This window comes from Heterocephalus glaber, unplaced genomic scaffold, assembly GCF_053883595.1.
Source record: "Heterocephalus glaber isolate CG9 unplaced genomic scaffold, H.glaber_assembly_v1.0 deba00001594, whole genome shotgun sequence".
NCBI lineage: Eukaryota > Metazoa > Chordata > Mammalia > Rodentia > Bathyergidae > Heterocephalus > Heterocephalus glaber.
Window position 1 is genome coordinate 4,338,370 of NW_028258369.1, and position 72,089 is coordinate 4,410,458.

At 34.7% G+C, this 72,089-nt stretch overlaps 2 pseudogenes; one reads left to right on the plus strand and one right to left on the minus strand.

Annotated features, from left to right (window-relative positions):
• Positions 1 to 12,417: 12,417 nt before the first annotated feature.
• On the plus strand, positions 12,418 to 21,646 carry LOC101707601 (solute carrier organic anion transporter family member 4C1 pseudogene; annotated as a pseudogene).
• A 17,706-nt stretch (positions 21,647 to 39,352) lies between these two features.
• Positions 39,353 to 39,468, minus strand: LOC147823244 (U2 spliceosomal RNA; annotated as a pseudogene).
• Between the last annotated feature and the right edge of the window lie 32,621 nt (positions 39,469 to 72,089).

Consider the following 72,089-nt stretch of genomic DNA (forward strand, 5'->3'; position numbering starts at 1 on the left):
AGACTATACATTTAAATTGTTCTATCAGAAAGCACCTACCCAACTGATATCTGACAGCCCATATAAGTGAAAAGGTCCTTTTTGACAAAAAAACCTACTCTATGAAATTGGAAGAGGTAAATGTTAGATGAAATGTGCAGATATCAGTATAGGGACACAAGAAACACAATACTGGAAATGGACAGTGGAAGACAAATGTCTCTAGAAATTAATCATAATTTGAAGGAAATCTGTGAAATACCTGAAGAAGAATTTAGAATAAATGATCCTAAAGAAATTTCGTGAGCTACAAAAGAATATATGTAAATAATACAAAGAAATTTAAAAGCTCAGGATGTGAATGAGAAATTTACCACAGAAATCATAAAAAGTCTGAAATTGTGCTGCTAAAAACTTCTAGCAATGAAATAAAAATACAACAGAGTAAAAAGCAAAAAAGGGCTATATCTTTTTAATTAATATTTTTAATTAATCCAGTCAGAGAGAGAGAAAAAAATTGGAAATTTAAAAAAATGAGGAAACTCTATGAGATCTGTGGGGCATAAAGAGTGAAAAATATATTTGAGGATTGGTGACAAGCATTGAAAACCTAATCTGCAGCTGGGAGTGATGGCACATACCTGTTATCCCAGCACTCCAGAGGCTGAGGAAGAAGGATCACCACGAATTTGAGGTCAGCCTGGGCTACATAGCGAGACTCTGTGTCAGTAATATCCAAAAACTTCCCAAATCTTCAAAGAGACACGAATAACCAGATTCAAGAAGCTCAAAGGACTCCAACTAAATCTAACTAAATTTACTAAGGCATGTTATAATCAAAAGTACAAGACAAAGAATCCTGAAAAGAACAAGAGAAAAGCATCAAGGTACATATAAGGGAATAGCCGTTAGATTTACAGCTTATTTCTCAATAGAAACTACAGGCCAGAAGAGATTAGGATGATATATTAAAAGTAATGCAAAAAAACATGACAACTAAGAATACTACACCCAAAAATATTAGCCTTCAACATGAAGAAAAAGTCATAAAAGAGAGCCCAAGGAAATTCATCACCATTAGACAAGCTGTACAAGGACTACTTAAGAGATCCTACACTAGAAACAAAAAGATGACAGCTACCATCATTAAAACACATGAATAAACACAAGTCAGTGAAAGAAGAGATACACAAATAAGAGAGCTAAAAAGGAACTAAAAATATACAAAATAAGCCAAACAAATTATCAGAATAACAGGAAGAAGTTCATATCTATCAGTAATTAACCTTTAAAGTAAAATCAGCAAGGAAAATGTATAGATTGGGTGGATAGATATAAAAACAAGGCTAAACAATATGCTGCCTGAAAGTGAGTGGTTAGAAACATATACCACATGAATTGAAATTGCAAGTGAGCAGGGTTAACTACATATGCACAGATAAAGCAGACTTTAAAACAAAAATTGTAAAAGAAAAAAAAGGGAGGACAAGAATGTTCATATCTTTTTATTAAAAGATTTATTCAGAAAGAAGATATAACAAATGCAAATATATATGCTTCCAACATGAGACCACCTAAATGAAATGAATTTGACCAACATCTAACAAGCTACCCTGTAATAAAAAAGCAAGGAAAAAATATTGTAAAATATTTATGCACCTTCTGGGCCAAACAATATGGAACCCCTTCATTATTTATTCAAAACAAGAAAGTTCAAGAAGTCATTTACAATTTAAATTAAGTCTAATAGACAAAATAATTCAAAAATATGGGATAGCAAAATGCCAACCAGGACGTCCATCACTGATGTCATCACCATTACATTCAGTGTGTAGATATTTTACTGAAATTAATCACTTCTCAGCCTTTTGACTAAGATCAAGTGTATTTTATTGAAATTATACCACACACAGAAAAAGGAAAGGTCAACAAAACAGTGTAAAATATGTTGTTCAAAGAAAGATAATATTGCAAAAAGAATTCAGAGATTAGATACTACTGTCCACATTATAAGATTGTGTTGTGTATTGAATGTTTTGAGATACACCATACACAGAAAAAGTACTGAATAAATTTAATAGAATTCTCATTTTTATGTTTCCTGTTATATGATCTTATACAAATTAATGAATAAAATACGATTTTTGGTCATCCTGTGTTTAAATAATTGAATTGGTAATAGTTAATAGTTAAAATGGACATACTGTCAAAAGGAATCCATAACTTCAATGAAATTCCCATCAAAATACCAATGAAATTATTTATAGATGTTGAAAAACAATCTTAAAATTCGTATGAAATCACAAAAGACCCAAAATAGGCAAAGCACTCCTGAGGAACAACAATAACAAAAGCTGGAGGCATTACAATACCTGACTTCAAAACATACTATAAAGTTGTTGCAACCAAAACGCCACGGCACTCATAAAAACAGAGAACCCACAAATTAATACAAGTTCACACAACCACCTTATTTTTGACAAAAGAGCCAGGACTCTACAATAGAGCAAAGACAGTCTTCTGTAAATGACACTGGCAAAATTAGACATATCTGTACAAAAGAATCAAACTAACTCACTTTCTCTCACAATACACCAAAATCAACTCAAAGTGAATCAAAGACCTAAATGTAAAGGGGGAAACTATGAAATTTCCACAAGAAGACATAGAGGAAAACCTTCAAGTTATTGATATAGACATTGATTTTTTAAGATAGGAGCACAAAAGCATAGAAGCACAAAAATAAAAATAGATGAATTATATCAAACCAAGAAGCTTTTGCACAGCAAAGAAAATAATCACCAAAATGGAGAGACAAATTCCAGAATGGGAGAAAATATTTTCAGTGTTCATATGACAAGGGGTTAATATCCAGATTATGTAAGGATCTCAAAAAGCTGAACACACACACACACACAAAATACAAATGGGATTAAAGAATTAAGTAAACACTTCTCAAACACATATAAATGGCCAACAAATACATGAAACAATGCTCAGCATTTCTAAATGCTGAGAAATGCAATTCCACAATGAGTTACATCTCACCCTGGTTATAATAGTTATTATGAAAAAGACAAATACAACAAATACTAGTGGAGATGCAGAGAAAATGGAACCCTTCCTCACTGTTGGCATGAATGTATTTTAGTACAGCCATTCTGGAAAACACTGTGTAGATTCCTCAAAAAAAATAATCAAGCTATCATATGATACAGCAATTACACCACTAGGTATATATCCAAAGGTGATGAAATCACTTGACCAAAAATAGACTTGTAGAACCATATTTGTTGCAGTACCATTTACAATAGCTAAAATAGGGAATCAATCTTAGATGTCCATCAGTGGCTGGATGAAGAAAATGTGGTATATATACATAGTGCCATACCAGTCCTCCATAAAAAAGAATGAAATCCTGTAATTTCCAGCAACATAGATGGAGATCACTGTAACATAGACAGAAATCACTGTGTTAATCAAAATAAGCGAGACACACAAAAACAAATACTGTATTTTCTCACTCATTTGTGAAAACTAATATGTCAACCTTGTAGAAGAACTGGACAGCATAATGATCACTAGAGACTGGGAAAGCCCTAGAAGAGGGGAACCAGAAAGAAGTTCAATAAGGGGCATCAACATTTAGAGAGGAGGAATTAGTTCTAGTCTTCCTGTAGCTCAATAGGATAATTATAATAATGTAGATATATGTTATATCTCCTATATATCTATATATAATATACATAGGAAAATGATCTATATTTTAAAATGAGTATAACAATACAAAATTCCCAACAAATAAAATGATTCATATTGAAGAGATAGAAATGCTTATAATCCTAATTTTATTGTTACACATTGTATACATGGATCAAATTATTATATGTAAATATAATATATAAATACATATATTATATATGTACATATATAATAGATGTAAATACATTTATGTAATTATATGTATCAAGTTATAAATATTTAAAATATGTCTCAAAATTTCAACAAAATTTTTAAAAACTAGGTACCACATTGAATTTAAGTTTATCCAAGTACATATACTAGGTTATCAAAAAATAATTATGGGAAGAAATGTATAAAAGGCCCTATTTTCAAAAGCCTAAGCTTGGACTTCTCAGTATTTTAACATCTGCAGACAAAAGAAAAGTTAAAAGAATGGTACAAGGATTACCCAGATACCAACTTACCTTGACAGACTAAATATGAAATTTCAGGTGTCATTTAGAGCAACTGAACAATGAATCTATTAGAATTCATGTACTTTCCTCCAATAAATTGTGGTTATCATGGTTTTTTTCCTCACATTCCATAAGTAACTTAGAAAATAAAAAGATCGAGGCTGGTGTGCAGAAAGACAACTACTTAGCACATTCTCTACTGAGAATTTAAAAGATTAATTGAAATTACTAAAAGTGTCTAACTAAATCTCATATCTATGAGATGATTAAGTATGTACCTGGGAAAGAATGGTTTCTGTCAGTCAGTATCTGTCCATGGAATAATTCTCCAAAAAATGCCCAAAATAAACAAAACTTATAGATCATTTTTATGTAAGAAAGAGTTTTACTTTTCCATGGAGTAAAACTAGGCTAGGCCTGCTAGCTATGGGCTTCTCACAAGACTTAAGATCTCTTCCATACTCTAATTAGAATTTTAGGGCACTATGATGAAGGGGAAGAAGTGATTTACATTTAAACTGACTCACAGTTCAGGTGCTCACTTTCCACACAAGACAAACTATCTAACAATTAATTATGCCTCATGTATATAAACCAAAGAAAAGAGATTGCGAAATTGTGGCACTACAACTGGGATGGATCCTTCAGCATGTTCCAAGAGGTTATGGGAAAATACGTGAATGATTAAATTATATAAAAACTTTGTACAGTAAAAGATACTTGGCCAAGAATGATGTGATAAGTGTGCATGAAGCAAGGAGGAGTATGTTGAAGGAGATTAATGGCAATGTGTTTTTAATGTAATAAATCTTATTTAAGAATTTGCAGTAGTTTTTGACACCTCCACCTTGTTGATCAACCCCTTATAGTAATTTATGTCAAATAAAAGTATTATGGTGTGTCTTTATTCACCTTATTCACCAGATCAGGCACTATGTACATTCTAGCTCTTCCCCAAATCCAAAATGACGATGAGAGGTATATATTTTGAATTGATTCAGGACACTAAGGCAGCTGTAACAATGTAACTAAACACACTCACAAAAGTTGACTTAAAGAATTGCTTCAGAAAGTGGCAAGAAAGATAGGATACGTATATTTGAAGTGAGTAAGAGTATGAGTACTTTGAGGGGAATTAGTGGCAATGTGTCTTACTGTAATAAATTTTTTTAATTGAAATAGTTACTATATTTTCTGATCATATATCTTATGCATTTCTTCCATGCTGTGTTTCTCCTTATGTTATGATGCTGGAATATAACAAACATGCATTTAACTTTAACTCATTCAACTATATGCACCCAGGGCAATTGAGGAGAGAAAGAGAGAGAGAGAGAGAGAGAGAGAGAGAGAGAGAGAGAGAGAGAATTAAGACAATGCTAGTGATTCTGTTTGTTACTATATTCACCCAAATATGTCACAAAATAAGTGTGCAGTCAGTATTATAAATCTTCTCTTTCTTTAATCTACCTCATATCTAGATTCTTCTATTTGTGAAAGCTTCTTGCTGTTATGAGACCAATTCCAATGTTTAAAAATACATGTTTTCATTCAGTATGACCTTTAAATATAAGCCAACTGCCTAATCTGTTGGTGAACTGAAGAGTGCTCTAAAACTAGAGAAAACGCTCTCTATGAGATAGGATTTGCAGAAAAAATACAACTCCTTCAGTACTAAGAATGACCAAAGGTGAATTTGACTGCAAATGATATCTTGTGCACTGACTTCAAAATCTCACACTCAAGTAAAATTGATCTCAGTACCCTAAGATGTGAATAAACCTCCATGCCCCAAATGAGTCTTGAAGTCTCCAATCTGTTGAGAATAAATAGTTTTCTAAGTTTTAGAATGAATTGATATTTATTAAATTCTACTTCTAATATATGAATCATAGCTTTATTGTTTACCATCTGCAACATATTTGTCAATGATTATGTGCATAATTGTCTTCTCTCCTTTAATAGATAGTAAGATTCCAGATATTTTGTTCTCTTTGTATGCCTCAGAGAATTAGTACATTTCACTCTATCAACTTGCAAATGGATAAATAAATTAATAAACTATATTAAGTATAAACAGATTCCTCAAAATTTGGCAATATGAGTATTATACATTTATGTTATTTTAAATCAAAATGGAGTAAAACAAATTATCTTATCTTGAAAACAAGAGGAAAATTAGTATAACTGCTATGACACATTATATCTAATCTGATGAAAAATAAACCTTTCTTATTTGTTTTATTGAATTTTGAGGATTGATTTGTAAAAATACAGAACAAAAAATACTACATTATTTTAAAATGCTAAAATTTATTGACTATTTAAAACAATCTGATGAGGAAGGTATTATCCTTCTCTCCATTTTATACATAAGAATAATATCACTAAGTAACTTGCCTAATGTCAGACACAGCTACTGTCAGTGCTGGAAATTGAACCCAAGCAGGTTGGCTCCAGAATATATAATTTCTCCATTACAGTTCTTAGTGCAGGTGTATGACACTAACAACCTCTATCTTCAGAAATGTTTTGCCTTTCTGCCCTGCTGGTAATGATAATTCTTATATGCATAAATTGGATTCTGAATATCAAGTGTCCTCTTTAAGAAATGTTTTCCCCAAAAATGTAATTGAATGTGAAATAATAATAGAAAAAATAAAAACCTTGCAAAGCATTTTTGAATCTTGCACTACCTAAGAAAATAGTGCAATAATCAGCAAAATAGATCCATTGGATCAATTCTAGGCTGCAGAAGGAGCTTATAAGAAAAGGAATAATTCCCTGATTCTAACAATTCATCAATGAAGGTTTTATGAGTAAAATAAAAGCACATTTTATAGTATTGTAAATGTTTTCATTGAAGTTCAAATAAAAATCTAAACATTCTAATAATTTTCTAAAATTTATCATTAATATTTCAAGTATGTAGTTGCTTCTTGAACCCAAATTCTAGCTAGAATTTATCTGGCAACATCATTATTGTGGTTGAACATCTTTCAGACTAGCAAAAACAAGCACTCCTAAGAAGAATGAACACAGGCTGTATATTGCCAATTATTTAGGACAAGCCTAATCATTGCATTTCTCAATCTCTGTAAACAGGTATTTTTCTACATTTTTCTATCTGTTTTAATAAATTCATATTATCCAGTGACCATTCTAATGTAAAAAACTGTGCTGGCTATTTTTCATTTGCTCCCTCTCTTGTGTATGCTTTACTTCCGTGCCATCACTCCTTTCCTGTGATCAAGCACTATAGCTGCTCAATAAATATTTGTGAATAATGAATAGTAGCACATAAACAAAAATCCCAAATCCCAAGTCGCTTTACATATGGATTTTCTAGTTTTCAAACATGATACATGAGTACTTTTCCAATGGGTAAATTCAGTTTGGTGAACCTTCTGGTTTTACTTGAGCCAACTATAATGTAAGCCAGAATTTTCCTTTAATGTTTTAATGCTTCTTTCAGGTTTAAAACCAACAGATTTAGCTGGAATTCCATTCAGATTAACTCAGGCCATGAAGTTCTGCTGTTAATTAATGAGGGTGTGTTTTATGGCTTGTGTTTAGAAGGCCCCTCAAAGTCTCATGCTTTTCCAGAAGTGGCTGAATCTAGAGTATGTGATTGATTCATGGTGGGGCTAGGGCCGAGGGCACTAGGATTAAGGGCATGAGTGCTCCCTGCCCTAAGTAGTCTGAAGAAAATAAAAGGGACAGAAAGACTCTGTTAAGGTCCCTTGTTGCTTTCGCTACTGTCTATCCACCATGAACTGTTGCTTTTCTGTCACCCTGAGTTGGAGCAACCAATTATGGACTGAAACCTCTACAAACTATAAGCCAAATAAACATTTTCCCCTTTAACTTTGGATGTTGGGTGTTTTGTCTCAGCAATGAGAGAAAAGTAATCAAGACAGTGTGGTGCATACCTCATAAACTTAAATTGAACAAGCATGTATTTTTATTTTAATCTTATCCCTTCTATTCAGACCTCTGGCTTTTGGTAAATCTGATTTAAATATGATTTCATCTTTATAAACTTTAAGATTATGACAATATTTTCACCTGAATTATAATATACAATTATGATTCATTAAATCTAATTTGAATATTAAGTAAAGGTACCTTTTTCACAGGTTGACTGTTACTTCTGTTGCTTTCTTCTCAAATCACCGTGCCTGGAATAAGCAATCACCTATAACAGCAAAGGCATACACTTTAAAAAGGAAAGCTCACCATTAAAATATTCAAACTTTAAAACTTCCATATGGATGGTTTCCAATTAGGAAAATGGAAAACACAATGCTTTCATAGATAGTAAGAAAAGAGCCTCACAAAGGATTTAATCCTTTGTGGGTGGAAATCTCAGTCAAGAGAAAAAGAAAACTTGTAAGAAAGATGTCAAAGAGAAAAGAACAAACTTTTAATGCTGTCAGAAAGACAAATAGAGCAACTTTCCAAATTTTGACAGATTATAGGTAAAGTTCAAGGAATGTATATATCTATAGCACAAATATAGTTATGGGTTTGATTATAGTTTTAATATTGACTTGATAGCAACAAGGCTCATAACACAGAAATAGGTTATATCTGATGTTCGTTTACAAAGCTTTATAGAATGTCAAGAAATAAGACCTGTAGATCATTAGTATCTCACTGGCAGATCCAGCATCTGTCCAAGTACAGACACTTCTTGTTTAATGACCAGCTTCTGTTCCTACGAGTAGATGGTTAACTGAATTGGTCACTAAATGAGAACTTACATATAGTATCTACATTACAATATTCAGAACAAAGAAATGTTCAAAAGAAACTCCAACTTGATGACATTTGCTTTTATGTGTATAACTCTTACATACAGTACTGTAATATATAACAGAACCTAAAACCACAGTACAGTACTATACAATATAATCAGGAAAAATTATAGTACTGTATAAATAAAGAACACTGTACAAAAAAGACATTGAGGCTCTAAAAACAAGTTGCACAGAACCGTACCAAAAAAAGGACAGGTCACTGTACTGAAAATTTGTCACTGATTCCTATGTGAAAAGTTTACAGATGAAGGATGCTCATGGATGGAATCTGAGCTGGGACTAGTATGATGCAAGCCTTACTAGTTTACATTATTGGGTAAATATAAAAGAAATTATTTGTTTATCCAAAATGTCTTTAAAAAGGACAGTAGGTAAAACTTTTCATATTTCTTGTCATTCAAATTAAATCAACTTTTAATGTATTCAGTATTATTGCAGGATGGAAAATAAACCTACAATGTCAGTTGCATTTTTATACATTAATAACAGATTATCTGAAAAGGAAATTAGGAAAGCAATCACATTTACAATAGGATCAACAAGAATAAAATACTTAGGAATAAACTCAACTAAAGAAGTGAAAAACTTATACATTAAAACTTCGGAAGAGTTATGAAATAAATTTTAAAAGACATTTGGGCTCATGGATGAGAAGAACATTGTTGGCTACTGGCCTAGGCCTCGAATTCCATCCAGGCTACAAGCCTATTGATTAGTGCCATCCATAAAGGGTGGGATTTCCATTATCTACACCCTTCCTGACTGCAGGGGGCTTTGATGGTACATCTAGATATAAGCCATAACACCAAGGTTATCCAACAGATAGAAGCAGACACAGATCATCCAGGACCCAGACAGATGAAGCTGACATTGAAGAAAACTACATATAGTGCTGTACCCCTTAAATACGTGTGGGAGGAAGGAAGAGAGAAGGCCCATACATCCTGAATACCCCCACTGCTTCCCCAGGCCCAGGCCTCACATAACCCACATGGGAGAGAAGGAGAGAAGCCAGTACTCCTAAATTCTCCACAGCACAGGGCAGCAGAATTTACAACCAAGAGATAAGACTGAGGACAAGATCAACACCCCAGAGGGGATTTTCACTGAAGGACTGAAGTGTTACCCTACCAGGGAGACCAATTGAGAGACAGCCTTGAAAGACAGGATTGGAGAGGGTAAAAATTAAACAAAAAACCACCTAGGATTCCTTGAGCACTTCAGGCCTGGGCCAGGAAGGTCATGGAACATCTTTTTTTCTAAGGTAGAAGGCCACGTTTGGTGGATGTAACCTTCAGAGGGGGTGGACCTGAATGAGATAGCATTTAGTCCAGTGCTCTGCTTGAGCTCTTGCACTGCTGCCTACAACCAGTAGAAATTAGTGCTCTGATTCACTTTAGGTCAATATCTGAATGACATAAATATATTCATTAAAATCACAGAACTCTTGGCTCTGATTAAGGATAGTGCACGAGTGGTTCTTAGAGTTTGTCAATATCCAGTTGATATTTGATGCCTTTTTGTTGCTGACTTTCCTGTTATAGGCAAGATGGCATAGACTTTCTATCAATTGGCTTGTTCTATATACCAATATCTGCATTACTTGGGAATCATAAACAACACTGTGGCTCACATCCCTCAAAACAGGCACTGGGGCAAAGAAGCCACAAACCCCAACACACACACACACACACACACACACACACACACACACACATACACACATACACAAACAACAAGAAAAGACACAGCAACAAAATGCCTCCAGAATATTTCAACTACTCCAAAAAAAAAAAATCAGGGACATTAGGGAGAAAGAAATCATAAGCCACACAACAAAAAATGTCTGAAAGGATATCAATGGAGACAAAAGAGTTCAATAAAGTTCTAGGTGAATTTAAAGAAGATATAACTAATCAGATATTGATCCTAATGAAATAAATAATCAGTGAGTGTAGAGAAAACACTAATAAAAATAGAGTAGAGGTAAAGAGAGAGATAAAAATATGAATGCCCACTGTAAAAAGAATCCAAGTCCATAAAAAAGTTTCCAAACAGAAATCCAAGAGATTAAAAAATATTACTGAAAGTATGGGCAGCAGACGAGACCAATGCCAATTTTTATTTCTAGAAGACAGGGCTATGGTCAAAGATCAATTAATGAGAGATACCTTAAAACCAAGAAGAGAATATGAAAAATGAATCCAACAGCTGCTAGATGACTCAAAGAAGACTAATATAGGAATAATTGCAATTAAAGAAAAATCAGAAAACAGCACAAAGGGGATAAAATGTCTGTTTAGAAAAGGAATAGCAGAAAACTATCCAGACTCGGAAAAGGAATTTAATATACAGGTAAGTGAGACATATAGAACTACAAATAGAAATGATCAGAAAAAAAAACACTCCATGCCACACAATAATTAAAATTCCTGAAATCCAACACAAAGACAAAATTGTAAAAGCTCCTAGAAAAAAGCAAAAAATCACCTATAGAGAAAAAAATCAGCAGAATTATGTCAGACTTCTAACAAAACCCTTAAAAGCCAGAGCAGCTTGGAATGAAGTGTTTCAAGCTCTTAAAGAAAACAACTTCCAACCCATACTGACATATCCTGCAAAATTATCTTTCAAAATTTATAGATAAATAAGATATTACCACGATAAAGACAGCTAAAGAAATTCATGATCACCAAACCATCACACAAAAACTGTCTGAAGAATATCCTAGAAAGAAACAATGAAGGGAGCAATGCAAAGTGTAAAATAAAATTAACATATCAGGTAGGATTAGCAATTATGTACATGGAAAAGAACACAAAACAAAACAGCAACAAGAAAATACTACAATGACAGGAATAAGTGAAAAATGATCAGTTATACCTATCAATATACATAGACTCATTCACCAATCAAAATATAGAGGCTAGTACAATTTATCAAGAAACAAAATATAATGGATCATTTGGGTGCTGTAAAGAATACAGCTTTAGGTATGGTATGCTGCATACAATATACACATTAAAAAAAAAAACAAATTTACATACCAAAAATCAAAGCATGGAAAACAATATTCCTTGCAATGGGAACCCCAAAACAAGTAGCTATGATATTTTCAAACAAAATGAACTTCAAGTTGAAGTTACAAAAAGAAGTAGAGGACATTACATATTGGCAAAGAGAATTGTTCAACGGCAAGACAAAACAACGTAAAACATATATCCACTGAAACAACATAACCCCACTTCATAAAACTAGACAGTGAAACAAGAGAAGGAAGGAAAGAAGGAAGGGAGGGAGGGAGGGAGAAGACAGCAGGTGGGGAGTTTGAGAAGGGAACAAGGTGAATTTATCCTCATTGCAGGGTAGAAGAAGGGAAGGAAGGAAGAGAACAGCAGCAGATGGAGGGAGAAGGGATGAAGGTGGGCTCCACCTACTACGGATTGAAATTTCCTGGCAGAAGAAGCGACAGAAGAAGGAAGACAGCAGGTGATGTGGGAGAAGGGAAGAAGTGAGATCATCATCAATTCATGGTAGAGAAAGGGAAAAAAGAAAGAGACGCTCAGGAGTAGGTAGGAGAAGGGTGGAATGTGGGGTGCTCCTCCTGATTGAAACTTCAGCATGGGAAAAGGGAAGAAAGGAACAGGAAATCAGGAAGGTTTGGGAGAAGGGAGGAAGGTGGGACTTTCCTCACAGGGAATGTAATTTCAGGCAGGAAGTTCCTGTAGATATTAATTTCTAAAAACACTATCATATTTCACAAGTGATATTAATGTTTATTCAGTCCAATGTGTTTCATCTCTTGTGACACCTTTCCCCACCATGTGGTTAATGGATTCTACAGAAGCTTCCTAAAATTTTTCCATGTTCTGTGCATTGGGGGGAGGGAAGGAGGAGGATGAGGGAACCTCTACAGAGTCCTCTATCTATCCAGGAGAGCAGGGAGGAGGAACTTTGAATAACACACACACTAGGTAATGGTGAGGGATGAAAGGAAGGGAACTTAGCAGTGACAGGGGTTAACTGGGTGCAGTGTGGAAGATTCATCCTCCCCTCATCAGGGGAATATTATATTAATAAGTGAAAAACATTTACAATGGTGTTTTAAAGACAATTTCTCCTCAGGATAAATGTGAAGAAATTGTTAATTGGTATAACAAGAGAAAGTGGGGAGATTTTTGAAGAGAAAAAATAGCAAATATGAAAACTAAGAGGTCAGCCTAAACATGCGCTCTCAAAAATAATTAGGTTTGGAGTAATAGAGGGCAGGAACATGGAAAAGTGGAAAATAGGAACTTTTAGTAAAGGTAAATAAAGAAATTGAGACCCTTACCACCCAGTATTAGGAAATTGAATTCAACTTGAGAACAAACTGAGAGCCACCATGGGAGTTTGCAAATGGCAGTGGCATAATGAAAACCATGCCCCAGAATGAAAACATCATGATAGCATAGCAAGGTGGTCAATCCCATGGATCTTTAAAAGTATCATCTCAGGGAGCTAGTTGTATTTCTTTATATCTCCCTAACATGCATTTTAAACTGCAATAAAGTAATTGTAACCCACAATAAGAAAACTGAATATGGGATCATTAAATTATGTAATATTTGATAGTTCAAGTTTTCAATGTCTGTTCAGCTACAGTAGTCTGCAATTGTTAGTTTATACTGAAAGACTTATGATAATGAAAATTTAAAGTTTCCATCATTTCATTTGCCATTTAATGTGCAAACAAGTAGCACAAAGGATCCCTGTGAGTGAACACGGTGTCATAAAACCTGAGTTGCTGCTCACATGATTATGCCTGCAGTTAGGAGATCACATAAGCCAGCATGTAGTGAGGAATTCATCATTTGAGAAGGACTAAGAAGCATGAGCTCACTGCTTTCTAATTTTATATAAGTTCTATTGTGTATCAGCACTCAAGGATCCCCATCAACACAAAGGAACATTTTGATATGACCACAGTAACATAATTCTTTGTTTAACTTCATATTCTGTAGTTGGGATAGCAGTACTCCTGAAAACAAACCACATCTGCAACCAATAAATGGGGGATGTGTTCTGCTGAACTACCCGTTATATAATTTGCTTCTTACTTATCAATGGAATCAGGTCAGAAGTGGCATGTCACTATAGGTATGGCCTGGAAAGGTCTATCTCCCTTGTCTTTCATTATTTCTTGGATGCCATGAGCAGCCTTTGTCTACCCAGGGCCTTCCACCATGCTGTTTTTCCTTGGGGCTGGATGATAATGGACTAAGACCTCTATAAACTGAGCCAAAATAAATTTCTCCTCTTTAGGTTATGAGATATTCTGTCCTAGAAAGAAGGAAAATGACGGAGACATCAACATAGGAGACAATTTGCTTCTTACTTGATGCTTCAGATTGTAAGACATAGTATGATATCATGTGGTGAGAATTCAATGTATGAACCTTAACAAGGTATATTAAAATCACATAGGCTTCTTTCTCCAAAAACGTGATTGCTTGGTCCTACAAAAGACCAGTAAATCAGTTTCTGATTGGCAAAGCCTGTGAATCTGCATTTGTCTAGGCTCCCCAAATACTAATGTTTAAAAACCACTTCTGTGGAAACTTTTGAAACTGGTGTTTCCTACATTAAGAATAGAACTTCGTTTAGGAATTACTGTCTTAAATCTTCTTTGGATCAAAATAGTAAGGAGTTCTTCATTACTAGATCCAAAATAAAACTGTCCTGATTTCTTAATTGGTAGTGATAGCAATGGGGGAGTAGGAGTTAATATGCTGCCAGCCTGATGTCAGGCTGGGTATCAGCATTTGAATATTGATTTTTAAGAGTACCAGGTATCAAATCCTCACTGAACACAAATTACTCCTGGTCCTCATTACCACTCTTTGTTCCTGCCACGTATCTGGGCTCATCCTCTCACACTGTCACCTTTTATTAGTCAATAACCCCTTTGTTTGATACTAAATCTCAGCAATTTCTATGGCCTCTGCTAGCACATTATGAACTATTAAGTCTTCCTCTAAGGCCTGGGATAAGGAAATGATAACATACTTCTAGGTATTATTGATTATGGCCTGATTAACATTAAATGAGACAGAGAAAATTAAAAACCACAATCTCAAAGAAGATATATACATGTGTGTGTATAATACCTACATATATATAGGATATATAGGTTATATATACATATATATTATATACATATATGATAGGTATATTAAGGAGGGCAGATTCAGCAGCTTAGTTAGAAAATCCAAACTTGGGTTAGGGTATGGAACCAAGATGCAAAATTTGGTAGTACTCCAAGAATGAACCCTTTATTACAGGATCCAAAGTAAAACTTCTGATTTCTTAATTGGTGGTGATAGCAACAGAGGAGACATCATTCAATATTGGGAAATTAGGTTTGACAGATTTGGGAATCATGAAATCTTAGAAGTAGATAAAAAGAGCTCCAAGTACTGATAGTTCAAGCACAAAATTTCATCTAATTGAAGTGAATTTAAGAGGAAAAAAACACTTTTATATTTTAGGGAAATTGCCAAGTCAGGAACTTACAAAGAAACTCACTTTGACATATGATGTGGGGATATACCTTAGAATTTAGTAGAAGAAAGAATGATTTAACGGGCTGGAGTTCCCAGATCCCCGTTTCTGTTTAGACTGGATCTGCAGCACATCTTTTGCAAATTGGAAGAGGACCAAAAGATGAGGGGGGTGAAAAGAATCAAGATGTGCTATGTTCATGACCAACTCTGCGTAAGGAATGTAATCATTATGTGCTACAAACATGTACTAATAAAATGATTTTTAAAACACAGAAATATCCTTAGAACCTTTTTTTTATTATGCTGTTGTCACATACACATCTGCAGCTCCAAGGACTATATAATCAGAAACTCTTGTATTTTAGCTCTTATATCTGTACATTTGAAAAATGAGAAGGTGATTTACGTGAATTATGTATACTAGGTTGAGAACTACAGTCCTAAGGAATCAGAAGCAGTGTGAACTTGAAAGGGGTGGGGCCGTGACCACTGGTGATGAAAGTGCCAAGTAGAGGTAGCTACTGGGCCAATCAAAATCTTCTCCAGAAAAGTGCCAGTAAGAAGATCAACCCTTAAGAAACATAAAAACATTTTCTCTTTTCTATTCCATCTGCCTCCTAGAATTATAAAATATGAATCAAAATAGTTCTACATTAAATTACAAAGTTATGGAAGACTGAGAACAACAGGTATCCCAGGAAGAAGTCTTTTCAGCATTTTTACCTTTTTGTTACTTCACCAACTATAGGTTACTTTGACACATAGACTATTTTATTTATAACCTATGGGCCATTAAACATTTAGGGAAGGTATTCAAAAGAATTTCTAACTAATAAAAAATCTCTGACACATATAAAGAAAGTGATTTTGGCACTTTTCTATCGTTCAAAAATTGATAACCAATTTGCTTCTCAACTCCCAGGTATATGATTTTAGATGAGAGGATTTTGGTAGCAGTGATTCTTTCATATCTCACCAGAAAACTGATTACAAACAACCACGGGAAGGCAACCATCATCTCTCTAAAAATCAGAGTAAACATGAGGTTTAATTTGTTCATGTGCAGTAAACATTTTAGTTTTGAATGAAAAGTCTAAAGTGAAGATTTTATTTCTCTCTGGTCATTTTGATCACCCTTTTGTAAGATATTACTGAGATAAGGAAACATCAAAGCCTAGTACCAAGTAATCAGAGTTGAAGGAATAGAACTTGGTTTGGGAATTATTGTCTTAAATCTTCTTTGGGTCAAGATAGTAAATCTTATCCCCCTTATAGAGATGTTACTTGAGATAAGAATGAAACCTACAGAGACTTCAGGAGCCAAACGTGAAAAGCAAAGATTCCATAATTATGTGCTTGGGATTTAGATATGGTTGTCAAATGAAGGTACAAGAGCAAAGCTGAATATATTTCTTCTAACTTTCATAAGTTAGGCCACTTTGTGTTTATGTTTGTGAGAAACCCAAGATCATTATCACCATGGAAAAAGACAACTAGCTCTAAAACAGCTTTGATCAGGAGAAGTGTGTACTATGGCTGGGACTAGAGAGAACATTATATCCTGGAGATGAGGGTAGTTTAGAATGGGAGTTCAAAACTACAGTGTGGGCCCTGTGACAGCCTGTACAAGGATTAGGAGAGCTCTAAAGTGAATTGTTTTGTTTTTTTTAAGGAGAGTAGTGATTCTGTGAGAGATTATTTCAGAACAGTTATAAATATCTACAGCTACAGTTCTTTTCTGGTGCCAAGGAATCCATATTGTTTGGTAATAAGTATAAAGTCAGTTCTTTTGTAACAGTATCTCATTCACTTATCTCTTTAAATTATTCAGACATTATTTTTCTTCACTAAGGCTTTGCCAAACTGAAAAGACAGCCTCCATAAACAGAAAATTATATTTCTCTAAAAAGCATTAACCTCAAGTTGTAGTATTCTGGCTTTGTAAACATGAAAAATACACACAAGAAATAAACAGGCTTGTTTAAACAAGAGAACCAGCAATTATTTCAAATTCAGAGTGACACCTTTTTCACATTTGCTCTTCAGACTAGATGACACTGCATGGAGATAAGCATAGATAAACAAAAAAAATTAAACTACACAAACTTTGTTTCTAGTGTACTGTGGACGGGGAAATGATCAGTATTGGGCTGGACTCTGAGTCAACTTGTGTCAATTTGGGTCAATAGTGAACTTTTCTGTAGGAATTTGGAAGCCAGGAAGAACAATGATTTAAGTTGCTAAACAAAGTCAAGAGCTATAAGTTGTTTCCAGTAAATCATTTGCATTTTTTTCATTAAGAAAACCAAGGGAAGCCTATTATGGGGGAGGGGAGAAAACCAGTAGAAAAGCATGAAGTGACAAGATTCATTGATGGAATCAAGAATCTTGATAGCCTTTGTTTGCTGTTCATTTCTGGACTGTAACATAATCTTATTTATATGTGCAAAGGATTGATTTGGGTGTCATGTTATAGATGGATTTTACTGGAAGAAAGAGTAATACAACCAGAAGACTTCCCATATTCTAGGTTAGAGATGATAGTATATTGGAGTGAAGAAAATATGGAGAAAATAAAACTAATTTTGAATTTATTTTGGAGGTAAAAATCAATAAAACTATCTAATTTGAGGTGACAAGTAACATCAGCAATTTCTATATGTTGTCAGTTGAGCAACTGGATAGATAGTGTAACTTTGGCTCACCGATAAGGAGAAGACTGTGCAGATAGTAGGTTGATCTCGGGATGTGAACCATTAACCAATAAATTGTTAAAGTTAAGAATTATTGAAAATCAAAAAGAAAATCTGATAATTAGTAAGCATCAAATAGGTAGTTTCATATATAAATGTTTTACACAGTGATAAGTCAAATTGTAGACATAAATTTAGGACAGGCAGTACCTGAAGTCTTGGGACTGAATCACAAATCTAAGAAAAGAGCATAAATAAGAAGGAAAAGGGGAGTTGAGACCAAGCCGAAGAACGATCAACTCAATACTAAAGGCTAGGCAGAAGAACCAAAGAAGTTGCCCCTCAGGAGGTAAGAAATTGTTTCTCAGAAATGGAAGCGATATAATGTTTGGGTGAAATATTGCTAAGTGAGGGCCAGCAGTGTGCAAATTGTTGTTGACCTGAGAGCAGCAGTTTCAGTGATGCAGAAGAGGCAGAAAAGACTTAACAGAATGGAGTTGGGAAAGAATGGGAGGTGAGGAGGTTGAGACAGGGACTATATAAACTGTTTTGGGAAAACTTTCGATAAAGTAAAAGATAGGCTTGCAGTTGAAGGACATGAGGCATTGGTACTGTGAGGATGTTTTCAATACAAGAGACAAAAGAGCATATTTGTGTGTCAATAAAAATTCTTTGAGTTGATGTGGGGGGTGTAACATTTTGCCAGGCAAGTACAATTTGAGGAGCAAATAAATTAGTGATGGATGGGGACTTGTTGTAATAAAGCAGTTGGAAATTAAGCTGAATAAAATGGGACATGAGGATATGAGGGGTAGAATGGTGCATACAGAAACATTAAAGCCATGTCAACAGAAGGTTTAGGTGTAATTAAGAAATGATAGAATGAGAGCAGAAAGTGGGCTGGAAGGGTTGGCTGGGGTAGTCATAGATGTATTTGTAAGAGTACCACTAGGCTGAGTGCTGAGCAGGGGAAACAGAAGGTATCCCAAAACTTAAATCCAGACAGAACTAACCAAGTTTGCAATGTCAAGCCTTCCTAGCAGAAGTGATGTTTAAACTGAGTTCTCTAAGATGTGAAAGAGATAGGTAGGTGGAAAAAAATTGGAAAGTATTATATTTAGAAAGAAGACTTTGGCCTGTTAACTGTAGGGAGCATTGAAGCAGCTAATTAATTAACCTAGCTGTTGACGTAACAAATATTGCAGTGCTTTCCCAGGAGTTATTTTAGGGTATGAAAATATAACAATGTTTAATGGAATACTTGCTTATGTGGAGTTTGGAATCTGGTGAGAAATGCTAAAAAGCCGAGAGGCAGGTGCACCCAGGAGCCCGCGGTTCGCGCTCCCCACCCGCGCACTCCCTGCCTGGGCCAGCGCCTCCTGCTGAGCCCTCTCATTCCCTGCTCTGGGATCCGCCTTCCCTCCCGCAGCCAGTGGATCAGATCCCGAGAAGACTCCAGCAGCCTTCCTTCGAGAGCATGTGCCCCGCGGCAGTCCTCTCTGCTTCATAAAAGCCTCCTTTCTGCAGAGTCCCTTGTTAAAGGGACGTTTTAACATTGTTTTTGCAGCAGAAGGAGCAGTACATTTGCAGATAAGGGTATTGTGAATGGGCTAGTGAATATTAGCCTTTCCACTATTGAGAAGCGCTATGAGATAAAGCTGGCCTGACTGGCCTGATATCATCAAGCTACGATATCTCATTCTGTTTGCTGTCTTTGTTTGTATCATTCTTTGGTGAAGGAGGACACAAACCAAGATGGCTTGCATTTGCATCCTTTATGATAGGACTGGGAGTACTTGTATTTTCTTTGCCACGATTTTTCAGTGGAGAATATCAACTGGGGTCCATTTTTGAAGACACTTGCTTAGCAAGAAATAGTAGCACCAGCTGTACCTCTTCAAGACTTTTGCTTTCTAACTACCTGTATGTCTTCACCCTGGGGCAACTGTTGCTGGGGGTCAGAGGCACCCCTCTCTTCACCCTGGGCACAGCCTTCATGGATGAGTCAGTGCCTACACACAAAGCTTCTCTCTATAGAGGAATTGGCTATTCTATGTCACTCTTTGGCCCTGCGATTGGCTATGTATCGGGAGTACAACTGTTAAACATATACACTGATGTTGCTGTAGGACAGAGTGCTGATGTCACTAGAGATGACCTGAGGTGGCTGGGGGCATGGTGGTTTGGATTTCTTGTAACCTGGCTCTTTGCTTGGTCTTTGATAATACTGATCTCTTGCTTTCCAAAACATTTACTAAGTACAGCAAAAGTTCAAGCTGGAAAAATTTCCCAGATTCACCAGAGTAAAAGCAGTTCCTTGCCACACATAGATGATTTGGGGCAAAGTATTAAAGATTTTCCAGTGGCTCTAAAGAATTTGAAGAGGAATACTGTCTTTATGTGTTTAGTTCTATCAACTTCTTCAGAAGCCTTAATTACTACTGGATTTGCTACATTTTTACCTAAATTTATAGAAAATCAACGTGGACTGACATCCAGTTTTGCAGCTACCATTGGAGGAGCTGTTTTAATTCCTGGAGCTGCTCTTGGTCAGGTTCTAGGTGGTGTCAGTTTCAAAATTCAAAATGACGTGTAAATATCCCATGAAGTTTGCTTTGGTCACTTCCCAAGTTGCACTTGTGCTGACTTTTATACTCAGTTGTGCCAAATGTGAAAATGAGCCATTTATAGGTGTCTCTGAGTCATATAATGGGACAGGAGAACTGGGAAACCTAACAGCCTCTTGTAATGCCAACTGTAGCTTTTTGCAATCTTATTATTACCCACTATATGGAGGAGATGGAGTCCAATATTTTTCTCCCTGCCTTCCAGGTTGTTTAAACTATGTTTCAAACAGTAAAACAAAGATGTATTACAACTGTTCCTGTATTGAAAGGAAGGCAGAGATAACATATGCAGAAAGTGTGGGTTTTGAAGCTAGACCTGGAAAATGTGAAACTCACTGTGCAAATGTGCCCATATTCCTTGGCATTTTTTCTATTACGGTGATTTTTACCTTTATGGCTGGTACTCCTATAACTGTACCCATATTGAGGTGTGTTGATCAGAGGCAACAGTCTCTAGCATTGGGACTACAGTTCATGTTGCTTCGATTACTGGGTACAATACCTGGATCGATTATATTTGGTGCCACAATCAACAGCACATGTACACTGTGGGATATTAATGAATGTGGAATTAAAGGTGCTTGCTGAGTCTATGATAACATCAAGGAGGCTCATATGCTCATAGCCATAAGTGTTACTTGTAAAATTATCAACAGACTTGCAGTCTTTTTGTACAAACCACCATCACCAGGCAGTGAGGTGTCCTTTCAAAATCAGAATACAGATGTGACTACTGTTTCAATAGAAGAAGACCTCAACAAAGCAGTAAATAATGGGTGAAAGAGAAAAAGGAAATTATCTTACAGCTAGAAAACCAACCTTCATTTCTGAGCACATAGTGCCATTACAGCATTATCTACCCAATATGGACAATATTTGAAAACCTGATGTTTTATAATTGAGTGTGTTTGCTGCATGTACATGGAGTTTTGTTTTTGTTTTAATGTAAGAAACAGACCTGTACCTTCAAAGCCCGTCAAAGCCTCAAATCACACATGCTCATTCTAGGTAACTGAGACATAGCAGGGGGTATCACAATCCCCAACTTGAAACTATACTACAAAGCTACTGTGATAAAAACAGCATGGTACTGGCAAAGAAACAGACATGAGATTAGAAGATGCAAAAACAACTCCAGACACACTCGACCATCTCATCTTTGATAAAGGAGCCAAATACCCTCACTGTAGGAAAGATAGCCTCTTTAATAAATGGTGCTGGAAAAATTGGGTTTCAACGTGCCAAAGATTAAAACTAGACCTATATCTCTCACCATGCACTAAACTAAAATCGAAATGGATTAAAGATCTAAATATTAAAATAGAAATGCTGAACCAGCTGGAACAGAGGTTAGGTAGAACTCTTGAAGACATTGGGGTAGGAAAAGATTTTATGAACAAAACCTCAGTTGCCTGTGAACCAGCACAAACAATCAACAAGTGGGATCTCTTCTTATTAAAAAACTTCTGCACAGCAAGTGAAACCACCAGCAGTGTGAAGAGACAACCCACAATGTGGGAAAAAATCTTCACCTGCTGTTCCTCAGACAAAGGCCTACTATCTCAAATCTATAAAGAACTTAAAAAGATCAGACCTCCCAAATTTAAGACCCAATCCAAAAATGGGCATCTGAAATGAACAGACATTTCTCAGACAAAGAAGTAGAAAAAGCAAATAAATATATGAAAAAATATTCAACATCATTGATCATTCAAGAGATGCAAATGAAAACAAAGCTGAGATTCCACCTCACTCCAGAAAGAATGGCTGCTATCATGAAATCAACCAATAACAAATGCTGGCAGGGCTGTGGGGAAAGAGGAACCCTGCTCCACTGCTGCTGGGAGTGTAGACTGGTGCAAGCACTGTGGAAATCAGTATGGAGATACCTCAAAGAACTGGGACTGGAAATCCCATTTGACTCAGCTTTCCTGTTAGGTATCTTCCCCCCCAAAATTAAAAGAATCATACCACAGTGATATATGTGTACCCATGTTCATAGCAGCACAGTTTGTAATAGTAAAACTTGGAAACAGCCCAAATGCCCATCAACTGGAGACTGGATAAAGAAAATGTGGGGTTTTTTTTTATAAAATGGAGTGCTACTCAGCCATAAAAAATGAGAAATTAGAGACATTTATAGCTAAATGGATGCACATTGAGGAGATACTCTTAAGTGAAATAAATAGGACACACATTTATAAATACCAAATAGTTTCTCTAGTGTGAGAAACTGAAAGTGTAAATAAGGACTAAAAGGTATAATAGATAATGTGAAATAGGAAGAAAAGGGGCAAAGGGGAAGAGGAAGTGGGAGGGGTAGGGGAAAGGAAAGAAGGGAATGGAATTAATATGAGAAAATGGAAAAAATGGAAACAAAGTCTTTGTAAATAGGGAGGGGTGGAGGGGTTGAAGGGAGGGCAGGGGAAGGGGGAAAAATAAGAACCAAGAGAGATTATGTAAAGGTGAAAATTTCCAATGATGAATGTAATTATATTTTATACCTAAAATGTACCAATGATTAAAATGAATAATTAATAATGTGAAATAGGAAGAAAAGGTCCAAAGGGATAGGGGAAATGGGAGGGGTAGGAGAAAGGAAAGAAGGGAAAGGAAAAATTATGAGAAATGGAAAAAATGGAAACAAAGTCTTTGTAAACAGGGAAGGGTGGAGGGGTGAAGGGAGGGCTAGGAATGGGGAAAAATAAGAACCAAAATACATCATGTAAAGGTACAAGTTCCCAATGAGAAATGTAAATGTATTGTATACCTAAAATGTACCAATAAAAGAAAATAAAATCACACACGCTCACTCTTTTTCCACTCTTTAGGTATGACATCACCAACTAATAATATGAAAAACAGCCCCCAATTAGTTAAATGTTTATTACATTTTGAAAGCACAGTGAGAAAAAATTTTAAAACAGTGATGTTTTATCTGTTTTAAAATTTGTTACACTTTAATTTTCATTGTCAGTAGTTTGAGTTAAAAAATAGTTTGAGTTTATTTGAAAATTTATCATGTAAAAATTAAACATCAAATTTATGTGATATTTTATGGGAATTATTATAAAAAGCCCATGAATTTAAAGGCAGCTTTATAAAGTAGTTTGTTTTTAAGTTATATATACTAGTTTGAACATTTTTATCACAGTAAATTATTGAATGATTAAAATATTGGTTAGTTATCTTCTTTGTGTTCCAGTATACAGTGAATACAGAAATACCAGCATTGAATAAACTGTTTTCATTTTAACTTAAGAATTCCAGAAGTGGGCCAGATATTTAGCTCAGTGGTTCTGCTGCCTGCCTCACAAGCTCAAGGACCCAAGTTCGATCCCTGGTACCAAAAAAAAAAAAAAAAGAATTCCAGAAGGTAATTTGTTGAGTTTTTAACACTTAATTTTTATGAGTCCATGATAGTATTATTCCATCACATATATTGCAGAGGAAAGAACCTGCTTCAGTAATAAAAAATGCCAATGATATATGAAAAGCAGGCTGGGAGTATATATATAGCTCAGTGGTAGAACTCAGTTTATAACTCCATTTATTTGGGTCGGATTTATATCACGTTAATTCAGACTGTGGAGGAAGTAGCTGTAAACATCAACAAAAACAACTTTTACTATTGTTAAGAATTTTACAGATTGAGAAAAGTATTAAAGGGCTAGGGGTATTGTTCAGTAGTAAAGCACGACCTACTTATCATGCTTGAGGCCCTGACTTCTTAAACCTGTGCTGAGGGAGAAAAGTTTTGAAGTTTAAACCTAGAAGTGCTTACATTTGAATGTTTTTCCAAATTAAAGATTCTAATTGAATAAGACTTGTTAGGTTTCCCCTATCAATCTTCTCCTAGGTTAGTTTTACAGACAGTTCTATATACACTCTGATCAGGATAATACAAGCTGAGAGTAAAGACCTAGCAGAAAGTCAACAACAGATGCTGTAGAAGTTGGCAGAATTCATCTGTTTGGTGGTGATCTATGGTCAATGATCATTCAAGAACCTAGCAACCATATACACTGAGAAGTAACAATGTACACTGAGAAGCAGTCAGGAGTTAGACAAGCAAGCACACTGTACTATCAAATGAGAGGACCACTGGGTCCATAATCAGAGGGCTATATCGACTCAACAAGGAACATTTAAACAACAAAAATCAAAGGTAAAAGGTAGCCAAAAATTCAGGTGTTTGAGAAACAAAATGTCAGCAACCAAAGGGATGTACAAGATAAATAGGAAGTGTTGTAAGTCTCCCTCCCACACAGAAAGACATTTTAAATGTTTCCACCAGGTGGAGCCAAGACTAAAGGAGAATTTAGACTTTCTGTGTTCTCTACTTGGAAGAGATTCAGTGGAAGAATTTCACAGCCCTAAACTAATGGCAAATCCTGAGACCTTTACTGTTGAAATGTGAAATGAGAACAAACAAAGGAAACAGAATAACTATACAAACACACTAGTGTGGGGCCACTTAATTTTAGAGAGAAGAAAAAAATCAGCACTCACATAGAAGTAGTTTGATAACAGGTTAATAAATAATTGGCTTTCATAAAGATTCTTTGTTATCAAGGGCTACCCTGCATTCAGTGTATTCAGTTTTATAAGATGATATATTTTTGCAAACTTTTAATGAAAATGTTAAAGAACAGTAATTTTGACACTAAAAAGGAGTCTGACTCTTATTTATACTATACATATGTAGAAAAATACCTTATTTCATGATAGGGTGATACAGACACTATTATAATTTATGATCACTGTTTTTGCTTTGGGATTCACCTAGGTCACTGGTGGCAAACCTATGGCACAGGTGCCACAGTGGGCTGTTTGTTATCATTGAAATCTTTAAAAGCTTTGCCATTACTGACCTAGGTTATATGTGTTGATGTGCCACTTTAAGAAAAAATTTTCACAATACTTGTTTTTCACAATTTATAATAGTTATAATCAATAAGTTTGAACTTATGAGTTAAACTATTATGATTTTTATATAATTGGATATATTGTCTTAGAACTTGTAATAATTTGACTTCCTTATTGCAAAAAAATACAAATGTAAAATTCTTAAAACATGGAAAGAACTGTATACATTTTACTATGTAAATTGGAAGAAAATATAAATAAAATTTTAGACTATTCAAACAAAAAAACAAAAACAAAAAAAAAGCTGCTAAAAACTGTTGTGGTAGAAGAATAAAGAGCATCCAAGGATAGAGAGATTGAGGAGGCCACATTATAGCAGTCCTTCAGTAAATGTACTGCCCTTTATCTTAAAGGCAGAGAGAACTGACCAGTGGAAAGCAATCCTCAGTTAAGGAACAGATTCGCATTTTTCAGTTATTAAAAACTCTACACAATTTTCATAAAAGTAATGAAAGCAAAAATGGTTACATAAAAATGATTTCCCCATTTTCTGATTTTTCACTTCATAGAAATACTACTGGCAACATTTCTAGTGTTTCCTTACAGATAAATCCACACGCAAATTTCTTTTACACAATTGGAACCACAAAATATATTTTTCTATTATTTGCTCTTTTGATTTTATATATTTTGTATAATTTTAGCATCAGCACATATAGATATATTTCATTTATTTAAAGGGTTTATGTTATTTCCTTGCAGCATTGTTTCTTAATCGAGTTGCCAACTACTATTAGACACTTACCTTTCTTCCAGTTACTTGCTATGTTAGTTTTCTAGAGCTGCCATCAAAAGATACCATGCACTAAAAAAATCTACACATAGGCATATAATAGTTAGGATTCCAGAAATCCAACGAACAATAAAATTCTACAAGCAGTGAGAGAAAAGAAACAAATCACACACAAAGAAAAGCCCATCAGAATCACAGCAGACTTCTCAATGCAAACCCTCAAGGCAAGAAGAGCTTGGAGTGATGTATTTCAAGCCCTAAAGGAAAACAGCCTCCAACCCAGATTGATGTACCCTGCAAATTATCTTTCAAAATTGATGGAGAAACAAGATAATTTCATGACAAAGAGCACCTCAGGAACTTCATGAATACCAAACCAGCACTCCAAAAAATGCTAGACATATCCTAGGAAAAGACAACAAGTATCACAACCCCAGGAAGCCCAGCACAATGAATCCATTGGGCGTGACAAATTAAACGCAAAGGGGGAGAATCGAACAAAAAGAAAAAGTCATGACAAGACTTTTAAAACTTTTGATTTCATCTGCCTAATGAGTGTATAATTCAATCTTAGTATTGTACTGATTAGTATTTTTCTGATTCTAGAATTGCACACCATTCCTTGTGCTATACTGGCTATTTATCATCTTCTTATGTCTACATTTTAATTGGGTTGTCTATTAATGAGCTCTAAGAATTCTTTATATATGCTGCTCATAGGTTATATGCATTGTAAATATGGTCTGCTTAAGGACTACTTTTCATTTTAATGATGTCATTTAAAGTTCTAAATTTTGATGGAATCTCATTTATCAATTTTTTTCTTTTATACATCATGTCTTTTGTATCCTAGGGAGTTCTTGCCTACCCTGAATTCATAAATATTTTCCCTTATAATTTCTTCTTCAAGTTTTATACTTTTAGGTTTTCTTATTTAGGTTCATAGATCCCTTCAAGTTATTTTCATGTATGGAAATAAAGGGTTGAGGTTAATTTTTTATATACGGATACCAGGTGTTCTAGTGCCGTTTGCTGAAGACGCTATCTCTTCCTCAGCTCTTGAATTGAGTTTATATTCCATAAAACGCTAATGTTAAATAATCTTTCAAAACTCAGTGGACCATATATGTGTGGTTCTATTTCTAGATTCTCTGTTTTATTCCAATGATCTATATGTCTTTCCTTACACCAACACTACCTTGATTACTGTAGCTTTAGAAGAAGTCTTAAAATTGGGTGCTAAATGTCTTCCAACACTGTTTTTGTTTTTGTTTTTGTTTTTGGCTTTTCTGGGTCCTTTGTACTCCTACATAACTTTTAAATTTCAATATCCAGTTCTTCATTTATAGCAAGTATACACAGACCTGAATTTTTATATATACCTTGTGTTTTCTAATCCTGTTAAATTCAAGTACAAGCTCTAGGGGCTCCTAGAGATTTCTTAGTATTTTCTCCCAACAATAGAATCTAAAAAAGCAGAGCTCACAAGATTTGAGAGAATATTGATTACCAGAGGTGGGGGAAATTTTGATCATTTGGTAGTAAGTTACAGTTAGAAAGGAGCAAGGTGTTCTAGTGCACTATTGCACAGTAGGATTACTATACATAATAGTATTCTATTGTGCATTTCAAAAAAGGTAAAATCATTCGTTTTTAACACAAAGAATTGCTTAATTCTTATTCTCAGGTCCAGACAACCACTGATTCTTTCCATCACTTTAACTTAGATTTGTCATGTCTAGAATTTCATGTAAATAAAATTACATAAAACATTATGTTTTGTGCCTGGCTTTTTTACTGAGTTAAATAAATTTCAGATTCATCCATGTTTTTCATGTTATCACTAGTTCTTTTTGCTAAGTAGTATTCCATTTTATAGATATGCCACAATTTTTTATTAAATCTCTTGATGAACATTTGCATTTTCAGATTTTGACTCTTAGGGATAAAGATTCCATGAACAACATATATGTCTTTGTGGAGGCATGTATTATCACTTCTCTAAGTTTAAATAATAGGTGTGACATTTATGAGTCATATGGAAATTATTGAGATATTAAGTGCAATGTCTAAGACTTTTTGCTTAGTGTTAACTCCTCTTGCATTCTATTAACAGTTTTATGTTTAGCCATACTTTACATTATTAGGCACTTCTTTTTACTGTAACTTCATGGATATATTTGTGAATTATTAGGAGATGCTGCATTTAAATCTCAGGCCTGAATTCATGGAGTTAATATTAAATGCTACCATAATGCTATCAATATTGTAATTATTTTATTAATATTATGTCATTTAATTTTCATCATAACCACAAAAATCTACATATTATTGTGACTTTTTAAAAATACAAACTGAAGAAAAATGATGATAATTATGCTACCCAAAAGCAGACATACTAACTTTCAGAGCTAGGATTTGAGGTTAGCTTCCCAAATCTATGTTCATAACTTCGTTACCTTAAATATAGAATTAAAAGATAAATACCCTTTGAAACAATGGTTACTGCAATTTCAAACAAGAAAGAAAAAACATATACAGTATCTGCTTTCACCATAAACAGCAGTATTCATTAAACAAAGTAGATTTTTAGTGTCTAAATTTGGTCAACCTATGCAAATTGTGAATTAAAGTATACAAATTAATAAGACTAAAAAACAAGAAGGCTAAGTATATTTTTAAAATGTAATTAACTTGGGGTATTTTGTTAGAATCTGATGGTTCCCAAAATGCACAAGCCTTTTTAATTGTATAACTCAGAAGACACCAAACATTGTTTATACATCCATGTGTTATTGTGGTATTCATTAGAATAACAATAATAAATCCTAGGAGTACATAAATTATTAAACAATACAATAGTATATACATGTTTTGGTCCATTTCTGCTGCTATAACTAAATACTTTGGGCTAGGTAATTTATAAACAATAAAAATAAATTTCTCCCAGTTCAAGAAGCTAAGAAGTCCAAGACAGTATTACCAGATTTGTGTTTTAGTAAGAATCTGTTTCATAGATGTCCTTTCTTGAAGTGTCCTCACATGACAGAAGATATAGAAGGGATAGGTAGTGTTATGGCTTGTATCTAGATGTCTCCTCAAATCCTCATGAAATCATAGGTGGAAACTTTCAGAGGTGTCTGGATCTAGAATGTGTGATGCTGGGATTAAGTGTGTGATGCTGGATTCAAAGGTGTGTGATTACTAAATTAGTCCACTGATTGATTTGGCATAGTTTTGGGAGGGGATAATGGGAAGACCCTCCCTGGGTGTGAGTGCTTCCCACCTAAGGGCATGTAGCCTTGATAGAATATAATGGACAGAAAGAGGGCTGTTGTGGTCTCTTGTTACTTTCTGCCTTTTCTGCCTTTGGCCTGCCATGAACTCTTTCTCTTCTGTAATGCCCCTCTGCCATGCCACCCTGCCTTGGAACCAGTTGATTAGAGACTGAAACCTCTACAAACTGTGAGCTACAATAACTTTGGGTATTGGGTATTTTGTCTCAGCAACAAGAAAAGTAACTAAGATAGTCAGCTCTTTGAAGCTTCTTTTTGAGGCCATTAACCCCATCCATAAGTGTGAACCCCTCATGACTTACTTCTCAAAGGACCTCATGTCTTAATACTACCACAATGGACATTGAGTTTCAACATGTATTTGGGAGGGACATAATAGTTGTAGCACAGCAATGACATATTTTCTTCTACTTTTTGCAGTTGTTGTTTGAACTTCTGTATAGTGTAGTTCTCTGGATCCACAGCTATAATACCTTTACTTTATCTCTCAGCTGTTGCCAAGAAGGAATGAATAAAAAATCCAAAATGGCACTCTATTAATCATGGTAATAGGAAAAGTTCAATTATTTGGGCTTTCTTCTTAGAAAAAGCAATAGGTGTTTAACACCACTTCTTGACTCCATGAATAACATGATTTTTGTTTTTTTTCCTGAGGATTGAACTCAGGACCTTCCACTTGCAAGGCAGGCGGCAGCACCACTGAGCTAAATCTCTGGCCCAAATCACTTGATTTTTAAAGAAAATTATTTTAAAACTTTTTAATAAGACACCTTACTGGGGCTTTAAAAATAACAGTTTCTCTTCTTAAATATAAAAACTAAATTACAATCTCTATATAAACAGAAAATATGCTACTTGAGTGCAATGCTTCCTAATTTAACTATCATAATTCCTTTTGATTATAATACTGCCACTGAGCTCACTAAAATGTAAATAATAATTTTAAGGGAAAATAGCCTCTTTATTACATAAGTCAAAACAGTTGAATTTATTACTGATAGACTTCTCAGACAGGCATTAGAGAAGAAAAGTCACACTTACCACATGTCACCTGAAAGAGCTGCTTATAGAAAGCAGAGACAAGGATATGCTTTCTAGGATAATAAGACAGGAATGTGGACTACCTAAAAAGCAAGCAAAAATCAAATTTCTGCCCACACAGTTAGTGACTCAGTACTTGGAGTATCAAAAGATTATAAATGTATTTTTATTTTATTTACCCAAGAACAGAGCTCCTTCATATTATCCATCTCTGATTTTACAAACTGGAGGAGAAAAATCATGACAATGATACACAGCTTGTTAAAAATATAAACAAACATCCTAAATTTTAGTACTGATCTTTAGTTATTACAAACTGCACAAATTCGCAGAAATATTAATGACCTTAAAAATAAACTCTTTCAGACCAATTATAGAAAGGCACATTTACTACTCAAAGAAATATTGATTTGAGGTTGCAAGAAACCCAGGCAAAAGCTACACGGGATGCCATTTACACAATGTCAAACAGGTGAAATGTAGCTGAGCCTTTCACAATGGTTTGCATCATGCTCATTTTTAACTCTGCCTTTATGGCAGCTACTGTTCAGAAAAGTCCATTCATTACCTATAAGTCTAGTGGTTCTCTGCTCTAGTACTACTGTTAGAAAACTCAATTAAAATCAAATCTAATCACTTCTGCCAGCCATAGTACACCTTACAACGCTCCTCACCCGCCCATACATTCTAGCAAGACTTCGTTTCTTGCATCTCTCAGCCTTCCTCCAATTCAACCAACTCTAATTGGCTGGCTGGGGATTCTACTGTCACTCAAGCTAAACCTCAGGCTCATTGAGGGAATTGGAAGCTGAGTTTGCACTTTGAGTTTGTTTCCCTGGGCACCTATTTCTTGTCCTTTTAAAAAAATCTATAAGTAGCAAGAGCGAAAGTAAAACAATGCATGAAACGATACCTTAAAACACAGCAAATCGCTTTTTTTCCTGACAGGTATAATTGTGTAGTTCCACATTGGCGGTCAAAAGAGGATCTGAAGAAATATCCTTATTTTTTGCCATGAAATGAAGGAGTCATGACATTTTCTAGTAGCCCCTTTCAACAACCATTGGTTTACCATGCTTTATCCTGTGACCTAAAGTTTATTTGGTTTCTAGAGGCAGGTTAACAAAACTTTTCAGTGGGTACTACCAAGACAAATCAAGACTTAGTTTTCTATTTCTTGGTTAGGGGTGTTAACATAAAATTATTAAGTTTTTTGAATTCACTGAATGTGAAATATTTCTGGATTGTTACTAAGGTACTTGATGTTAGATAATACTAGCGAGATTACTTCCCAATTATGCTGTGCAATCTAAAGGGGGCTATTATTAGTTCAGTGTCACCAACTTTTAAATTCACAAAAGTCCAGCTGGTGTGATCTCTACTCATGTGATGAGTGTACAAGAGTTACAGAAACCTGACACAAAGCCCTTGCCCTCAAGTAGTTTCCATCTTTAGAAACATTTAAAAAGAAAATATCCAGTGTTATGTATAAAATAAATATCAAATTTGTAACACAGAAATTGACAATGAGTTTCAAAGGAGGTGAGAGTTGATTGAAATACTCATTGTTTCCCACAGTTGTCTTAAAAATAAAACATTTACTACTAGCTGTTTTTCCTCTGTCTCTCAGTTAAAACGGTAGGACAGAAAAAGAAAAAAAATACCCAATAATTGCTTAGCCTTACTCAGAACCACAAATTTGCCCAAATGACTTAAACAATGAAAATAATCTTTTTCTCCAAATTACTGAACCAGAATCAGACTAGAATTCACTCTTAGAGAATTAATATAAGTATTTTTCTTTCCTTTCTTTGTATTTTTTTCTTTTAATTATCTTACAGTATTTTCCTGTCTTAAAGGTTAAAAATGTTATGTAGTGCATGAACAACCTCTGCTTTTTGGTCATTCAAATATTCTTAACATAAACATAATCTCTGATCATTTTTGCAGGCCTTTTCTTTTCTTTCATTTTTTTTGTTTTTTGTTTTTTGTTTTTCTGGTACTGGGAAACAAACTCAGGACCTTGCACTTGGCCAGGCAGGCTCTGCGCCACTGAGCTACATCCCCAGCCCAATAGGCTTTTTCTTTTCCTAGCACATAATCTCCCTATATTCACTTTTTATGGCCTATTTTGATCAATTAAATATTTTAGTATATATTTTCGAACTGTTTCCTTTTTCTCCCATTTCACAATTACCTTATTTAATTTTGTCATATGCTTGACCCATTTTTATTTTAGTAGACAAAATGCAGGCACATCTCCTTAGTAAAAGAAATGATTGCTGTTACTCAGAGAAAAAAAAAACCTTATTACAATGAACCTTATAATGTTCTTATTATTGAGCAGTTGTCATTGAGTTAGCTTTTATTCACTCTGAGAATTCAAACTGATTGTCTCTTTAAAACAAAGTATCCAGTCAAACAGTGAACACAGAGCACCTATTCTGGTCCTAGGCCCACACAAAATCAATATAATTGCTATAGTCCTTCATAAGGCTGGATTTGGACTGATTTACTATCATATAAACTCATTTTTTTCAGATTTTTTCTCTTTATAATAAAATTCTTAAATATCTATGTCTGAAATAAACTATTCTGTGAAATGCCCTGAACTTTTGATGATGATGATGATGATGATGATGATGATGATGATGATGATGATTTGGAAAGCCATCTAGTTTAAAATAAAATGTCCAAGCATATTACATTCCAGAGATCTATGTAAGATTTGGTCAAAGTTTTCAGGTTTCCCTGTTATTATAAAGGTATTTTCTTCTCTTGTAGTTAGTTTCTTGGAAGATTGTCACTGAATCCCTGTTGTACAGATGGGAAAATATATCAATTCTTGAAGGATGTAAATTAACTAACTAGTAATTATAAGCATGTCTTTTAAGTTCCTGAGCTTTGACTTACTCATCTCTGAAATGAAGACACACACACACACACACACACACACACACACACACACACACACAATTTCATGGGGAGAACTGCCATTGCTTGAATGCAAATATTTTTTTCCTTTGATAATCAAACTCATATATAACCCAAAATAATTATTTACTTTATTTCATCTCCCTAATCTCTGCCATCCAACTACATGAATCCCCATCAAGTTGGGCTACCCAGTGGTCGCATTCCCTCTACTTTATTCCAGCATATTTTCTTGGGATCTTCTAAGAACCCCTCCATTCTCACAAATCCAGCTTCTTATTCCTATCAATCTCATAGTTCATGTGATGGCCTACACTGGGGTAATGGCCTTCAAATTATGATGGATGAGGTAAAAATGATTTGAAATGATGTAATGAAAAACCTCAAAATAGTTTTTTAGTAAAATTGGTAACTTAATAATATAACACTAACATATTTTAATACAAATGGCATCTCTCTTTTCCTCATCCTATCATTTTACTATGTCTTTATCTGTGTTTTGATCAGAACCTCAGAAAGGCTACAGCAATATATACTAATATCCCATTTTTAAAAAGAAGTTAGGAGGCACATAACATGCCCTGCGATATATGATTCTGTGGCAGTCTTCATAATATTTATCTTTCTAGCCAAATCCTTAATCAGGTGGGTCTTGTGGATAGTTATGTTTTAGTGATTTTCTTCTGTTTTCAATGACAAGAAGACCCTTATAGAATATTATAGCTTCAAGTACTCTGAAATTATAGCTTCCTTATTTCCATTCTGAATCAAAAGGATGCCTGTTATATGGCTTGACTAGTCAGGTCCTTCTAGCTAAGCTGATAAACAATTTCTAGAAAACAGGCTAATGATAGTCCATTAATATGTTGTCCATGCTAGTAAGTATTTAGTTTAAGAAATCTTCAATGTCTATACTAAAAGAATACAAGTATATAACCATGTGAAAATCACAGATATTGTTAAAGGAGATATATTTGAGTTTGAACAAATTTTCAAAATTCATTCATTCATATAAATGAGAATGCTTATGAATAAAACTATGAATACATTATTTACAAACAAAGTGATCAATGAAGTATGTATATTAAGGGTCTGGATATAAAAAATGCATGATTTTATATAGAGAGAAATTATTAAATATGAAAACTTGTGTACAAAGTCAATTCAGATATTGTTCTTCTGTGTTCCCTCACTCTAAGTTCCCAACTACTTACCATATTTTTGATTTTCTGTTCTTAAGCAAAACCAATGCCAATGTAGCAAGATACCATAAAGCAGTTCATTTTTCTCTTTATCCTTTTGCCATACATCTTTTGCATCACACAACTTAATCAGTGGTGGAAACTAAACATAAAGTAGATCTTGCTTCAATTTTTTACCTTGGAATAAATTACTTAAACTGACTTCCAAAGCACTTTAAGACTCTGTGATGAAAAGATTAGGAAACACTGAATACATAACATATAGGATTTAGAGAAAAAGTACTTATAACTAAGAGAGATTTTTAAACATCTTGATATTTTATGAATATGCAAAGTTTTATGCAAATGAATATACACAAGTTTTTTTCATTGAATCAATAACTGGTACTATGAGTCTGATACAACTTGGTTTAAAAATAGCACTTGTTAGCACTTAGTTTAAAAACACTTCGAGTCATAATATCATAAGATTATTATTGTATGTTTCCAGGATTATACAAAAATTGAAATACAAGTTAAATGACCACTTTTTCAAGATTGTTTTCTGATATGATTTAATTGACACTTCCTTTTTCTTATACCAGTCCTATCAACACTCTCCCTTCCACTCTGATGTGCATACGTACTGCAGAAAGCCAAAATATAATTGTTGACTCTGGTTCCTCTACCCTACAAAAGTAAAAACCGTTCCACACTAAATTGTATTCAGTATAAAGAACTATTCAAATTTTCCTAGGACAAAGGATTTCCCCAGACATATGCTTGTCAGTGCTAAAACCAGGAAAATCCAGGTATAACTGGATAAATCATTCTAATCCATCACCCACATAGTTGTTTAAATCAAAACCAAAGAATCACCCTTGATTTCCCCTTTTCATTAATTCTCCAGCTCTCAATCCAGCTTCATGAGTAAATGATGAAGCTTCTACTAGGAAAATTTCCCTGTAATTATACTGTGTCTACTTCCCATGTGAAGCTGGCATCATCAAGCACCTTGGCTACTATGTTGGTGACTGAAGCATTCCCGTTCCAGCCTTGCCCATTTATAAAACTTCTTATCCCTGAATATCAAGCCAAATATGATCCTGGCTTCACTAACTTTTGCAGTCTCATCTCTGACTATTCATGAGCCTGCCTCTATGATTCAGCCAGACTATTACTCCTGTTCCCCCAAAATGACAAGCTTGATCCTGTCAGGAGGTGTTTGCACTACTGTTTTCATAACATGCAGTGAATTTCACCTGATTTTTGTGGAATGAATCACAGTACTTGGTATATATACTAAGGACACATACAAACTCCATCAAAGGCTTTCCTTGATGACCTAATCTAAAAATTTAATACATGACTTTTAGTCACACTATCATAATTTATTTCTTGGCTTAACAAGTACTAAATGTCTGATGTTTTGTTTATACTTGATTATTTAACATTTTAAACTTTTAAAAATGTATAATTACACAAATAGTAAAAATCAACCAGAGGAACAGAGCTGCCCCCAGGGCTGAGGAGGTGAGCAGCACAGCCACCAGCAGAACACCCTCCCCCTCCCCACCCATGGAAATGAGAAGATATGTAAACAAGTCTCAAAACCAGACTCCAAGATCACCTAAAGCAACACTGAAGGGAAATGAGATGGAACAATCTGATACTCAACCTCCTGGACTCCCTGAACTGGCAACAAAAGAGGATCTGGAAAAAAAAATCAGAAATAATTTTCTACATAACAGCAGAGATTGTGCTCATAATGCAAGACATGATTAATAAATCTAGAGAGGACACAGATGAAAAATAGAGGAGCTGAGGAACATGATGGAATCCCAACATAGGAAACAAACGGAATCCATAAAACAGATGCAAACAGATTTCCAGGAGATTAAAAACTCCACTGAAAGTTTACTCAGCAAAATGAGCCAATGTGAGGACAGAACTTCAGATATAGAAGATAATATTCCACTTAGTGACCAGGAAAAGAAAACCTCTTTAAAATAGTAAGGAACCATGAGAAACCAATCAAAGAGCTGCTAGAGAATGCAAAGAAGAATAACATAAGACTGACTGGAGTCAATGAAGAAATAGGAGAGAGTGCAGACGACATAAAAAGAATCTGTTCACACAAGTGATAGCAGAAAATTTCCCAAGCAGAGGAAAAGAACTTGACATAGAGATATGTGAGGAATATAGGACTCCAAATACCTTGATCAAAAAATATCTACACATAGGCATATAATAGTTAAGATTCCAAAAACCCAACAGAAGAACAAAATTCTACAAGCAGTTAGAGAAAGGAAACAAATCACATACAAAGGAAAGCCCAGCAGAATCACAGCAGACTTCTCAACACAAACCCTCAAGACAAGAAGAGCTGGGAGTGATGTATTTAAAGCCCTAAAGGAAAACAACCTCCAACCCAGATTGATGTACCCTGCAAAACTATTGTTCAAAACTGGTGGAGAAATAAGATACTTTCACAAGAAAGCACACCTGAGGAACTTCATGAATACCAAACCAGCACTCCAAAAAATTTTAGGCAATATCCTAGGAAAAGACAATGAGGATCACAACCCCAGGAAGCCCTGCAAAATGAATCCATCGGTTAGAACAAGAAATTAAAAGCAAAGGGGGAGAATCCAACAAAAAGAAAAAGTCATGACAATGATAAGTCAATACATATCAGTTATAACCATCAATGTTAATGGTCCCAATTCACCAATCAAAAGAAATAGACTGGCAGAATGGGTGAAGAAGCAAAATCCAACAATATGCTGCATACAAGAAACACACTTAATTCAAAAGGAAACTCATAGATTGAAAGTTAAAGGGTGGAAAACAATACTCCAAGTGATGGGAATCTGAAAAAAAGGCAAGAGTAGCTATCCTCTTTGCAGATCAAGTGGATTTCAAACCAATATGGATTAAGGGACACGAAGAAGGACACTACATCCTTGAAAAGGGAACAATCCAAGAGGAAGAGATGACAATCATAAATATATATGCACCAAACACTAGTGCACTCAACTATATAAAACAAATACTAATGGACATGAAAAATCAAATAAGCACTAATACAATAGTAGTGGGGGACCTCAATACCCCACTGTCACAAATAGATAGATCAACCAGACAAAAAATGAGCAATGAAATACTAGAATTCAATCAAACTCTTGAACAAATGAACATAACAGATGTTTACAGAGGGTTCCACCCCACAAAATCAGAATACACATTCTTTTCAGCTGCACACAGGTTGTTCTCCAAAATAGACCACATACTCCCTCATAGAACATGTTTAAGTAAATGCAAGGGAATTGAAGTTATCCCCTGTATATTAGCAGACAATAGTGTGATGAAATTGGAGATCAATAGCAAAAGAACCTGCAAGAATTTCATACACACATGGAAATTGAACAACATACTTATGAATAACCAATGGGTCACAGAGGAAATTAAAGAAGAAACCAGACAGTTCCACAATTAAATGACAATGACAATGCAACATGTCAGAATCTATGGGATGCAATAAAAGTAGTCTTCGGAGGGAAATTCATAGCAATGAATACTCATATTAGGAAAACAGAGCGAGCCCAATTAAACAACCTGATGCTGAACCTCAAGCTTCTAGAAAAAGAAGAGCAGGACAAAACCAAACCTCATACAAGGGAGAAAAGTGTAAAGATCTGAGCAGAAATCAATGAAATGGAGACTAAAAGAATGATACAAAAAATCAATGAAACCAAGAGTTGGTTCTTCAAAAGAATAAAAAAAATTGACAAACCCTTAGACAAGCTTATCAGAAAAAGGAAAGAAAAGTCCCGAATCCATGGCATTAGGAATGACAAGGATGAAATTACAATGAACCCAACAGAAATCCAGAGGATAATCAATACCTACTTTGAGAACCTATACCACTATAAGATGAAAAACACAGAAGAAAGGAAAGATTCCTAGATACTTATGAATTACCAAAGTTGAATGAAACAGACCTAAAAATTCTACACAACCCAATATCAATCAATGAAACTGAAAACATAATTAAAAACTTACCAACTAATAAAAGCCCAGGTTCTGATGGTTTCACTGCTGAATTCTACAAGACATTTAGAGAGGAACTACTGCCACCACTGTTTAAACTCTTCAATAACATTAAGAGGGAAGAAATATTCAGAAGTTCATTCCCGGAAGCAAGCATCACCTTGATCCCCAAAGCAGAGAAAGACCCAACCAAAAAAGAGAACTATAGGCCAATCTCACTAAGATTAGATGCAAAAATCCTTAATAAGATATTGGCAAATAGAATGCAGAAGATCATGAAGAAAATCATACACCCTGACCAAGAGGGATTCATCCCAGGGATGGTTTAACATATGCAAATCAAACAATGTAATACACTATATCAATAGACCCAAGGGCAAAAACCATATGATCATCTCAATACACTTGATCTTAGCCAAAAGGCCGAGAAGCGATGATCATCTCAATAGATGCAAAAAAATCATTTGACAAAATCCAACATGCATTTATGATAAAAACCCTACAAAAAATTGGAATAGTCTCTACCTCAATCTGATAAAATCATAGATGAAAAACCAACAGCTAATATACTAAATGGTCAACAACTGGAATCTTCACACTAAAATCAGAAACAAGAAAAGGATGTCCACTATCACCACTCCTGTTCAATATAGTTTTGGAAACATTAGCCACAGCAATTAGACAAGAGAAAGAAATAAAAGGAATAAAGATAGGTAAAGAAGAAGTCAAATTGTCATTATTTGCAGATGACATGATACTCTATATAGACGACCCCAAGGACTCCACCAAAAGTCTTCTAGACTTAATAACCAAATTCAGTCAAGTAGCTGGATACAAGGTCAACACACAAAAATCAATAGCTTTCCTCTACACGAATGACAGACTCACTGAGAGACAAATGGGGCGATCAATTACTTGCACAATAGCATCCAAAAAAGTGAAATATATAAGAATCAACCTAACAAAAGAAATCAAAGACCTCTTCTCTGAAAACTAGAGCACTCTGAAAAGAGAGATTGAAGACAATATCAGAAAATGGAAAGACATCCCTTGCTCCTGGGTAGGAAGAATCAACATACTGAAAATGATCATACTTCCAAAACTGCTGTATAGATTCAATGCAATTCCAATTGAAATCCCACCAGCATACTTCATGGACCTTGAGAAAGCAATCCAAAAATTCATTTGGAACAAGAAGAGACCTAGATTAGCAAAAGCAATTCTAGGTAACAGAGACATGGCAGGGGGTATCACAATCCCCAACTTGAAACTATACTACAAAGCTACTGTGATAAAAACAGCATGGTACTGGCAAAGAAATAGACCTGAGGGCCAGTGGAACAGATTAGAAGATGCAAAAACAATGCCAGACACACTCAGCCATCTCATCTTCGATAAAAGAGCCAAACACCCTCACTGGAGGAAAGATAGCCTCTTTAATAAATGGTGCTGGAAAAATTGCCTTCAACTTGCCAAAGATTAAATCTAGACCTATATCTCTCATCATGCACTAAACTAAAATCAAAATGGATTAAAGATCTAAATATTAAAACAGAAACGCTAAACTGGCTAGAAGAGAAGTTAGGTAGTATTCTTGAAGACATTGGTGTAGGAAAAGATTTTATGAACAAAACCTCAGTTCCCCATGAACTAGCACAAACAATCAACAAGTGAGATCTCTTCTTATTAAAAAAACTTCTGCACAGCAAGAGAAACCACCAACAGTGTGAAGAGACAACCCACAAGGTGGGAAACAATTTTCACTTGCTGTTCCTCAAAGATCTACTATCTAGAATCTGTAAAGAACTTGAAAAATCAGACCTCTCAAATTTAAAGACCCAATCCAAAAATGAGCATCTGAAATGAACAGACATTTCTCAGACAAAGAAGTAGAAATAGCAAATAAAAATATGAAAAAATGTTCAACATCACTGGTCATTCAAAAGATGCAAATGAAAACAACACTTCGATTCTACCTCACTCCAGAAAGAATGGCTGCTATCATGAAATCAACCAATAATAAATTCTGGCTGGGCTGTCGGGAAAGAGGAACACTATTCCACTGCTGGTGGGAGTGTAGAGTTGTGCAACCACTGTGGAAATCAGTATGGAGATACCTCAAAGAATTAGGACTGGAAGTCCCATTTGACCCAGCTATTCCCCTGCTGGGTATCTTCCCCAAAGAATTAAAAAAATCATACCACAGTGATATATGTGCACCCATGTTCATAGCAGCACAATTTGTAATAGCTAAAACTTGGAAACAGCCCAAATGCCCATCAACTGGAAACTGGATAAAGAAAATGTGCATTTTTTAAAATAAAATGGAGTACTATTCAGCCATAAAAAATGAGAAATTAGAGACATTTATAGCTAAATGGATGCACATTGAGGCAATATTCTTAAGTGAAATAAATAGGACACACATGTGTAAATATCAAATAGTTTAGTGTGAGAAACTGAAAGTGTAAATAAGGAGTAAAAGTTATAATAGATAATGTGAAATGGGAGGAAAAAAGGGCAAAGGGGAAGGGGAAGTGGGACGGGTAGGGGAAAGGAAAGAAGGGAATGAGATTAATAAGAGAAAATGAAAAAATGGAAACAAAGTCTTTGTAAATAGGGAGGGATGGGGGGGTTGGAGGGAGGGTGGATGAATGGGGAAAAATAAGAACCAACAGAGATTATGTAAAGGTGCAAATTTCCCATGATGAATGTCATTATATTGTATACCTAAAATATACCAATAAAAGTGATTTAAAATAAAAGTATCAACCATTTAAAATATATGCAAGGAGCCAAGTGTGTAGGTGCATGCCTGTAATCCCAGCATTTGAGAGGCTGAGGCAGGAAGATCACTGCATGTTTGAGGCCAGCCTGAGATACATAGTGAGTTCAACCTCAGCCTGAACTACATAGGGTGATCCTGTATCAATAAAAAATATGCAAAAAATGTTTTAAATTATTACTAATATGTGTTTCTGATTGATAAAATCATAGGTAATTTGTATTTTCTTGTTTATGATTATTTCATCTTCTATACTTTATAATGCTCTCATAATTTTATAATCAAACAAAATCAATACCAAATATACCAAGAAGCTTTCCAGCCCTTAGTTATGGCCTCTATTTAGAAGCCCTTACTGCTTTACCCAGAATGACTTAGGAGGCTGTATTCTCTATTGCCTTTGGTTTTCTTTCTACACTTACATCATAGAATTTCTTGGATAATTTACAATTTTCTCTTTGCACCCCTCACTCAAGATTCTGATTTCCACTGAGGAACATAGAGCAAGGTCTATGTCTTTCATGACCTTGTCTGACTATCTACAGTATATGCAAATGAACTAGTTCTGTCTCTAAACATTTCCATTCATACCTATGCCATCTAGTGTTCTCTAACCATAATGAGAATATTTTTTCACACATCAAAATCCTATTTACACATGTTTGGTTGCAGAGTTTTTCTCAGAATAGAAATCTAAACATATGTCAATAAATTGTCTAAAAAATCATTTGTGACTGATAAGCCCGAACAGTACACTCTCTTTTTAAATTATAACAATCATACATAGCACACTACCTGGGACAGTCTGAATTTCCTAGAATTTGTTGCTTTATCCACATACATATGTCCTATCTGTGTGATTCTGTGTTTCAATATCTGCCATCTTTAAATTTGTAGGATGTCTTAATGTGATCCCTGAATTTACTGACTTTAAATGTCATTTATGAGTTACCTCTGAAAACTTGCTTGACATAGCAAAGAACACTGTGTAAGTGTCTGGCTTTAGAACACTTTTTGATGATGCTCTAGAATGTACTTTTGGTTAAGTGAACTAATTAAATTTATAAGTGTCTTAAAGAACTTAAAACATGCATAGCTGTACTAAGAGTTAAAGATTAAAAACAGGAAGATACTTAAGGGAGAATTTCCAATCATAAAGTACTGTATTCACATACAAAATAGACAATGACTGGATAAATTGGTTAGCACTGATTTTAGGATGGATTCTAGTCACTACTGAAAAAAAATCAAATTCAATGGAATAAAAGATAATGCATTTTTTACAATAAATTTTATATATAGAACAATAAAAGTATAATTAGAAGGTTTCAAATAATCTAGGCTACAACAGTAGATAACAAAAAAACACGTTTACTGATACACAAAACTCCTCTAAAAGTGTCCAACCCTTTGATTCTATTATAAGATGAAAGGCTCTCTATTCCTAATGATTGTAACAAGTTGATATAAATTTACACCAAGACTGAGATCACTGGCACTGCTTATATTATTTTTTCAAAAATAAATGAGGAAGCAGAGCAAGATGGTGGCTAACATCTTCAGTAAGTCCTTTCTGCACTGATGCACCAAATAGAACAGCTATTCACACACCAAACTGCCTTCAAGAGCTAAGAAAATTAGGTGATAGATCATTGTGCCTGCTTTCAGTATAACAAAATGAAAAGAGGTGCTGAAGAAAGCAGAAAGGGCAGCAGAAAGGAGAACAAAGCTGTGCCCATTGTGGAGCAGAGCATAAAAACTGGCACAGGGCTTTTTTTGTATCCAACGTCAGTCTCCTCAAAGTGACACCAAGCACCCAGTAGGAACTGAAGACCCCATACACAAACTGGAGCTGACAAACAGTGCCCCTAGCCCAGCTCCAGCACCAAGTAGAGACCTGTGAGTTTTCAGGAAAGACTTGAGTATCTTCTTGCATCTGTTCCCCTTTTTAAGTGAGTCCAGGGCACATTCCTCCCAAGATTGTGCTGGCTTCTGCAGCTATACAACTCAGGTGTAACCCAGCTTGGCATCAGCTCTGGTGGCCAAGACACTGCCTCTGTTATCCATACCCCAATCCTGGGTAGCACAGCTATTACTGGGCCATTATTCACAGATGAGGCTCTAGAACTGAACTGATACTAAGCAGAGACCAGCACTCCAGAGGACTAGATGAAATTATTTGGCTTGCATAACTGTCAATTGCAGCATGAGCCCTGCTGTGCCCCCACAATTGAGTAGGTCCTTTTGGCTGTGTCATTCAGTCATGATCCAGTTTACCATAAGCCTATGTGGCCAAGGGACTACTTTCACCAAAATCATCCCAACCTTAGGTGGCATAGTCTAGTACAAGACTTCATTCACTGTAGGTAGGACTGGGAAGTAAGCATAATACTTTGCCCCAAAACTTAGTGCTAGGCTGGTGAAATATAACACTGAGCAGAACCTAAGAGCCTTCATGGCCAGGACTGCCTATGAATGGGGATGCTGGACCCACTCCAGTGCCAGAGAATGACATGTGGCTCCAGTCTATTACACTCATATTTCAGCTAACATCACCTGTGTCTGGTAATGATAGTCTTAGTCTACAAGTACATTTCAGCTATAGGCACCCTGTAGAAATGTGGGCCTTGGTTCTAACCTAGAGTTATGCTGGTCTTGATGGGCTACTGGCTTCAGGTGGAACACAGCTCATTGGCTTTAGTGGCTACAATTGTGACAGAAGTGTCTGGTACTGGTCCATCCACAGTGACTCTGTCCACCATCAGATAGAATCCTGCAGTGTCTGAACACAAGCCAATAATTGGAGGTGAGACATGTGTGCCTGTCCTGGCCCAGGGAGAGGCTTGTGTGGACAGACAACTAACTCTAGGCACTTGGCTATTTCTTTCTTCATACAGCAACAGTGTATATAGGGCAAACCCAAGTTTAGATTGCCCTCTAGTACTGAAGTAATAATAGATCAGCAATAAAAGATTCTTGGGAAATCTGGGCCTGCACCTCATGCAGTAATGAAAAAGAGAAAGTGAGAATAGGCTCAGACTATATAAGCAGCTATCTTAGAATTTCTGGCGTGACAGGCACAAACAAAGCTAGGTTAGGAAGACTGGAATAAATAATGCCCAGATGACAGTGCCTGCCAGTAAACATCAAGAGATTTCAGAAAAGTATGACCTTACCTGGTACCCAAAATATAGTGAGAGAAATTGACCAGGTAGTAACCAGAATGGGAGAATTTTCAAATAGAGAATCTGAAACAACCATTTTAATGAAAACTAATGAGCTTGAAGAAAATAGAGAAATGCTTGAATATGCTAATATAAATTTAATGAAGAGATGGAAACAAAAAAATCTTGAGCTGAGAAAAACACTCAGCAAAATTGAAAATGCAGTAGATGTAATCAATAGCAGGATAGATCAATAAGAAGAAAGAATTACAGAGCTATGAAACAAGTTATTAAAAATAGTTTAAGAAGAAAAAGAATGCAGAAAAATGAAGAAAGGTTATAGAAAGGAAATGAAGCAAATGTGTGGGCTATTGGGGGTCAAGAATGAAAATATCGACAGAAAATAAAGCTTATACAAATAAATAATGAGTTCTCAAACCAAGAGAATTATACAACTATCCAGATACCAGAAGGTCAAAGATCACCAGTCAAACTGAACTCCATCAATTCTACCCATAAAACAATTTATAATTAAGCTTCACAGATGAAAGAAATAGAGTTTCATGGCTGCAAGAGAACAGAAGTACATAACAAAATGGATGTTCCAATTTTCCTGATGACATACTTCTCAACAGAAGTTTTACAGGCCAAGAGAGAAAGGCATGAAACTTCCACAGTGCTGAAGGGAAAAAAATGCTAACTAAAGATACTACATCCAACAAAGTTCCCCTTAAGAAATGAAGGAGGGATAAAGCAGACTTTTGTTAAAAAGCCAAGAAAATATATCTCTGCCAGACCTGTTCTACAAGAAAATGCTCGAGACTGCTGGGAAGATGGTGGAGCAGCAAATCAGACTCTAAGATTTGCAATCCAGACAATGGAATATATAACTCGGGGAAGAAAAGAAAAAGGAAAGTGGATCTGGGGGACCCAGGAAGGATCTGAAGGGAAAAGTGGAGTCCACATGGAAAGTGAAGTGACTGACCTCAATAGAGAAAAAGAAGGTGGCAAATGGCACATTCTCTTGGACTTCTGGCTTGCAGTGTAAGAGAGAAAGTTTCAATCTACAAACACAGTGAGGGTGGGCGACTCCAGAGACCTTCAGGGAGGAATGAAGCAGTGAATGCTGTAAGCTACAACAGCTAGTGAGTGACTCCAGTTCAAGAGTCCCCTAGAGAGCATGCTTGGCCAGACACCATTTTAGGGAGGGGACAATTGAACCTAGGACTCAGAGCAGCCATGGGGAGGCTACATCCCAGGGGTTACAGTAACTGGCTGAGGCATAACTGTTGGAGTCATCTAGTGTCAGGGAGCCAAGGTCAAGCTGGCAAGAGATACTCAGAATGTTGTTGGCTGAACAACTCAGGCCCCAACTCCACAACCAAAGGCCAGGGTCAGTCTGAACTTCTCTGGAGTTGAAAGCATCAGAATTGGCACCCTGTCTTATTTCTACTGCAGGATTGCTGGGATTATCCAGTATCCCACCCTAATGCTACTGCAGACTTGCTGGTATCATCCAGCATGCATCTGGGCTCTGCATGCCTCCTTTGTCTAACAATGACAGCAGAGTCATGCTGTGAATTGGACACTACCACAAAACTGTAGACCGCAGAATATAACCACAGGCTTGAAATCACAGAGAAATCTCTTTTTTAAAATTCCCTCTCCTTTTTTTTTTTCTTTTTTCTTGTTTGTTTTGTTTTTAATGAATGTTAACATTGTTTTTCGATTTTTTGTTCTGTTTAGTTCTTGTTTTTGTTTTATCCTTCTTTCTTTCCCTTCTGTCTTCTTCACCAGTTTCACAAAGCTTGAGTAATATTCCTTTGTCCTTCAGCCTTGCTTGTAATCTCTTTCTCTTCTTTTATTTTGCTATTTTTTCCTCTTATCCAATTGAAGTTTTCTCCCTTAAGTGTAAAGTCACCCTAATGAGAAAATATTTACTGTATGTACATTTCTTATTTGTTTTAGAATTTGTTATATAAATATATATTTGATATATGTGTGTATATTATGTTATATATGTGTACATATGTGCACTGTATATGTACATATATCATGCATATATTATACATATACATTGTATAACATATAACAAGTATTAGGTATATATTATGTAAATTTATAGATTTCTGTTAACTATAAATCTTGCACCTATGGCTAAAGGTGGCACATTAATAGTTACCACAGTTTTTTGGGGGGGGTACTGGACTGGGGATCAAACTCGGGTCCTTGTGCTTGTGGGGCAGGCAGCAGAACCACTGAGCTAAATCCCCAGCTACTTGCTGCTATTTTTATTACTGATTGTGCTACTTTAGCCAAGGTGTTGTAGCTGTTGTGATCAGTATGCCAATACTGAAACTGGCTGCAGATCATAAACAATACCATACTCCAGCACCAAAGAACTGGGTCCTAGATAAAATAGGCTAGATTAATTCATTCCTAATTAATTAAAGAGGCAGTATTTAGGGAAAGACTCAAAAGCTGAAAGCCAGCTACACCTAAAAAACATCTCTGAAAAGTAGTCATTTCTTCAGGAGGTCTCAATATTGGTAATAAAGCTACCTACCTTAAGCAATTTACAAGCATCAATTAGAAAACAAATTTTAAAAATAGAAAAGAAGAAACACACAGAAACGAGATGAAACCACATACTCCAGCTCATCCAGGCAAATCTAGTGTACAATGAGGTGGAAGAGATCAAAGCCACCTAGTGAAACTTTCTGAAATAGTAGCAGCAAAAGTAACAAAGCAGATGAATGAGTTTCTAGAAAAAAATCAAATCAAAAATAATTTCATAGATCACTACAGAGATGATGATGTTAATGAAGAACATGGTTGGTGAATCTAAAGTAGATACAGATTTTTAAAAATAGAGGAGCTTAGGAAGGTGATGGAAACTATGAATGCCAAATATATGGAATAACTGGATTCCATGGAACAGATTCAAACAGATACCTTGATTTTAAAAATCTATTTAAAGAATACACAGTAGAATCAACCAATGTGAGGACAGGATATCAGACCTGGAACACAGGAATGTGGTTAGCGACCATCAAATTAAACACTTTTTAGAAAGAGCAAGGAACCACGAAAAATCAAACTAACAGCTGCTAAATGATGCAAACAAAAATAACATAAGATTGATCACAATGAAAAATAAGAGGATGACACAAAGATCATAAAAACCTGTTCAGAGAAGTAATGGCAGAAAACTTATCAAGCATGGAAAAAGAATTTCACATAAGGATAAGTGAAGCATGCAGAAATCAATCTAGCCATGATCAGAAAAAAAAGTTCACCAAGGCATACAATAGTCAAGATTCCAGAAATTCAACAGAAGAAAAGAATACTAGAAGATGTTAGAGAAAAGAAACAAGTCACCTATAAATAAAAACCATCAGAATCACAGCAGATTTCTCAATGGAAACAATTCAAGGAGAGTTCAGAGTGAAGTATTTCGAGTTATAAAAGAAAACAACCTCCAACCCATATTAATGTACCCCACAAAATTATCTTTCAAAATTGATGGAGAAATAAAATACTTTCATGATAAACACTGGAAGAAATTAATGACCACCAAACCAGGACTCAAAATGTTCTGAGGGATATTTAGAAAAAGACAACAAAGACAACAATCACATGAATTCCAATAGAAGGAATCCTGCAGGCAAGGCAAACAATTAAACAGAGGATAAAGATAGGGAACCAACAATAGGAAAATAATATGACAAGGATAATTCAATACATATCATTTACAACCATCAATATAAATGGTCTCAATTCGCCAATCAAAAGAAACAAGATCCAACAATATGCTGCATACAAAAACACACTTAATTCAAAAAAAATCATAGGTTGAAAGTCAAAGGATGGAAAACAATTCTCTATGTGACAGGAAAACAGAAAAAATCAGAGGTTTCTATTTTATTTGCACACAAAGTGGATTTCAAGCCAAGACTGATCAAAAGAAACAAAAAAGGTTACTACATGCTTGCTAAGAGAACAATCCAAGAGGAAGAGACAAAAATCATAAATATATAGCTACCAAATATGAGCACACACAACTATATAAAATAAATATTAATGAATATGAAAAATCAAGTAAGTAACACTACAACTGTTATGGGAGATGTCAATACCCCACTTTCACAATTAGACAGATAACTAGACCAAAAAATCAACAAAGAAATATCAGATACCTCTGAACAAACAGACTTAGATATCTATAGAGTGTTCCACTCCACAACATTGGAATACATGTTCTTCTCAGCTGTACGTGAAACTTTCTCCAAAATAGACAACATACTAGCTCATAGAACATGCATAAGTAAATCCAAAGGAATTGAAATTGTCCCATGCATATTATAAGATAGTGCAATGAAACTGGAAATCAGTGATAAAAGAAACCACAAAAACTGAATAAAAACATGGAAATTAAATAACACCCTCCTGAACAAACAATAGGTCACAGATGAAATTAAAGAAGAAATTAAATAGTATCTACAATTAAATAATACCAATACCATATACTGGAACTTATGGGATGTAATGAAAGCAGACCTATGAGGGAAATTTATAGCAGTAAACTCTCACATCAGGGAAACAGAGTGAGCTTAAACAAACAACCTAATATTGAACTTCAAAATTCTAGAGAAAGAGGAACAAGTCAAGCCCAAAGCTCATATGAGGGAGAAAATTATAAAGACCAGAGCAGAAGTTAATGCAATACAGACTAAGAAAGCAATACAAAGAATCAATGAATTAAATAGTTGGTTCTTTCAAAGATGAAATAAAATTGATAAAGCCTTAGTGAACCTTATCAAAAAGAGGAAAGAAAAGATTTAAATCCATGCAATTAGGAATGAAAAGGGTGAAGTCACAATGGATCATGTAGAAATACAGAAGATCATTAATACCTACTTTGAGAATATTTATTCTAATAAGATGAAAAACACTGAAGAAATGGACAAACTCCTAGATACATATGAATTCCCAAAGCTGAGTCAAGAAGCTATAAAGATTTTAAATAACCCAATGTCAGTCAATGAAACTAAAGAAGTAATTAAACAATTACCAACAAAGAAAAGCCCAGGTCCTGACATATTCACTGCTGAATTCTACAGGAAATTTAGAGAAGACATACCATTATGCCTTAAACTCTTTAGTACAATTGAAATTGAAGGGCCAGGAGTTTATCTCAGTAGTTCTGGCACCTGACTCGCAAGCACAAGGTCCCAAGTTTGATTACTGGTACCCACCCACCCCAAAAAAAGAAATTGAAGCAATACTCCCAAAGTCATTCCTGAAAGCAAGTATTACTCTGATACCAAAACCAGAGAAGGATGAAACCTAAAAAGAGAACTACAGGCTAATCTCCTTAATGAACATAGATGCAAAATCCTCAATAAGATACTAGCAGAGAGAATGCAGCAAATCATTAAGAAATTTATACACCACGACCAAGTAAAATTCATCCCAGGGATGAAGGGATGGTTCCACACACACACAAATCAATAAATGTAATATACTATAGCAATAGAATCAAGAACAAAAATCACGTGATTGTCCCAATAGACACAGAAAGAGCATTTCACAAAGTCCAGTAAACATTCTTGATTTTTAAAAAAAACCTGCAGAAAATTGGAATAGATGGCCTTTATCTCAATAGAACAAAAGCCATCTATGAAAAACCAACAGATAACATACTAAATGGTCAAAAAGTGCAAACTTTCATTCTAAAATCAGGAACAGGACCAGGAGGTCCACTATCATCACTCTTATTCAATATAGTTCTGGAAACATTAGCTGGAGCAATGAGACAAAAGAAAAAATTTAAAAGAATAATGATATGAAATTAAGAAGTTAAATTATCATTATTTGCAGATGACATGATATTCTATATAGAAGACCCCAAAAACTCCACCAAAAGACTTCTAAATTTAATAACCAAATTCAGTCACATAATTGGATGCAAAGTCAACACTCAATAATCAATAGCATTATTGTACATAAATAATAAACTTACTGAGGGAGAAATTAGAGAAACCACACCTTTCAAAACAGCCTTAACACAATTAAATACTTAGGAATCAATCTAACAAAGAAAGCAAAAGATCTTTACATTAAAAACTACAGTACTCTTAAAAGGGAGATCAAAGAGGATATCATAAAATAGAAAGATATCCCTTGCTCATGGTAGGAAGAATGAACATAGTAAACATGGCCATAATCCCAAAAGTGTTATGCATATTTAATGCAATCCCAATCAAAATATCAATAGCATACCTCACAGAGCTAGAGAAAACAATCCTAAAATTCATTTGGAACAAGAGAACTAGAACAGCAGAAACAATTCTGGGAAACAAAGGCAAAGCAGAGGACATCACAATTTCTGACTTGAAATTATACTACAGAGCTTCTGTGGTAAAATCAGCATGGTACTGACAAAAAAAAACAAAACAAAAAACAGACCAAAGGATTAGAAGATGAAGCTTGAAGTTCACTTTGTCTCCAAATACAATAGCTACCCCTGCCTTTTTTCCAAGGTCCTGTAACGTGAAGTATTGTTTTCTATCCTTTGACTTTCAAAGTATGAATTTTTTTGGAGGTACGTGTGTTTCTTCTATGCAGCAAATGGTTGGATCTTGTTTCTTGATACATTCTGCCAGTCTCTTTCTTTTGATTGATGAATTGAGACCATTTACATTGATGGTTATAACTGATATGTATTGGCTTAGCTTTGTCATATTATTTTTCTGTTGTTGGTTCCCTAACTTTCTCCTCTGTTTAATTGCTTGCCTTGCCTGGTGGCTTCTTTCTACTGGTATTCTTAAAATTATTATCTTTGTTATCTCTTTCTAATAGTCTTCTGAGTGCTTTGTAGAGCTGGTTTGGTGGTCATGAATTTCTTCTGTTGTTCTTTATCATAAAATTAACTTATTTCTCCATAGATTTTGAAAGATAGTTTTGCAGGGTACTTCAGTCTGGGTTGGAGGTTGTTTTCTTTCAGGACTTTAAATACTTCACAGCAATCTCTTCTTGCCTTAAGTGTTTGTGTTGAAATGTCTGGTGTGATTCTCATGGGCTTTCCTTTATAAGTGATTTTTCTCTAACAGTTTTTAATATTCTGTTCTTGTGCTGAATTTCTGGAATCTTGATTATTACATGCTTTGGTGTAGATTATTTTGATCATGGCTAATTGGAGCTCTATATGCCTCACTTATTTGTATGTCAAATCCTTTTCCCAAGTTTGGGAAGTTTTCTGCCATTACTTTTGTGCACATATCTTTTATGTCATTTATGCCCCCCCCCTCTTCTCATTGACTCCAACCAATCTTATCTTGTTCTTCTTTTCATCATCTTGCAGCTGTTGGAGTGATTTTTTTTCATGTTTCCTTGCTATTTTTAAAGAAATCTTTCTTTTCATGGTCACTAACTGCAATCTTTTCTTCTACATCTGATATTCTGTCTTCACCTTGATTCAAACAGTTGCAAATACTTTCATTGAAATTTTTAATTTCCTGGATATTTGTTTGACTCTGTTTCATGGGTTCCATCTTTCCTATGTTGGGAATTCATGGTTTTCATTGTTTTCCTAAGTGCCTCTATTTTTATAATCTACCCTATTTTTCTACCCTATATTCACTGAGCAAGTCCTTCATTTTGATTATCATCCCTTGTTTTACCTGAGAAATTATTTCTGATCTGATTTTCCCTATAGCCTCATGCATCTGTTTTTGTATTTTACTTATGCTGCTATCATTTCAAAAAATTCAGGTAGGTGGCTTCTGATTTCCTTTATCTTGTTTTCCCCTGGGCTTGTCCCAGGTGGGCTGGAGGTCTGGGGTTGCATTTTGCTTCTATGTCTTGTCATTTCCTATTCTTTAATTTCAATTTGTTTTCTGTTTTGATGCTTGTAAATTTCTTATGGTGGATAGATTTATCATTAGTATCAAGGCTTCCCTAGGAAGTGTCTATTCCTCTGAGATATCTTCTCCATGTACCTGGCTCTTTGTCTTTGTATCTGTCCCAAGATTCTATGTCCCCTATTTATTAGGGATGAGAAGTTGCTATTTGACTCAGAACCCAGTTCTTTGGCATTGGACTGTGGTTATGAGTATGACCCCAGACAATAACTGTTGTCATACAAGGAAGAACAACTGATTACAACAGGTATGACATTCTGGTTAAAGTAGGATAATTAGTAATAACAATAGCATCAAGCACAGCCTAGAAACTGACAAACTGTGGTATCTATTATTTTGGTACCTTTAACTATAGGAGCAAGAGCTACAGTTGTATAACAAAATCCAACATAAACCAGGAAATTTTATGCAGTGAGTTTCCCCTTAGTAGAATGATTTTACTTTGGGGAGGGGGGGGAGTTTAGAGGGATAAGAGACAAACAGAGAGATAAATTTTGAGAAATATCATAGAAACAAGGTTGAAGGGTAAAGAATGATCACACAAGCTTTGAGAAACTGGAAGAGACGATGGGAGGGAAAGAATGGAGTAGAAAGCAAAAGAATATTGAAGCAAAACAGAAAGACTAGAGACTATTCTCTCACAGGAAAAAATCAAAAAAATCAAGAAATACAATTGAAGAAATAGACAAACAAAACAAAACAAACAATAAAAGTAAAAACACAAATGACAAAAAAAGAAAAAAAGAAACCCCCAAAAGAAATGGAAAACAAAATAAACAAAGAAGGAAAACAAAACAAATTTTAAAAACCCAATAATATGTCTCTTGTGTTCACAGTTCTGTGGTAGTGTCCAAGTCAGGGCCCAAAATTGTATTGGAAAACCCCAGCAAGTGTTCAGTAGGATTAGTGCTGGATCTGGGGCTGATCTTAGCCTTCAGATGTGGAGGCTGGAGCCAATCTTCAGCCAGGAATTTTCCCTATGTCCCTTAGTAGCCCACCCATGTCTCCTTATCCTGTTTGTCTCTGCATCACTCTCCCACTTGGTGTGTCATCCTCAGACAGAGACAGTCTGAGGCTGCTCCCAGTCCTGTGTACAATTATCCCCTCCCAGTCCTTGCACAGCCTTCACTGGCATGTGTCTCTCCTCTCACTCTGCTTATTCCAGGGTAGGTGGAGTGTTGTTGGTAACACATTGCCATTGCCACTGCCACTGTTACTGAGTCAGCCCAAGGATGCTCAGTCCCATTTCGATCTCCTGTCTATGGGGGAGGGGAGTAGTGCCTTCCCACTTGTTGTCCCACCTCTGCTCAAGGCTACTTAAATCCCACATGTCAACATCCTTTTCTCACACCCTCTGGTCACAGGGCAGGAGGGGTCCTGCTGTTCCACTCACTACTTTCATTACTGCAGTCCCTAACCTTGTTGCTAGAGGTTCCATTTAGCTACTATTGCACAGACCAAAAAAAAAAAAAAATGTGGCCCATCAGGGACAGAGCTGCTTTCTGGTCACTTGCCACTCTGTGTGTCAGTGAAATTTGTTGCCAGGCTGCAGCATCTTCTGTTTGCAGGAAAGCAAAAGTGGCAAGGGGTCTTATATCCCAGATCTATCCTATGTGGGTTGATTTGGCTATACTTTTGCAGTCTGTCAGTTTTTGAGAACTTCCCAGAATGGCAGTTACAATTCTCTTACTTCAGATTGATTTTGGCAGCAGGATGTATGTTGCTCCTTTTCTTACAATTACCTTTGTTTTTAGTTGACTTTCTCTGAGTAGCTCCAATGTGGCTCCTCCTCTATTCAGCCACATTGAATCTATCTAAAAATTTCTTAAATGAAAATGGAGACGTAACATACCAAGAACTATGGAATATAGGAAACATAATAGTAATAGAGAAGTTTGTAGCAATCACTATCTATATAAAAATAGGAGAAAGATGTCAAATAATTTATCAGTGCACCTTCACAAATTTGAAAAACAAGAAGCAATCATGGCCAAAATTAATACAAAGAAGAAATAATAAAAATCAGAGAAGAAGCAAGTGAAATAGAGACTAAAAATAGAAAGATAAATGAAACAAAGACTTGGTTGTTTGAAAAGAAAAACTAAATAGATAAGGCTAGGAAAACTAGACTAAGAAAAGAGACAGAAAATTCTAATAAATAAAATGAAATGTGAACAGATAGACATTACAACATACACAACAGAAATACAAAAAATAATATGAAAGCATTTATGTCAACAAATTTGATAATCTAGAAGAAATGTACAAATTCCTGGACACATATCCCTTACCAAGACTGAATCATGAAGAAATAGAAAACCTGAACAAACAGTAACAAGTAACAAGATTGAATCCATAATTGAAAGTGTCCCATCAATGAAAACCCCATTTGTACATCATTTGAGAAGTGCCTATTCATTTCAATTGTCCATTGTTTGACTGGGTCTTTTATGGGGGGGGTAGTTTTTTGGAGTTCTTTATATATTCTGTACATTAGTCTGAAGCTGGCATTTTTTTCCTAAAATTTTTAGGTTGTCTTTTTACTCTGTGGGTTGTTTCTTTTGCTGTACAGAAATTTGATATGACCCCATTTGTTGATTATTAGTACTATTTCTTGTGCAACTGGGTTTCAGTTCAGAAAGTTCTTGCCTATGCCTATGTCTTCAAGAGTTTTATCCACTTCATCTTCCAACAGATTGTTTCTATTTAGCACTTGGATCTTTGCCCATTTTTATTTCAGTTTAGTAGTTGGTGAAGGATATAGGTCTAGATATAATCTGTGTATGGATAACCAGTTTTCCCAGCACCACTTGTTAAAGAGGTTATTTTTCCTCCATTTTGGCCCCTTTGTCAAAAATCAGATAACAGAATGTGTCTGGAGTTGATTCTACACCCCCTATTCTGTTGCACTTACCAACATGTTTGTTTTTCAATAAAGTACTCTTTTTTTTTTTTTAATCACTGTAGCTATGTATTATAACTTGAAGTACAGACTTGTGATTCCTGCTTTGCCCTTGTTGCCTGGATTGCTTTTGGTATTCTGGGGCTCTTCTGGTTCCATATAAATTTTAGGATTCTTTTCCCTAGTTATTTCAGGAATGCTGTTAGTATTTTGATTGGGATTGCATTAAATCTGTGTATCAGTTTGAGAAGTAAAACCATTTTGTCAAAAGTGGTTCTGCCTGTCCAGGAACAGGGGATGTCTTTCCATTTTCTGATGTCCTCTTCAATCTTCTTTTTCAGGTTACTGTAGTTTTCTTTGTAGGAGTCATTCACATCGATCAATAGATTACTTCTTAAATATTTAGTTTTACTTGATGCTATTGAGAATGGTACTGCTTTCTGAATTTATTTCTTGGTAGGGCCGAGGATTTACCTCAGTGGTTCCGCCATCTGCCTCACAAGTGCAAGGTCCCAAGTTCGACCCCTGATACCAAAAAAAAAAAAAAGTAAGCCTTTGAATTTATTTCTTGGTGAGGTCCTTACTGGTGTACATGAATGCTATTGATTTTTGTGTATTGATTTCATATCCGGTAATGCTACTGAATATGGTGATTAATTCTAGGAGTCTTTTGGTGGAACCTTTTGGGTGTTCTATATGGAGGATTATGTCATCTGCAAATAATGAAATTTTGACTTTTTCCTTTTCTGAATATATCCCTTTTATTTCTTTCTCTTGCCTGATTTTCTGGCCAATGTTTTGAGTACTATATTGAATAGGAATCATAATAGTGGACATCCTTCTCTTGTTCATGATTATAGAGGAAAAGCTTTCAGTGTTTCCCAATTTAATATCATGTTGGAAGTAAATTTGGCCATATGGCTTGTATGAGATTGAGATAAGATCCTTCTATAAATATTTTCTTCAGGATTTTTATCATGAATGGATATTGGATTTTGCCAAAGGCTTTTTCTGCATCTATTGGGATGACTATGTGATTCTTATCTTTGCTTCTGTTTATGAGAGATATTACATTTATTGATTTGCATATGTTGAACCATCCTTCCATCCATGGGATGAAACCTATTCAGTCATGACATAGGATTTGTTGCATTCTGTTTGACCATAACTTGAGGATTTTGCATTTATATTCATTAAAGAAATTGGCCTATAGTTCTCTTTTTTGGTTGTGTCCTTTTCTGGTTTTGGAATCAGAGTAATGCTAGCTTTCAGGAATGCCTTTAGGAGTATTTCTTCCCTTTTGATTTCATTAAAGATTTTGAGGAGTATTGATGTTACATCTTCCCCAAAGTTCTGGTAGAATTCAGTGGTGAATCCATCCAGCCCTGGACTTTTCTTAATTGATAGGTGTTTTTGAATGCTTCAATTGTATTCCCTGTTATTGAATTATATAAATCTTCTTTGTTCATCCTGGAATCTCTCCATTTGAGGTGCAGTTAGATAGGAAATCTGGTGTACTATTGCACAGTAGGGTTGCTATAGATTATAACACACTGTACATTTCAAAAAGCTAGAATAGGGGCCGGGGGTTTAGCTCAGTGGTGCTGCCGCCTGCCTCACAAGCGCAAGGTCCCAAGTTCGATCCCCGGTACACACACACACAAAAAGCTAGAAAAAAGGGGTTTTTAAATTTTTCAACAAAAAATATGATAAATAGTTGAGAACATGTCTTTAACCTGATTTAAACATTATGTAATGTACATATTTATCAAAACATTACATGATTACTCTTATGTGTATAATTTTTATGTTTTATGTTTGTTAAAAATAAATTATAAAATACTAAGAAAATAGAGTTTAATTCCAAAGAACCATTAAGGATGAACCATGTAAAATTTAAAGCTAATAAGAATAAGTGAACACAAACCCCATCTAGGAAATCATAATTTAATTGGAAATGTAAACCAAATTCATAAGCATTTTTATAAATCTATATAAAGTGATAGATGATAGGATTTTTTAAGACTATTGAAACAAGCACCAAGTATGTAATATACATTCAAAGGTACAGATTCAGAGGAGAGATAAATAAATATAGTCTAGGGTTGTCTTAAAAGGTATCATGAAAATTATGAAGACTGATGCAGTGGCAAGGGAAAGAAGAATTTCAGGAAGAGAGAAATACTAAAATTTAAAGAATTTGCTGAGTTTCCATATAAAATTTTCTCCTGTCCATTTAAAGCAAAAATTCTACAGAAATATTGAAATGCTTCATTAGTATGATTATTTATTAGATTATTGTATTCTTTCTCAAGTATATTAAACAGCTTTTCTCTACCAGTGTAGGAATACATTTTTTATTTCTAATTATGCTACTGACAAAAGAATCAGAAAGCAAAGACAGCAGATGTGTATTCCATGAGATTTAAAGATTATTCTATCCTCCATTGCACCCACTTAGTGTCAGGCAGGAAGAAATACTTGCTGATGAGTCAAATGATTGCCAGCACTGAGTTTATTTAGAGGAATTCCATGTGTGAGGGTGGACTTGGAGTGAGTACACTCAGAAATGGAAATTTGAATGTCACTGTTTCAAAATTATTAAAATAAACACATGCTGACAGTTCTTTGCATAACTGAGGTTTATCAATTGTTACTGTTTTAAAGTGCAACTCTAATCTAGCTCCTTTCCTAATGGGGGCTAATCTTATAGGTGTTGTTCAGCTGCCCACATAGCAGAGGCATATACTAGAAAAAGAAAAAATTTAAATAATGCTATGTACTTGGAAAGCCTTGGAAAGTCTATGACAAGAATTCTACTGCCATCAAGAGTATCTTTTCTTCATAGCAGTTTAAAGGCATCTCTAATTCAATTTATGAAATGCTAAATCTTTGCTGGAGAAATAGCTATATTAGCTCCCCAAAGCACTATGAAATACTCTTTCTGAACTGAACTGCAATTCATTTCACAATAACTATTTGATTTTAGAAATAAACAGAGCAATTCACTGTAACAATTGATGCTATTAATCATTAATTTGATATGAGTGTTAGGAGAATACACACATACTAATAATCTGCCACAAAAATAAAGAAAATCCTTTATTTCTTTTTATTTCAGATTGTAACATTTCCTTGGTTATTTTGTTTTAATGAACAAAATATTTATTACAAGTTAATGAGGTTTTTTTTGCAAATATGTTACATTTATTCCACTTTGAATTTTTTAGTTCCACATTAAAATTCTGTTTTAATTTTTGTATTTTCTCTAAATGGTCATATTATAACTTTTTAGAAAATTGACTGATTTCAAAATTGTTAATAATGCTGGAAAAACTAAAAAGGAATTCAAAGTTCTATACCATTCAGTCTTCAATTGTAGCCAAACTTAGGTAACATTCACTCTTGTGCAGTCACAGTGAAAAAATCATTAACTTTCCCAAAGTGAATCTAAGATATCCCTGAATAATAGATTTTCTTGGGCACTATCTCCTTAAAGATCATAGCATCACAGCATTCATAATATATTTCCTCCACGTATTTCACTTGTAGGTGTTTCTGAGCAATATTTACAAATGTTAGCATTTGTCTGAGGATGTAAATTAAGATTTTTGAGGTATAAATCATCAAACCTATTCATGCCTATCTCATAATGGTATAAATCATCAAACCCATTAATTAACAGAAGTCATAGCATTTTTTGTTATCAAAACAGTAAGCAAACTATGTGCTCTAGTAGAAAAAGAATGGTCACTGGAATTCAGATACCTGTGTTCTAACCTATGTGTCCTTTGGAAAGCTAATTAACCTGTGTGAGTCTGTTTTCCTTCATTTTAAAAATAGTCATTTGAATTTCTATTTCATGGTTATTGAAAGAATTAAATATGTGCCTGTCACATATGTGGCACAACATAGCTAAAACTAATTAACTGCTAGTATTTGGTATAATCCCACCAAAATTATTTAAGTTAATCACATGAGTATAAGAGATTTTGAAAGGTCAATATTCAGCATTAGGTAATATCCAGTACGAGAGAAAGTAGTTCTTTTTTATAAGCATAGAACCAACATGATATACACTCTATCCTTCAAGCTTCAACACTTGCACATGTACTACCATGCCCTCCACACACTAGAAGACATGACACTCTGAGGCTAATATCTTCAAATAATAATTAAAAATAGGATTAGCTTGAGAGGAAGAAAAAATACCTAGGCCAAGATATAAAACTGGGTAGCATAAATGCAGAGATAAGACAGAGAAAGAGGAATCTTAGGTCAATAAATAAGCAGTAACTCTAAGAATTTTACTTTAGCAATTTGAAGAGAAAGTGGAAGAGGCAAAGCCGATGTGATTATCTGGGACTCAGGAATGAATTCTAGATTAGATTTATACGTTAGGAACTCAACAGCATTTAGGAAATAGTTGAAGTCATGGGTATGGGTAAGATTCCTCGGGAAGTATACACTGAATGAGAAGAAACAGTATCTAAAGATAAAATCTTATCTCAAGAGCACTTATTTTTAAATATAGTTAGAGAAAAAGAAATACATTGGGAAATCAAATAATTGGCAGATATAAAGAAAATATATATGAGCAGACTCATAGAAATCTGGAAAAGAGAATTTTAAGAGGAAATCACATAAAAATGAAGAGACCACAGGGAAAAATGCTAATTGCATTTAATGATTTGCTACTTATTTTCTAAGAAAAATGAGAGCAAAAGCTTTATTTTTGGTGAAAAATAAATTAATGACTAAGAAATTGAAAAGACAGTAAGTATAACATATTTCATTACAAAACTTGATTGAAAAGAAAGTAGAAAAGTTGGAAAAACTTATTAAGGAACATAGGATCTAAATATGATATTTTCTGAATATTTCTGAAGCAGAGGAAATATTTAGGACAGAGAAAGAAACTCAAAGTACAAAGGAGAGGAAAGTAGGTGGGCAGAGAGAAGGGAAATTACTCCTGAAGAAAAGGAATGGACTAAAATTGAGAATGATGCAATTTACAAATGGTCTAAGTGATTTTCTACAATTGTCAGAAGGGACAATCAAAACATCTCATTAATGTAGATTTTAAAACTGTCAGAAAGACATAACATAATCACACTTGGTAATCTGCTGCAAGTCACATTCTAAGTATAAATAATACAATAGGTAATTGACTTGCAGTGCTGATGACTCTAATACTTCAACACTTGAAGAGACAATAAGTACTAAATTCTACCCACTAAAAATGAGGGGGGGGTAAAGTAGAATGGATTAAAACTCTGGAAAAAAGTAAATAAATCTGATGAGAGCTTCCTATTGAAATTAAGGACAAACCTGGAGATTAAAATGGGCTATAGTAAAAAAGGAAGGCAGTTTCTAGAAAGTTCAGGGTAACAATGTGATGAGTTGGGAAGAGATTACAAACACAAGGTACATATCAAGGGATAAAAGATATCTGGGAAAGTTAAAGCTTAAAATTTATTAGACTTAAGAAACCAGGTACTAAAAAGAGGACTCTATGAATCCAGAACACAACATGATATCTGGAAGCTGGAAATTTTACCTAAGAATGCAGAACCTCTCAACATTTCTTTTGATTGGATCTTTGCTAACAAGGGCCACGATGTTCAAAGTAAAATGAATAAAGTAAGGATGGTCAAGAGATATTTGAAGCTCATGAGAGGTAATAAGAGAGAACAAGTTCAAGTCCCAAAGAATACATGAACAATTCCCAGATCATAGGAAGAACTAGAAAACCCAGAAAATGCAATACTTTGAAACTATTGTTTATAGACTAGTGGGGAAATTCCCAGAAAACTTTAGGGGGGAAAGTTGCTTTAATTAATTTTTATTACAAAGAAAGATCATATAATCTAGGAACTATAATGCCAGAATAGAAACTGTAATACCAAAAGCAAAATGTCATTATATATTATTGTATATGTTATTTGTACATATAGGATATCAAAACAGGAAAAATGGTCACCCACAGCTTTTGGAGATACCCACAAAGGCTCTCTGAAAGAGATGACTTCTGACCACTGAAGGCTGAAACATTTTAAGAGATGGGAAAGGGAGCATGAGCCAAACAGGGCAGTGGTGGGGCATGTAAGACAATGAGATTAACATTGCAGAGAAAGAATGCATTTGTTATGTTTTGAAAGAATAACTGTTACAAATGCGGTAAAATAGAAAATAGGTCTGAAGTGGAAAACTATGAAGTGGGTATATTATCCTTTTCCTAGTAATGATAGTGTAAGCAAATAGTAGGTTAGCTTGAATGCCAAGCTAAATATGGACCTTTATTTTTTTATTTCAAGACAGCATTGGTAAAACTTTAAAAAATGTATCTATCTACTTTAAAGTCACTATGAGGCCAAGAAGGAAGAAGTTATGCCCCTATCAAGACATTTCTGTAAATTCTAACACTGTGTGGATCCTTTAGTATAAAGGAATCCCTTCAACCTCTTCACCTTACTGCAGCTTTCCAGGTCAGCACTCTAAACATTCCTATATACTTTAAACGTTTTAAACACACTCATTTATAGGATTTTCTGGGTCTTCTAATATTACTCTTCATAATATAGATGTTCTGCTTTGGGATTTGCTCTATTTTAAAAGAGCAAAGTCTGACAGGTAGACTTGTAGAAAGAGTGATGGGAGTTAGTGGTATTCAGAGCTCCATAACCTAATTACTAAATCTTGATCATGTGCCCCTTTTTAAAATAAAAATTCAGTGAGTCTCAATATTTCAAAGACTGTCACCCATTAATACTATTTCTTTTATTATCAAGATGCTGTCACCCATCAGCCTTCTTAAGACTAAATGTAAAGTGCAGTATGGCAATTATACTTATGTGCGAATGTACTTATTCCATTGTCTTAAATTTACACAGTAAAACAAACAATATGTATTTCTGGGCTGCTGAAAAAAAACTAGTAAATTCCAATGATAACCTTCCAATAGGTGAACTGGCAGGTATTTTAACAGCTTAGCTAGTAACCTAAGCAATAGTGTTGATACTGTAAGTAGAAAACAAGCAAGATTTTGTAGCATATAAATTGGATTTAGGGTATTACCAAAGTGTGCACATTAAAATCTGACATACACTTATGAATGAATGATAACTGGTTTGGAACCAGGTTTGGAAATCTGACCATTGAGTTAGATTTTGCCTTCAGATTAACCATATGTAAAAAGAGAGTAACTTGCATGTTTGTGATAATGTCAGAAAAATATTAATTGTAATATGAAATCATGTGTTACATATAAGTTTTTAATAAATAAAGGTTCTAATTTTATAACATTTATATTTCAGCCTCTCAATAAGGATATTTCTTGACCTAGATTTGCCACAGACATACTATCTAGATGATTACTTAAATTGTTTAAAGTTTTGGCATACATATTAGATATAAACTTCAAGTATATTAATACCATTTTATTGTGAAATACTGATTTTTCCCAAACAATATTAGTTATCTCATGAATAATTCTGTTCTATCTTCAATACAACCCTTTTTTTTTACAAACAATTCAGCTTCAACTTGCAGGGAATTTTTCACGTAATCAAGTATTGACACAGAAAACGTATTCCTGTCCCAACCCTAGCAATAAACAGCCGCCACAAAGAGGTTCAATATTTGTGCACCGAGTGTTATACAGATGATTTGTGATGACACAAAAGTGTAGTTTTCATTTTTCTGAAAGCATTTCCTTGGCTTTTTGCTGAAAAAGGAGAAAAATCTGCCATCATTCCTTGCTATTTAGACACCTGAATTCATTGAGAAGGAGATTTGGTGACAGAGTGACATGATTACATGCTACCTAGTGTGTTTGCTGAGCAGGAAAGTACTGAGCCAGGTTTGGGGGCCGGGAAGAATGTGAGAAATGAGGAGTGGGTTCATGCATTTATTATTTGTTTCTTGTCTTAATCAAAATGATTGTATTTAACTATAAAAATACACACTGCTTTCATATGCATTGTTTACATAGCAACATTTTAACCCCCAATTAGCCAGTCTCCCTAGTTTTCCCTAATGCCCAGCCAGCTGGCTCCTGAGCCCAGGGCAATCTTGATGCCAAATCCTGGAGTATCTGGCACCTATAGTATAATGACTTGCCTGTGGCCGCAGGTCACCTACATGCACCAGGAGTGACAATTTGATTTTTATGTCTCTTGTCATTACCTTGAAGCAGATTCACACTACTCCTGTCATCCATTTCCTGTCTCTGGGAAAGGGAATTGGTAACTTCTTTTTTCTTTTTTAAAAAAACATGTCAGCTTATTTGCCAATGAAAATAGGTTTTCCTAAAGCAGCTAATCACTTCAAAGTACTTAGATGGGGCAGATTCCTTAAAAATAGGAACACAATTGCTTCTCAATCTGTTGAATTGGTGCTGCCTTAAGCCATGGGGAAACTTGGAAACTTGGAATGTCAACCAACTCATAATGTAAGATTTGTGGCACAACACTCAAGTACAGGAAGATGATTATATAAAACAAATGATGCCTATTAAGTACACACAATAGCTAGAGTTTTATGTGGATCATACCTATTTATATGCCTTCGACATATACATTCCTCAATTTTTCCCTAAGAAATACATTTAAAAGGAGTATCCATCCCAGTGGAATACTGTTAGCAGTCCGGAGTATGGAAGAAATGAACAACAAAATGCAATCATCCATCAATGACAGCCACCACTGTGCTACTTTGGAAGTCAGGAGATAGAATGGCAGAAATCAGAAATCCCACATCCATACCCCCATACCCACCTCCCACCTACACAGTAAAATCAAGAAGCTTTTTCTTCTTAGCTGATAACTTTCCTTTGCTAAAGTAATTGTGAAGATTATCAAATAAATTGAATAACATTTTCATTAATATCCCTGATTTACAAGTCCAAACACAGATACTCAATACATCAAATGCCAAAGCAACATTTTACTCATCTTTGAAAATGGCAACATTGTTTTAAATAAAACAGATCTAAACTAGTAGAGAATACAGCAAATAAGCTATATGTATATAGTTCCTATTTCTTCTGAAGAGTATATTTCAATTTATTTCTTCATTAAGAAACAAATATTAGGGCCGGGAATTTAGCTTAGTGGTTCTGCCACCTGCCTCGCAAACATAAGGACCTGAGTTCGATCCCCAGTACCAAAAAAAAAAAAAAAAAGAAACAAATATTAAGCAAAAATTTAAGGTATATGTTTTCCTTTGAATGGCTAATTAATTGATATGTTCAAAAACAGGGATATTAATATACTAATGGAATTTACATAGTTATTCTGCTTCCTCCAAATACAGTTGGTCCTAAAGCAAGTTCTTGGTTAAAAAGGCATTAGTCTCTGCTTACAAAAGTTATTCTATGCTTAAAATGTAAAAAACATCTGGTATGAAGGGGGAAATTGTAGGTCTAATCTCTCCATTTTGACTGATGACCTGTATGAAGTTTGTTTCTGTTTCTGTATGTGTTCACTCGTACATATCATACAACTTAGATCTGTGGTGATAACTGTAACAGACATAAACTCAGACCCTGCAGAGTGACCGAATACCTTGGGAATAGGCAGCAAGCCAAGCTGACAGATGGATATCAGGTTGACATGAAATACGCTAGGCTATGCATCATGTCAGAGCATCAATAGCCAAATTCTCCTTTGAATTCACTCAAAGGGAAGCCTGTGAATGCTTGCATGCTTTTATGCATAAAGAAATATTTTAATTAGGCTCTTACAGTGTTATTCTTAAATAAATAACTTAAAAATAAATTTAGTTGTCTTTCTTTGCTCATTTACTTGATTTTTTATTTGGAATTTATGCACTTTCAATCATGCCAAACAGGAAATTATTATTATGTATTCCTGAAATCCATTGAGGGCACTGAGAAACTGCATTCAAAAGGTTTCTTTCCTCCTGTGCAATCCTGTAGCCAAAGCAGAAAAACATTCACTCAGAATTGTTTCTTAGCATGCTGAAGCTTGCTATATCTTATACTCAATTGAATCGGTTCTATAAACTAAATGAAGATGAAATATCACCTTCTTTGATTATTACTAAATAGTTCACAAATTAATACCAAACTGCAAATGAGGAGATAATACATCTTTTTGAGAAAACAGATGCTTTCTGTTCTAAAGTATGTGATAGCAGGGTGGAATAGTTAATGTACAATGCATGCCATCTGCTGACTAATATAGTGTATTTACAAGGGTAAATTCTTTCAATAACTGTGTTTGGCAAATGACTATCTGAATTAATATAACTACATTTGAACCACAGAGTAGATCTTATCAATTTTTTAAAATTTTACGTATTAGCTGTGCTTTCAATTTGCCATGCTTCCAATCTAATTTGAAAAAAAATTAAAAGGTAACTAACTGTTCTGAGGTTAAATGTCATGGTAAGTTTTCATATGCCTCTCAGAGATACAATAAATAAATAATGAATAAGCTGAATATTTCTCTTTCCATACATGTCAACTGAAGGAACAAATATATTACTTAAAACCCCATAGTATGAAACATAAATTTCTGAATTTTCTCTGTTCCTTATATGTGCTAATTTCCAAGTCAATCTGAATTAATGTAAATCACATATTTAAAGAAATGTGATTTGTTGTGTCTTTGTTTAGTCATAGCAAGAAACAGGATTTTTAAAGATTCTGTGCAATTTATATTCAGTAGAAACTGTTAAAAGTAATGATAAAGATTACATATTTCTATTTTGTTAATGTAATAGTTAAGTCAGTACAACTGGAGACTGTTACTATGTAAATCCATTCAGCAGTGTAAATGTATAGTTCCAGGTAGTAATTTCATAGACACAATAATTTCTATCATTAACAATAAATAGAATAACAGAATATTAATTTTATTTTTCCTAACCTTAAATTTCACCTATAATGATGCACCCTGAGTTCTTGGTACAAATAATTCACACTTTGAATTACCAAGTTCACATATCATTTTCAATGTCGTGAAAACTTAACACCAACTTTGTTTGGTTAGTATATAGGTTAATAGATTCTAATATCACCACTTCAGTATAGGTATTTTTTTCATTGATGCTGTGAATTCTCTTTCTATGGCTCATGAGGAAAACCCAAAGCAGCCAAAAACAAAGTAATTTGAGTCTTGAAATACAAGAATATCACTTCTTGGGCAATTAAACACCTTTTCACCTGAAAGCACTTGTTAGCTCTCACAAGGCATAGTGGTTAGAACTCAAGGGAAGTCTCAGTCTTACTGGCTTGAGCATTCAAAATATAAAGTTTTAGGCTTCCTGAGTGGCTGAAAATTGAGGAGAGAATTTCCCAAAGAAAGTCAGAGTAAAGTGCATCAAACTCTGCATATAACATGCATTCCAATATTAGGCTGACCTCCAGATTTTGCATGTACAAAAAGACTCTAATAACAACAAAACATGGGCTAAAATAATTGAACAGAGATTTCAGCTGCTGCCTATTTGAGTCCAAAGTAGAACTGCCTGCTACAACAAAGTTAATGCTATTCAGCAGATGAAAATAGAGTATAGAATCTCTGCATCATATACCTCAAAATGTCTACTAAATAATCTAAAAGTGCTAGACATGAAACAGTTAAATTTGCCATTGTTGCGCCCAGATTACGAAGTCCCAAAGACCACCAGGAGGCCGTTTCCGATATAAGCACACGAGGGTCATTTATTCAAGCTTAAGCAGGGACTCTCAATTGTCACCGACACAGCGGATCGAGATTGAGAGCCCCAAGTTCCAAATTAGCAGGGTTTTTATTGAGATTACAGCAAGCTTCAGTCATTAGCAGCCATATGATTGGTTAACATTTAGCAAGTATGAAGTGTAGAATTTTGATTGGCTAGGCTCATTGGGGGTTGAAGGGGATTACGTATAGGTTTTTACAAGAAAAATGGGGACAAAGGTTAGTGGTCTACTGTCACGTACTGATGGTCAGCAGACATCTTGACTAATGGTCATGACCACCTTGTGTGGATAGTCAGCACGTTAACAGATTGTCCTATAGATAGTGGGCCCGGGACACTTGTTTTTAGGGCAAACAGATGGCTCAGTAATGAGCTTAGGAATCTTGAGTTACAGATCATGTCTTTTGTCCCAGATTAAGCACATTTAATCATTAATTTGAAAGAACAAAGGAGACTGCTCCATTTTGGACAAAATGGAGTCATTCTGGTCTCACATTAGCAAAATGGAGTCACTTTTGGTCTCACACCATATACTTAAGAATGGTAATCAATACTGAAATGACCTAGATGACAAAATTAACAAGCAAAGAGTTTAGATCAGCTATTAGAAATACATTCAAAGACTTAAAAACTATACTTATAATGAATGTACCAATAGGGAATGTCAGGAAAGAAATGCAAGATATTTTTAAAAGGATCAAACAGAAAGTCTAGAAATATAAAGAACAGAATCTGAGAGGAAAAATTTCATGAATAGGGATTAATAGGAGACCAGGAGAGGACAGAAAGGCTTCAGTGAAACTGAAGATAGTAGATCAATAGCAATTACCTAATCAAGAGAATAAGAAGTTTACTGAAGTTTAAGTGTTTACTGAAAAACCAAAATAGACTTGTTACTTATGAGACAATATTAAGCAGTCTAATATACATGTAGTTAGAATCTTTGAGATGAGAAAAAAAGAGTGGGGGAATGAGACACAAAAAAAAGACTCTGAAAAAATAATTGCAAGATTTTACAAATTAAGAGGCTCAGAAAATCCAAAGCCTTATAATATAAAGAAAAACATGACTGACACTTCAGAGTCAAACATCTGAAAACTTCTACTTATATCCTTAAATAGTAAAATTTTGAACAGATAAAAAAAATACTACATATAAAAGAACAATTAAAATGAGTTATGATTAAGTTCTCATAAAAAGGGAAACATTTAAATTACTGAAAGAAAAAACATATATTCTTTTTTTTTTTTGGTAGTTAAATTGCTTGGTTTTTTTTGTACTTTATTAAATTCTTTTATTGGTACATTTCAGGCATACAACACAATTACATTTCTCATTGGGAATTGTACCTTTACATAATGCATCTTGGTTCTTATTTTTTCCTCATTCCTAGCCCTCCCTTCACCTCCTCCACCCTTCCCTATTTACAAAGACTTCATTTCCATTTTTTCCATTTCTCATCATTTTTTCCTTTCCCTTCTTTCCTTTCCCCTGCCTCTCCCACTACCTCTACCCCTTTGGACCTTTTCTTCCTATTTTGCATTATCGATTATTCATTCTAATCATTGGTACATTTTAGGTATACAATATAATGACATTCATCATTGGAAATTTGCACCTTTACATAGTCTCTCTTGGTTCTTATTTTTCACCCTTGCCCAGCCCTCCCTTCAACCCCTCCAGTCCTCCCTATTTACAAAGATTTTGTTCCTATTTTTCCATTTTCTCATATTAATCCCATTTCCTTCTATCCTTTCCCCTAGCCCTCCCACTTCCTTCCTCTTTGCCCCTTTTCTTCCTATTTCCCATTACCTATTATACATTTTAGTCCTTATTTACACTTTCAGTTTCTCACACCAGAGAAACTATTTGGTATTTATACATGTGTGTCCTATTTATTTCAATTAAGAGTATTGCCTCAATGTGCATCCACTTAGCTATAAATGTCTCTAATTTCTCATTTTTTATGGCTGAGTAGTACTCCATTTTATTTTTTTAAAAAAACATGTTTTCTTTATCCAGTCACCAGTTGATGGGGATTTGGGCTGTTTCCAAGTTTTAGCTATCACAAACCATGCTGCTATGAACATGGGTGCACATATATCACTGTGGTATGATTCTTTTCATTCTTTGGGGAAGATAGCCAGCAGGGGAATAGCTGGGTCAAATGGGACTTCCAGGCCTAGTTCTTTGAGGTATCTCCATACTGATTTCCACAGTGCTTGCACCAGTCTACACTCCCACCAGTAGTGGAGCAGGGTTCCTCTTTCCCCACAGCCCCGCCAGCATTTGTTGTTGGTTGATTTCATGATAGCAGCCATTCTTTCTGGAGTGAAGTGGAATCTCAGCTTTGTTTTCATTTGCATCTCTCGAAAGACCAGTGACGTTGAACATTTTTTCATGTATTTATTTGCTATTTCTACTTCTTTGTCTGAGAAATGTCTGATCATTTCAGATGCCCATTTTTGGATTGGGTCTTTAAATTTGGGAGGTCTGATCTTTTTAAGTTCTTTATAGATTCGAGATAGTAGACCTTTGTCTGAGGAAGAGCAGGTGAAGATTTTTTCCCATATTGTGGGTTGTCTCTTCACACTGCTGGTGGTTTCTCTTGCTGTGCAGAAGCCTTTTAATAAGAAGAGAGCCCACTTGTTGATTGAAAAACATATTTTCTTAATTTTATTTTTATTTATATCAAAATACACATATAAAGCTTAGAAAGTCAAGGCTTATAGAGCTTATAATGAAATACATCTTTTAACTGAGAATTTTGTATCCACTGGAACTATCCTCCCAAAATACATTCTCAAAAAGAAGAAATACATTAGCCAAAAAATGCTGAAAGTGTTTCTTCAACTTGAGGGAAAACTGTACCATAAAACCTTAGACATTAAGAGTGGAATCAAGACTACCAGAAAAGATGGGAAAATGCATATGAAATTTCCTACTGCCACATACTTTTTTTCTCAAATTCCTTTAATAGACTTATGACTGTTTAAATGTGTTTAACTGTTTCACTGTGGGTTTCAGAGCAATGTCATGATAAATATAGGAGAACAAAAATAAAAAAGCAGTAAGAAGGCAGTTAAGAAAGCTGTATTTTTTATGCACGAGTAGTGAAAGATTTGAATTTTGACTCTGATAACTTGAAATGTAATTCCAATCTCTAGATCAATTGCTAAAATAGTACAGATATATGACTGTCAATACAGAAGGCTAAAGTTTATCTTTAAAATTGGGCAACCCAGCTTGGAAAGCAGGAGATGCCAAGAATAGAACATAGGCATGGAAAAATGTTATACCATGCAAATACTGATCTTAAGGTACCTGATATGGTTCTAGTATTATAATACAATGTAGGGTTAAAGACAAAGCATGTTACTAAAAATATGAATATTTCATAATGATAAAATCATCAAGAAAACCTAACAATCACATATGTGCATACACCTAGCAAAAGAGGCTCAAAATTCATGGAGCAAAAATTGACAGAACTAAAAGTTGAAAGTAGACAAATCTATAATCATAGCTCAACAATTTATCACTCGTTTCTTGGTAATCAATGAAACAAATACACCAAAAAATTGAAAAGTAAATAGAATCTTTGTATAACAAAATAAACCAAATTATTTTAATTGGAATATATGGAACACTACAGCCACAAACTGTAGAATATATCTTCATTTGCAAGCAAATGGAACAAAACCTCCATTGAGATACATCAAACTTTCAAAAAAGCAAACTTTCAAAGAAGTATGTGTACTGACTAAAATGGAAAAAAGTTAGCAGTCTATGAAATATCTAGAAAAACCTCAAATATTTAGAAATTATCAATTTCTGAATACTAATCAAAGAATTACAACATCAGTTTTCTTCTGGAAAATTTAAATAACCTAATCCTGATAACATTTTATAAACAGTAGAAAAGCCAAAAAATGAAAACACCACCACAAAAAAACCCCAAAGATAACAATATAAAATGTTGGAGAGTATGTGAATCAGATGGAATTTCTGGTGAGTATATAAAATGGTACAAATACATTGCAAAAATATTTTATCAGTTTCTTCCAAAGATAAGTATGCATCTACTCAATGACTCAGGATGATCAGTGTTTATCCAAAAGTAAACAGATATTGGCCAAAAGAATTATACATGAATGTCTATAGCACCTTATCCATAAAAGCTAAAAGTGAGATACAGCCTAAATGTTCATCCACAAGAAAAATATATCTATGCAATCAAGCTATACAATTATACACTTAGAAAAATAATGACCTAGTCATATACATAAGAGCAATATGTGTCTTAGGAATAGTATTTTGACTGAAAAAACCAGACATAATAGAATATATTTTGAGTAATTCCATTTCTATATAGTTTAAGGAACAATTAAATTAATTCATTGTTTTAGAATTCAAACAGAGGTTGCCATTGAAATGGTGTGAGTTAACTATAAGTGGGCATGAGGAAGTATTATGGGCTTGTGGAAATTCCCTATTTATTAATTCAGATAATTATTACAAAATTGTGTGCATTCATCATACTTCATCATATTGTATCCTTCATAACTGAG